This window comes from Medicago sativa, chromosome 8 (assembly GCF_051527215.1).
Source record: "Medicago sativa cultivar Bolivia chromosome 8, Bolivia_mono, whole genome shotgun sequence".
Taxonomy (NCBI): Eukaryota; Viridiplantae; Streptophyta; class Magnoliopsida; order Fabales; family Fabaceae; genus Medicago; species Medicago sativa.
In genome coordinates this window covers 9,404,042-9,476,130 of record NC_140756.1, presented here as the reverse complement: position 1 = coordinate 9,476,130, position 72,089 = coordinate 9,404,042, and the positions used below count along the sequence as shown (strand labels likewise).

Genomic DNA, 72,089 nt, shown 5'->3' with positions numbered 1-72,089 from the left:
AATCATCCATCCACGACCCTGACAAAGGTACACCAAGACATTCATCGACATCCTAACAAATGGATCATATGCATTCGAGCGTGTTCCCAAGAATAAACTCTATCAACGACCCACGAAAATTGTATTCGGACCATCTGACCCCTACAGTACGACCTAAAAGACATTTCAGACAATTTTATCAAGAAGATGTGTAGTACCCCCTTTTCAGAATCATTGACATGCAACAATAAGGTTAGATCTACATAAATTAACAATCTACCTCTCTTCTTAGTCAACGTTCGACCCCTTAAGGCCTCCAAGAACGAATTTTTCACTATCAAGGACACTGGCCCCAAAGGGCACATATACAACATGCTTTAATTTCAAAGACTTGGTCCTGCTATGAGCCATCATTTAATTCCCTCAACTACACTAACACAGTGAAGAGGGACCCTAAAGGTAGTAGAGATACAACACACTTTCGGTCCAATGTTAAACAAGCCACCACCTTACATTGTCAACTAACGGCTTCACATGCAATTATCCCATACTAAGTCAAGGCCTAATCGATAAACAGGTCGGGTCACCCTAAGTCATTAGCTTATAAAAGAACCGTCATATAGACTATCCCTAGCTGGAGACACATTGGAAGATGGAGTGATCAGGACCATTGATGGAACATGGATCGTCTGATTCAGCCTAGAGCAATAATGGAACAATGACATTCTGTTTGAGTGAGGAACACTAATTGAACAAGGACAGTCTATAAAAAACAAATCATGATCTATCTACAACTATCTAAAAAGACAATTGTTCAAGTTTGGATTTTGGGTTCATTGAACCATAATCCATGCACTATAAAGACTAACTAGCAACATTTTCCAAGGAACACACTTTCTAACCTAAAAAAACCTCTCAATTACACACTTACTGACTTGAATATATGAGTGTTTGTAGTTATACCCCCACATCAAGGGCTGATGATGTGGGTCCGTCCAACCACCACCATATGATTGTCCAAATAGCCTTTTCTACTAGATTATCGTCATCGATGGGAATCTGAGTTCCATAAGCATTCTACATCGACCATCGATGTCTAAGACAAGGGTTCCAACCACGCTCAACCATTGAGGCTTAAGTCATGGGACCTTCCAAGCACTGTCATCGGAAGGTACGATGGACAACCTTCCACAGATACATCGTCCAACATACTAAATCCGAACATTTGGTCTTATTAATTTTGCACACTTAAATCAATATTAAAAAGTTTATGAAAATCTCTAATCTCAATTTCTTTTGATGTATTACAATATTTTTCTCGTGTTGATGGAACCACTTTTAATCTTAAATTACATATATATATATATATATATATATATATATATATATATATATATATATATATATATATTTTGTTAAAAAATTCTAAATTTTTTGTGCGAGGGATCGTTTTAATATTCTAATCATATCTATAAAAATTCATAAAAGATTTGAAAGTACTACATGATTTGACTAAAAAAAGTATCAAAAATCATGACGAAAAATATTTGATGGACCAAAACTTATTGAAATTTTTTAAATATTTATGGAGATAGAAACTTATTTCACCCTATATTATAACATAGTTCTATTCACTTTCCACTATTGAGTTAATAAATTTTGACTTTATTAATCTTGAATCTTGATTTTTGTATGTTTACCGACAAAAATTGGAAATTGAAGTCTCATAACTACAGTTCGGTTGGTAGCTACAATGACAATATTATGCAAAGGTCGGGGATCCCTACTTCTTTAAAATGTGTGAACTCAGACACAAAAAAATTCGAAATAGAAATTACAAATATTAAATCATGTATTTTTCAAACAATGCTTTATCTTTCCTATTTCAATTTTTTTTTTTAAGATCTTTTCTATTTCAAATTCAATCGTACATTTTATGTCTTTAATATTGATTCCCATTTTTTATCAGATGGAGGGGACACCGACGCAGTTAATTCTTTGACAGAACAAACTCAGTTGAAAACTTCCGATAAATCAACATCCCAAGAAATCAACCCCAAAAAATTGCATCATCTAAACAAGGCAACAATATATATGACAACAACATTGTTGTGAAGGAAACTCAAATACAACCAAATCCAATGAAAGGAAAATTCCATCTATATTATTTGATTGCCGCTTGTGGCCGGTCTCCATTTTTAAAAAAAATGTAATAATATTGTTAATCACTATGACAATTATTAGTAGGCACTTCCCTACTATATGATTTTTATAGTAACTTTTTAAACTTTGTGGTTGTAAAGCTTTTGACAGGTCAAATAAAAATATCACATACAACCATATATTAAAATCTATGGATGGGATGGGGCCTAGTATTCAATTCTAACAACTGATTTTCATGTGGAAATTAAAACAAACCCAGATATTATATTTGTCTCAAGAGTATGATATATAATTGAGGTAATAGGTATTTTAATTCCTGAATGTGTAATAAATAGTGATAATAATCCTTTATTGTATCAAAATTTTAAAATAGTCACTCATTGTGTACTTTGTTAATCAAAATAGTCCCTAAAGCTAAAATAATCTCTCAATACTCACAATAACTCTTCTCATATAGGACTAAAATGACAATAAATAAGTACTTATAAGGATTACTATGACAATAAGCAAGTACATTGAAGGACTAACATGACAATACTAACAAATTATTTTAATGTCGAGACAATTGTGACTAATGAAGTGCACAATTAGAGACTATTTTAAAATTTCGATGCATTGGAGATTGGAGGACCATGGCTACTTACCAAAATGACTATTACCCCTATATATTTTGAATGACCAAACCATAAGCTGCAAACGCAATTCCATGGCTAAAGCAACTCATATAGCAGTAGTTTCAATTCCTCTATTTAGCCACCAAAGTTCTATTATTGAGTTTTGCAAGAGACTAACTCATCTCCATCACCACATTCATATCACTTGCATCTTCCCCACCATTGATGCACCAATCCCTGCCACCCTCAAATTACTTGAGTCTCTTCCTTCATCCATAAACTGCACTTTCCTCCCTCCAATAAACAAACAAGACTTACCACACAATTTTATCTTGGAAAACGATGCGGCGCGGCGACGGCTCAATCCATGCCATCTCTTCGTAACTCCTTGAGGTTACTTTGTTCAACTTCAACATGCACACCAGTGTCTGCATTGGTTGTTGATCCTTTCGCAAGTCAAGCATTAGAAATAGCAAAAGACTTGAACCTCTTGTCTTTTGTATACTTCCCATTTTCTGCCATGATAACTTCATTCAACTTGTATATTCCGACACTGCATGAACAAATTTCATGTGAATACAAAGATCACCCTGACCCTATTCAAATTCCAGGTTGTCTACCTATTCGTGGCCAAGATCTTCCTCCCGAATTTTTTCATGATCGATCTTGTGTTGCTTATGCGATTTTTCTTCGACATTGCAAGAACTTGTCTCTTGCTCATGGTTTCTTGGTGAATAGTTTCGCAAAAATGGAGGCAAGTACAGTCAAAGCCTTGCAGGAGGAGCACAACAAAACCACCAAATTAGTGTATATGGTTGGACCAATCATACAAACTGGTTCAAATAGTACTGATGAGTCAAATGGTTCAATCTGTTTGAAGTGGTTGGAGAATCAAACACCAAACTCAGTTTTGTATGTGTGCTTTGGAAGTGGAGGAACTTTATCTCAACAACAAACCGATGAACTAGCTATGGGGTTAGAGTTGAGTAATCAGAAATTCTTGTGGGTATTGAGAGAACCAAGTAATTCTAAAGATGTAGATTACAAAATTGCTGCAATAGGAAATGATGATAATGACCTATTAAAGTACTTACCACATGGGTTCTTAGAGAGAACCAAAGAACAAGGGTTAGTTGTTCCTCTTTGGGCACCACAAACCAAAATCCTAAGTCACACTTCAAGCGGTGGATTTTTAACACATTGTGGTTGGAATTCAACACTTGAGAGTATTGTGTCGGGAGTGCCAATGGTAACTTGGCCATTGTTTGGTGATCAAATGTTGAATGCTATTTTATTAGTAGAGGGGCTTAAAGTGGGTTTGAAGATAAAATTTAATGAGAATGGTATTGCAGAAAGAGAGGAAATTGCTAAGGTGGTTAGAGATTTAATGCTTGGAGAAGAACGAAGTGAGATTCGACAAAGAATTGAAAAGCTTAAAGATGATGCAGCTTGTGCATTAGCAGAAGATGGTTCCTCTACTAGGGCACTTTCTGAATTTGGTACTCGAGTGGAAAACTTATCGTTATTATAATTGAAAATATGTATTTGCCGAATAGTTTGCATTGAATAATTTGCAACTTGATCAATTAAGCTCGAGGGAGTTCGATCATCACATACTCCCTCCGTCCTAAATTATAAGAAGAAAAAAAAAACTCACTTTCTTTGTCTCAAATTATAAGTTAAAAAGACAAACTTTTATCATACATAATTATATTGTTTCAAAAAATTATCTTTTTTAAAGGAAAATTAAATGCAAAGTGCATTCAATTTGCTCTCTCTTTTATTTTCTCAATAATCAATAACCAATTAAAATTGTTTTTACATCTTCCTATAAAACTTATTTCAAGGATAACACAAGAAACTATGTTGCAAACTACTATGTTTTGGTTTTCTTAATAAGTATAATTTTTTTTTTTTTTGCCGAATAGTTGCTATATCTACTTTCTTACATTTTTCTCAATAAAGACCATTCATTGTGCAATAAATAGGGTTGGAAAGCGTGAAAAGCCAAGACCAAATTAAGTCCATTTAATGTTTTATTTCATGCGGGGAAAGTTGGTATTGCATCTAATATTATCTATCTATTTATCTATTATTATTATTATTATTATTATTATTATTATTATTATTATTATTATTATTATTATTATTATTATTATTATTATTATTATTATTATTATTATTATTATTTATCTCTCCGACCTCCGCCCTTGTATGTAAGTCCTTTTTCTTTTTTCACTTATCTTAAGTAAAGTTGTCGGTGTAAATAATGTGTCTTTTTGTGTATTAATATCGTGTCGTTCCTAGCGTTTTTGGGGCCTTAGGCATTTTTTGAAAAAATGGCCCCTTACATAATACATCATAAGCTTTTTTAGTTTATTGTTATGATTTTACTAGCGCTTCATTTATTTATTTTTTCTTCGCTTTTCACTACAAGATAAAAAAATTTAGGAAACATCTTCAAATAAATCAAATACTCCATATAAACTAAATATCATAGAATTAAAGAACAATAGCTTCGCAAAGTAGACCGAAATTTTAGTACCCGAATAGTAGACACCGAAATTTTGACATCTAGTGATAGTATAACACCAAAATAATTAAAGTATATCAACATGTAATTAATTAAATTTTAGACATTTGGATACAAAATTCTCCAACGTTAAACGCAAAACAACAATAATACTTGATAAAAAAATCGAGTGTTAAACTTTTTAGAGTAATCTAAGAAACAAGAACTCATTTGTATGCTATAAGTAAATCATTCCTCTTTTTATATGCTACAAGTACCAAGTTTATATTACTATATTGGTATAATTAATTTATTTTTGATACTTTAAAGGCAATGTTAAGATTAGTTTCTCTAGTAGACCCATTTCCAACTAAAATATAATTTGTTTTGTTATGAAGATTCTCCCAATTTTTTGGATAATAAACATCACAAATATTTATAATATTAGTGAGACACATTATTAGGAATAAAGGGCCCCAAAAAATATCAAAAATTTCTTGGCATATTATTAGAAATGAAGGGCACACTTTTTTTGGGAGGGTGTATATAGAAAACTTTGTTTTATATGGGGTATATATAGCAAATTGTATAAAAAAAAGGCCAAAACAAAAACAGATTTCAGCCCATCTTTTCATGACAATTTTCGGGCCTGTTAGTATATTTTACTATACAAACCCCAAAAATTCAATTCTTATTATATACACCCCCACCTATAAAAAATTTTAGGGCCCCCTACCGGCATGGGCCCTAGGCCGTCGGACTCCCGGCCTATGCCTAGGGACGGCCCCGATTAATATTGCCAAATTGTTCTTTGCTTGTATGTGTATTAAATTTGACTATTCATATTTCAAGACAAGTTGATAGTATTAATTAGGGGTATGTTTAGGAAAAAATAAATGCATCTAGTAATTTGAAAAGGGGTTTACATTTAGAGACAAAAATAAAATCAAATGGGTGCTTAGATATAAGGACGGATGAAGTATTATTGAAGGATAGTGAGCAAAACATAATGCAAACCCTAATTAAATAAAATGTCTATTTTGTCCTCTATGTTTTTCATATCATTCCAATTTAATCCTCCCACTCATATCTAAAAATCTCACAATATTAGTTTTTAATGCTATGAATTATTAGCCTTTAATGTTCGTCAAATTGTAACCGTAGAATATGAGACAAAAATGATGATTTTAGTCCATATGATATTATGAGAGCTTTAGAGACAAAATATGTATCGGTGAATTTGCGGCCTTTGCCACTAGACCTACACTCGTGCGAGGCACGGGTTGGGTCTGATGTAATACTTATGTCGTGATTCACTATTTATGAAAATATTAATGTTGTTTATATAGAACTTATAGTCGGCGAGAAACATAAACAACAAAAACTAATATTCATTTGATGTAACAATATCATCTTCACCATCTTTATTGGTTATCAATATCTTCAATCACATTTCTAAAAACTTCTCTCGTAAACCACATTTGATGTAACAGTATCATCTTCACCATCTTAATTGGTTATCAATATCTTCAATCACATTTCTAAAAACTTCTCTGTAAACCACGTTTGATGTAACGATATCAACTTCACCATCTTCATTGGTTATCAATATCTTCAAACCTTTTCTTGAGGTCACTCTTGAAATTGCAACATATAATTGACCATATGAGAATATTGATGTTGGAAGATATACTCCAACGTGTTTAAGTGATTGTCCTTGAGTTATATTAATGGTCATTGCAACCTTGATTCCCATTCATATTCTTCCTTGACATCTTAGTTATGTCTCCCTATCTTCCACATATCACTTTATATTCAGCTTCTCTCTCGCATTTATTTTTCTTCCCTTTTTTTCCCTCTTTCTCATCTTTCTTTCTCCATTCCATTTCTTGATCATTTGTTTTTCTCCCTCTTCCCGCATTATTTTCCATTTCTACACATATCTAAATATTTGTTCTTAGAGAGTTAGGATTTAAGGATAATTTTTTTTTATTTCATTGGTTTGTTTCTCATCCATCTTTCTCTTCAAATTAGAGACACATTATGATCTAAAAAATATTTTGTTAGTGGGATAATTGGATATATGCATGAATGGGATAATTCACTCTTAAATAGAAATTTTGTATTGAAACTTGTATATTTAATCTTAAATATAAAACTTTTAAATAAATAATTGTTGATTTCCAAAAAATAGTTACTACTATTAATTGTTTTAACATGTGCAATTCAGTTGTCAAAAAAAATGTGCAATTCACTCTTGGAAAACAATCGTTAAAAGGTTGTTCGATAAACTTTGCAGTTTGATTTTTTTTAAACGATTATTTAAGGTGTTCACTATGCTAATTAATATATTTGCTGTCATTTTGTTTCATATCTCCATTGGTCCCTAATGATTTGGTTGTAAGTTACTAACTGCACCTCTAATTCATAAGGATCTTTTAAATATGCATTAGAGTTGTATGTGTATATTGATTGTAATTTATAAATATCTTATTTTTAATTACTTATCATTTTTGTTAATGATAAGGTTAATTTTATTTCAAGTAATCTAGTGATTAGAACTCATACATTTTAAAAGTAAAGAAGTGGGGTGTTCGTAATTCGAACTCGACCCCGTATATAATATGCAATATTCCTACAAACTGAATTAAGCTCAAGGAAATGTTAGTAATGAGGTTATATAAGGTCAAAGGTGACATGATGTATATGAAATAACGTTATCTTTTTGCTGCATGTACTTATCAATGGAGTACACTAACACACCAACGTCCAACTACAATAACTATTTGAAAGTTTTTCTAATCTAGAAATAACATGACAATCCTGAATATGTGCAATTTAATGTAGAAATTGTTCTTCTTTTACTTTCTTTACTTTTTAGTTTCATTTTATTTTTCGGAAATTCTTATATGATGAATAAGACTTTATAAAAACTTGGAAGAGTACTTAAGGTATTAAGCATGTGCAATTGTGAACTATATTAGCTTAAAATCAATTTTACTACTAATTTAGGTACGTTGATGCAATGGAATTTTGCTTTATAAACCATATATTGAGTGTTATGTTGATTTCTCTTATAGATAAATGAAGAATAATTTATACGAAGAGATGATGATCTCTTGCACCGCAAATAATTCGCTGATAAAATTAATATATAATTTTGTAAAAATTTATCATGCATTTGCACTGCTTATATCTTCTTTGTTCTATGGTGGGATAATATATCAATCCTTATTATTAGATTTGATGAAGGATCAATGACACCGATATCAAAATGTAGATATATTATCGATATACAGATTTGTATGAGAAATTTTACAATTTAGTACAATTTACGACAAATATTGATGTTTCAATTATGTGGTTGTATCGTATTTAAATAAAAATTCTTATTTTTTTTTTGAAGCAAAAATAAAAATTCTTATTAAAATTTGATCTTCGTCATTGGACTTCCTTGTTAGAGGTAATGCCTATCTATCACTTGTCACAACGGCCCTCATCCCTTAAGGCGCTAAGACGTGGATGCGGCGCAAACCTTTTATTTTTTTAAACTAAAAACATAAGATGATAGGTCAAAGTTGGAAAAGAAAGGTCTCGAGGTCCATAAAACAAATGCATTATAAGCCCAATTATCAGCCTTAGATAAGAATTATGACCTAAAAACGTGTATTGTAAGGCGCTAAGACGTGGATGCGGCGCAAACCTTTTATTTTTTTAAACTAAAAACATAAGATGATAGGTCAAAGTTGGAAAAGAAAGGTCTCGAGGTCCATAAAACAAATGCATTATAAGCCCAATTATCAGCCTTAGATAAGAATTATGACCTAAAAACGTGTATTGTGTTGCACGATAGGTAAGATAAATGAGAGCCTTCCAAGTGTGCATCATATTAATAAATAGATCAACTACCAGCTAAACTAATAAAATAGTGGCATAGCAAGGAAGTCCCCCTCGTAAAGGTGGGGCAAGGTATGAACCGATCGAGATCATGGATAAGACCTTCTCATTAGATCGCCAAGTCGAGACTCTTGAATCAAATGTAGACATCCTAATAGGCTTCATTCCAAAGGGGAAACAATAGTTTATTCAAGAAGATCTAAGCCCCATTCCCTAATAGAGCGTAAAAGACTTTCCCGAAAGAAAGATTGTTTTCTATTATTAGGAGAATCTCCTACGAAGCTATGCTTTGAAAAGGCAACGCTCTAACCGACATATGTGCCTAGATTAGGACTAACTACCCGACCGACCACTTTACTCTTTCATATCCCTATGGGAAACATCAAGGAATTCTTCTATGACTCTAGGCTTAAGGCCATGGATCACTCTTATTATTGAGAAATCCTTTTATTGTATGGAAATCCTCGTACAAAAACATTGTTGGAACAAAATGTGTTTAACAATGAACCTCAAAGAGTTTTGATGATAACAAGGTATTAAAAATTGTAAATTGGACTAGCTAATATTTGTTCAAGTGTACGGGACCACAGTTAAAAAGTTACATCATTAATTGGTTCTGAATGAGCAAATAAAGAGCAAAAGAAAATGAAGCTTAGACGATTCCGAAGGCAATACGCTCCGAAAATGGAAAGCGCTCCCGAAGTCAAGCTGCTCCCGAAGATAGTAAAAGCGCTCCCGAAGTCAAGCCGCTCCCGAAGATAGTAAAAACGCTCCCGAAGAATAGTGCTCCCGAAGACAAGAGGTCCGTAAGCCACCTTATCGAAGCCGCATCATCGTAAGCCGCATCATCGAAGCCGAAGAAGCCGCACCATCGAAGCCGCATCATCGAAGCCGCCTCATCGAAGTCATTTCACCGTAAGCCGAAAATCAACCGGATTTGCAAAAGATTCAAAGATTGAAGAATCTACACCGCAAAAAGCCGTCTATTGGACTCGAAAACATAGCAGAAAATTAGTGGAACATTGCAACGGCCATTTCAAAGGTGTTTGAAGGCATGTGCTTGCAATTTGGACGAAAGCGTTGACATTGTACTATTGTACGAATTGTACAACCACGTTCTCCACTACTCGTTTTGTGTCCACGCTACAAGACAAGAAAACGGCTCCGAATACGGCTTCGCTCGCATAGATGTTCCTTTGGATAAGGAATGGATTTCAAATTGGCTCTTCATAGGACAACAACCAAATCGTGCAAAAGATCAAAGGTGAAAGATCAAGCTTCAAACAACGACTCTTTGGTGTGTCGGCAATTTCACAACGTCTCTTTCACACCTCTATATAAAGGAGTGAAGACTTAGAGTTTTGGTAATGCAAGAACGCTGAACGAAAGACTCACAACATTTTTACAAGTGCCAAACCTCTGCTGAAATTGTTCTGCATTCACTTAGAATTTCGTGTCTCAAAGTCATATCTTAGAAATTCTTAAGTCCATTGAGTCCGTATCTGATTTGTATTGTGAGCACCTCGATTGTATATCAAGTGTTCAACCTTAAACAATTTTCTCGTGTAATTTTGTTTAGTTAGGAAGTCTCTTGCGGTTGTGCTTGAGCAGGAAGCCTCTTGATTGTGTTCTTGAGCAAAGGAAGTCTCTAGCTTGTGTGCTTGAGCAAAGGAAGTCTCTTGCTTGTGTGCTTGAGCAATTGTAATCGCATATTACTCTTAGTGAAATCTCCTTGGAAGTGCAAGGGGACCGGACTACTTCCGGATTGTGGAAGGAACCGGTATAATTGCTTTGTGTCGTTCTTCTTCTCTCTCTCTCTCTCGTTTTATTCCGCTCGCATTTAGATTCGATCATCACTTCGAAGCCGTCTCACTTAGCTTCGATCGGTGTGTTCGGTTTTTAGGAGAATTGAAGAATTTTTCAAAACACAATTCAACCCCCCTTCTTGTGTTTTTCTCACCTTCAATTGCTATCGAGCCTTGGTCTCGTTGTGAAACACTTAACCGTGTAACGATCAAAGATCCGAGAAAAACATGTCCGGTCCTATTCCAACTCCTATTCCTGAAGGAACTAGCTATAATAATGTCTCACATGATTATAGTGATAGTAAAAGATCCGGTGTTGGAAAAGTTCCAAAATTCAATGGAGATGCCGAGGAATTTTCTTGGTGGAAAACCAACTTCTATAGTTATATCATGAGCTTAGATGAAGAGCTATGGGATATACTAGAAGATGGTGTTGGTGGCTTAGTCCTTGATGAAGAAGGAGCCGTTGTGGATAGAAAGAAACATACTCCCGAGCCGAAGAAACTCTACAAGAAGCATCATATTATCGGAGGAGCTCTTGTCACCGCCATTCCCAAAGCGAGTACATGAAGATGAGTGACAAATCCACTGCTAAAGCTATGTTTGCTTCTCTCTGTTCAAACTACGAAGGCAGCAAGAAGGTCAAAGAAGCTAAAGCTCTCATTCTTGTACATCGGTACGAGTTATTCAAGATGAAGGATGATGAAACTATTGAGGAGATGTACTCAAGGTTTCAAACCTTAGTCTATGGGCTACAAATTCTGAAGAAGAGCTATGTTGCTTCGACCATGTAAGCAAGATACTCGAAGCTTGCCTGCAAGATGGAGACCAAAGGTGACCGCCATTGAGGAAGCTAAAGATTTAAACACTTTAAGTGTCGAAGATCTTGTTAGTTCTCTCAAAGGTAATGAGTTAAGTCTTAATGAACATGAGTCTACTAAGAAGAGTAAATCAATAGCTCTTCCATCCAAAGGCAAGTCATCAAAAGCTCTCAAAGTGGTTGAATCGAAGAGGAAGGACGGTCAAGTTCGGATTCGAACCGAATGCTTCCGAAATGGCCATGCTCTCAAACGGACTTCGCATACGGCCAAGAAGAACAGAAAGTTTCTCATCGAAGGGGCAACTCCGTAAGCTCTAGGAAAGAAGATCGAAGGGATGCTTCAACCGTAAGAAGCCCGGACACTTCATTGCCGAATGCCCCGATCTTCGTAAAGAGAAATCAAAGGACAAGTCAAAGAAATCAACGTTCAAACCAAGCAAATACAAGAAGCGAGATTAAGCGAGTTTAATGGCAACATGGGATGATTTGGAAAGTGAGTCCGGATCCGATAAAGAGGAAGCCGATGAAGATGCAAAGGTAGGCTGTTGGGTTGGTAGCAACAGCAACTTCGAAGCTAGATCGAATCGGACTCGAAGATGAAAACGAGGTATATTCCAAAATTCCCGAGAGATGAACTTGTTGAGTCACTTAAAGAACTTCTTACACATTTTGAAGTAAGAACCAATGAGTTGAAGGATTTAAAAGAAAAATATGCCGATTTGGTAAAACGGCAAAAATCAACTCTATTGGATCCGAAAGCTTCGAACAAGGACTTAGGGGATTTGACTTCATGTGTAAAACATATGAGGATCGGCTCAAGTTCTTATGTCGAAGCTACAAGAAAAGTGTAATGAAAAATCTTTAAGTAACCATGAAATTGCTCTTGAAGATTTTATCATATACGGCATTGACGAAGCGAGTGGCTTCTATGATTTATAGCATTTACAAGAACAATGGCGAGAGGAATTGGTTTTCCGTAAATAAAACTTGAGAAAACCAATCTAAAATCTTGTTGTGAATGCATCAAGGAAGGTCCGAAAACCTTCTTCGTACCGAAGGTGCCGAGCCGGAAACCGTTGTTCAATCGTAACACGAAGCTTCGGTTCTAAGGCCGAGATTACTTCAAGGCCAAAGAACTCTAAGTCAAAGGCTATGATCAAATCGATTCCAAGACTTCAAAGGTTAGGATCCTAAAAAGATCGTAACCTATTCCTCGCAGTACGGTGAAACCAAAACCCGAGGTTACGAAGTCTAAGTTTCGAAGAAGACGATTCGCTTCGAAGTACCAAAACCCAAAGTGATGGTTAATCGAAGCAACCCAACTCACAAGACAAGGTACAAGAAGTGAAGAGTAAAGCCTTAAGTACTAACCTTCCAGACCCATAGGACAATGGGTACCTAAATCAAAAAATGTCAATAATGCGGGTATGTCTAAGAGCAGTTCCAAAACAAAAATCTTGGTACCTAGACGGCGGTTGCTCAAGACACATGACAGAGAGAAGTCCATGTTCCTCGGCCTAACAATGAAAGAGGGAGGAAATGTGAAGTTTGGAGGCAACCGATCGGGCAAGATCATAGGTACGGGAACTATTGGTAATTCCTCTACCTCAATTAATAATGTATGGTTGGTAGATGGTCTTGAACATAACCTTTTGAGCATTAGTCAATTTTGTGATAATGGTTATGATGTGCTTTTTGAGAAAACCAACTGTACAAGGTAATCAACAAGGAAGACAAATCCATTGTGTTCAAAGGAAAGAGAGTTGACAATGTCTATAAAATCAATTTTTCTCGAACCGGCCGATCGAAGGTGATTTGCCTTCTATCGGTAAATGATAAGAAATGGATGTGGCACGAAGGTTGGGACATGCTAACTGGAGGTTAATCTCTAAGCTTAGTAAGTTACAACTTGTCAAAGGGCTACCGAGACATTGACTATCATTCGCATGCACTCGTGGTGCATGTTAGAGAGGGAAAATTGTGAAATCATCTTTTAAAACCAAAGACATTGTTTCAACCTCCGGACCCTTAGAACTACTCCATATTAATTTATTTGGACCGGTGAGTACCGCATCCTTATATGGAAGTAAATATGGATTAGTCATTGTTGATGATTACAGCGGATGGACTTGGGTGAAATTCCCGAAAAGTAAGGATCATGCATATGAGGTATTCGGTAACTTCGCACACAAATTCAAACCGAAAAAGAGTCAAAGATTTTGAAAATCGAAGTGATCATGGTGAAGAATTTGAAAATGAGCCATTTGAAGCTTTTTGTGAAAAACATGGAATCATCCATGAATTCTCTTCTCCTAGAACTCCACAACAAAATGGGGTTGTAGAGAGAAAGAATAGAACTTTACAAGAAATGGCCAAAACCATGATCCATGAAAACAATTTGGCTAAACATTTTTGGGCGAAGCGATGAATACGGCATGTTATGTTCAAAACGGGATCTATATTAGACCTATTTTGGAGAAAAAGATATGAACTCTTTAAAGGAAGAAAACCCAATATCTCTTACTTTCATCAATTTGGATGTACATGTTACATTCTGAACAACAAGCTCTACCTAAAGAAATTTGATGCCAAGGCTCAAAGAGGAATCTTCTTAGGTTACTCGAAAGGTCAAAGGCATACATAGTGTATAATTCAGTAGACACTATGTGTTGAAGAATCTATGCACGTTAGATTTGATGACAAAGAGCTTGAAGATAAAACTTCAAAGCAAGGTGAAAGTTTTGCGAGATACGTGTTCTGAAGTTGCTCCAACCCGATCGAATAGCCGAATCGAAGAAAGTCCGTAAGCCGAACCCACATCAAAAGCGCAAGATGAAGCCGCTTCGATGAAGCACAAGATGGCTCACATCAAGCGAATCCTCCCGAAACACATTCAAACACAAGTCTTCACATCCCGAGGAGCTAATCATTGGAAACAAAGATAGTCCAAGAAGAACAAGATCATACTTCGGACAAGAAGAATCAATGATTGGACCGATCTCAATGATTGAACCTACAAAAGTTGAAGAAGCACTTTCGGATGATGGATGGATCTTAGCTATGCAAGAAGAATTGAATCAATTTCAAAGAAATGATGTGTGGGATCCGGTACCCAAACCTCGGCACAAGAACATTATTGGAACAAAATGGGTATTCGAAACAAGCCGAATGAGCAAGGTGAAGTAACAAGAAACAACGCCGGACTTGTTGCACAAGGGTATAGTCAACAAGAAGGCATTGATTACACCGAAACGTTTGCTCCGGTTGCAAGATTGGAAGCAATCGGGTTACTTCTTTCCTATGCAGTTAATCATGGCATAATATTATATCAAATGGATGTCAAGAGTGCATTTCTAAATGGTGTCATAGAAGAAGAAGTGTATGTCAAGCAACCCCCTGGATTTGAGGATATTAAATATCCCGACCATGTTTTTAAACCGAAGAAATCACTATATGGCTTGAAACAAGCTCCCGCAGCTTGGTATGATAGACTAAGTAATTTCTTAATCAAGAATGATTTTAAAAGAGGACAAAGTTGATACAACACTCTTCGAAGGACCCTTGGGAAAGATATTCTTGTTGTGCAAATATATGTTGATGATATAATATTTGGTTCTACTAATGCATCTCTTTGCAAGGAATTTTCGAGTTAATGCAGATGAATTTGAAATGAGCATGATGGGAGAGCTGAAGTTCTTCCCGGGCATTCAAATTAATCAATGCAAAGATGGAATCTATGTTCATCAATCTAAGTATACAAATGAGCTTCTAAAGAAGTTTAAGCTTGAAGATTGTAAAGTGATGAACACTCCAATGCACCCTACGTGTACCTTAAGCAAAGAAGATGAAGGAGCTAAAGTTGACCGTAAGCCGTATAGAGGTATGATTGGTTCTTTGTTATACCTCACCGCATCTAGGCCGTATATTTTATTCGGTGTATGCTTGTGTGCAAGATTCCAATCGGATCCTAGAGAATCTCATATGACCGCCGTCAAGAGAATCTTCAGTATTTGAAAGGAACAACTAATCTTGGACTCCTTTATAAGAAATCCTTAGATTATAAGCTAATTGGATTCTGTGATGCCGATTATCTTGGTGATAGGATTGAAAGAAAGTCAACCAAAGGGCAATTGTCAATTTCTCGGGTGATAATCTCATATCCCGGGCTAGCAAAAGACAAACAACTATTGCTATGTCTACAAGCAGGGAATACATTTCAGTCGCAAGTTGTTGTACACAACTACATTGGATGAAACATCGGTTAGAAGACTATCGTATAATTGCTAACGGTATTCCCATTTATTGTGATAATACTGCTGCTATTTGTTTGTCAAAAAATCCAATTTTGCATTCAAGAGCCAAACACATTGAAATCAAACACCATTTTATCGTAGATTATGTTCAAAAAGGAATTTTAGATATACAATTCATTGATACCGAAAATCAATGGGCCGATATATTTACTAAGCCTTTAACTCGTTGAAAGATTTGATTTTATAAAGAAAAATTTGAACATGCACTACGTGTCCGATTAAAATTTGCTTGCTCCCGAATAGGATTTTAGGTTCTAAAGTTAGTTCGAAGCGTAGTCCATCGAAGCTCTATATTGAGGTTACGAGGAAAACTCGCTTCGATGATGACGTCGACATCCGAAGTCCGAAAGCCGGATTGTTTGCTTCGAATAGTTGAATTAGTGGAAACGTTGGGAGTTACTTTTTAAAGTAACTTCGGCCCACTAACTTGGTAGTTACTCAGTAAACCTCTCGACGTGGCCTCGTATGTGTTGGTGTATAACTAAAAGGGCAATGATGATTTAATAGCTTTGAAAGTACTTTTCACGCGCCCCCAATTTGTCATTAATGTTATGTTTGTTTGTCTCTTTTGAATTGCAAACGTTTTTACTTTTAACACTTTGTCAATTCACACACTACTCACTCACAACAAACATATTTGCTCTCAAACCTCTTGCGAAGTAAGCGCAAAATCCTTAGAACCCTAAATTCTCTAAATCTTCTTCAATCATCATCAAATGGCATCATCAAGCTCGCAACGAAAAGTTTCGAATCTACTTCAAACATGCAAGGCGGAACGGGATGCAGGTCGGTCTACAAAGAAAAGACTATGGATATTCCATGGAAATCCTTAATCGTCCAAGTAGAATCACCGGTAGACTTCGCTTCACTTAAGAAGTACAAAATGAACATGGAAGGATTTATAGAAACTCGAAGTCGTCCGAGTATTTCAAGATGCTAAATGGGCCAACATATGTGAACTTGGTCAAGGACTTTTGGTTAAAAGTCAAGTATACAATGAAAAGCCTACAAAAGTTGTGAGCAAACAAGCCGGGTCAAAGAAAGGGAAAATGACCATGGATATGAATCCTACATCATTTGATAGCTTAGAAATAAAGTCCGAAGTGATGGGCATTCCTATAACCATCATCGAGGGCGTTATAGCTAAAGCTTGTAGAATGAATGCAGAAGGAAGGTTTCAAGAAATAGTCAAGAAGGAAGATGTCCTACCGCAAAGCTACTACAACACTCTTCGGGTGGAAACAAAGATGCTAAGCCTTCGAAATGGAGATTCACAACAGAATGTTGGTGAAATTCGATAACGATTGCTTCTTTCAAAGAGCGAGTGGGTCCGATCAACCCAACAACCAACGAAGCTAGCAATTTACTTCATGACCAATCTGGAAAAGATAAACTTCCCAAGATATGTAATGGATCATCTCTGCTGGGCTATTAATGAAGGCACTATCAAAGGAAGAAAACAAGTACCCTATGGAAGATTACTGTTCGAAATCTTCCACCAAGGAGGAATCTTGAAGGTTACGAAGAAATCAAGAGATGCATCGACAAATGCTTCAAGGCCTCTACCGCTGCGAAGACTATAAGTAGCAGGACCTTGCATTCCATGTTGTATTTTAAGACAGCTCCTAAAGATGAAAAATGGTTGGAAATGACTACGAGTGAATGCGAGATTATCGGGGATTTTCCTTCCATTGTTAAGGAGAGCAATCCCGAGATTTTAGCTAAATCGGTAGCCGAGTATGTCTTGGAAGAAGATGCAAGCACTCGGGAGGAAGGCCGTTCTGCTAAAGTGAAGAAGGTTAAGAGTGCTACCGCATCGGAAGCAACTGCGATAAGGGCAAGCAACAAGGTTGCTAAGAGAAAGAGAGGGAAAGCCGAAAACGTTTATCATAAAGAAAGGTTGGAAGAAGCTTGGGAGGAAATAGAGAAAGAAGAGGCGAGCCTAAGCCGAAAAGAAAGAAGGCTCCACTTGATATGAAAAGCTCTATGTTTCAAGTGACTCCGGCCATGAAGAGAATGGCTAAGGAACATTCGAAGACTTTTTAGCAAATAGGCGAGAAGTGAAAGCCATGAAAGAACTTGGAAGAGAAGAGGAAGGAGAAAGGATGCTAATTTTGGATGAAGCCGATTCGAAAATGTAGGGCAAGTTCGTAATCTTGGAACTTCGAAGCGATAGATAACTCTGCAATGTTATCTAAGGTACCTCAAGTTTCTCACACATCTTGTACCACATCCTCTATTCCTTCGAAGACACTTCTTTTTTAGATCACCTAGAAAGTCATTATCTAGGTGAGCTACCCCAATCTAGCTTTAACTCAACCTCACAAAAAGCCTGCGAGACAACCCCGAAGCAACCACTTCGATAAAGTTGTTTCGAAGTCCCCCCTCAACAAAAACCTTCACCGGAAAAAGCCTTCTTACCCCCTACAACTTCATCACCCCCAACTCCTCGAACCATCGGTTCTGAACAAGTCACACCTCAAAAGACCGTTCCCGAACATACCGTTCCCGAACAACCGGTTACTAAACCCACTCCCGAACCTGAATCCATATCGAACTTGCATCCGAAACCGCCGCTCCCGAACACATTGTTCCTAAGCCAACTCACGCTTCCATATCTTCTTCACCGGTACAAGTCATCAAGATCACCCATCATACCGGTGTATGTGATATGGACATAGATTCGAGGATGATCAAGATGATCATGCCTCCGATATGGTAGTTGACCCCACTCCCGACCAACCATCAACTAGCCAATCCTTAACTACAAATGACCAATCATCATCAAACCTATCCATTGTACACCTAGCCCCTCCAAAACCCTCAAAACAACCTTCACCTCCCACCATTTTTCTGGATTCTCAAGTACTACAAGATGTGTGGGAAGATATTGCTTCGAAGTTCTCGGACCGATAGCGGGAAGAAATGACTTGGGTCATCAACTTAGCTATCGAAGCAATGGAGAAGGATCAAAGAAAGGGTCATCAACCTAATTTCGGCCGCATGATTCCCGCATTGAGGCTCAAGAGCAAGCCAAGCGAGAAGCCGGAAGATTGGTTGAATGGAATTGAAGAGAATGCCGGAGATGTTGAAGTTCTTGGTACGTGGGTGAAGAATCCACTCGCATCGAGGCAGAGAACCCGATGAATTCTGCCTAAGGAGCCGCATCCGATTATTCCTCCCGAGATCCCGGAGAAGATTGATGCACCTAACCCGGCTCTAGCTCAGAGAACAAGAAGCTCAAAGAAGAAAATGACAGGCTTGAAACAGAGCTACTAGAGCGAAGCCGAAGATATCAAAATTGGAAGCCGATATGCAAGAAGCCAAGATCGCAGAAGACAACTACGTAAAAGATATGGACAAGAAGTATGCCGATGTTCAAGAGCTTCGAAGAAGATTTTAGAAAAATAAGCCAAACCCATAGTTGCACAACTTTAGCTTATTTTTTTTTATTTAGGCTTTTGATATTCTTGATTCATTTCTCGCTTCGATTGTTTTTCGCTTTTGATATCATCTCGCTTCGAATTTTTCTTGCTTCGAAAATCTTTAACTCGTTTATACCTTGTGTGTTATTATTTGCTTTGATAATAATGCTTGCTATGCTTGTTTATTTAATCTTTGAAGATGGTTAATATGCTTTAAAATAATTTGAATTATGCTCGAACCTTTAATCTTATGTTTTTCTCATCTCTTCTTTTTGTTTATGTCTTTTTGCTAATGACAAAAGGGGGAGTATATGTGATAGTATTTAAAGGCTCGAGCCCCATTAATTAATATTTGAAAATTTTGAAAATTTCTATCCTTTTTGTTTTTACCTTGAAACGGTGTATCAAAAAGAGGGAGTATCAAACTTCAAATAAAAATTAATTGAATCATTCTTCTTATCTATAAGTCAATTCTTTCAATTTTTATAAGCTCGATATTATTGTGCGAAAAATGAATTTAATTAACCTCGGATAGAACATAGGGGGAGCTTACAAACCTCACCTTAAAGACTATCGAGACTCGGGGAGTTAGAGCTTACAAACCTCGGACTACGAGCTTACAAACCTCGTAAACCCCAAAGTCAACTCGTTAATTAGATTAACAACAATTGACAAATTTTAAATACTATTGTTTGTCATCATCAAAAAGGGGGAGATTGTTGGAACAAAATGTGTTTAACAATGAACCTCAAAGAGTTTTGATGATAACAAGGTATTAAAAATTGTAAATTGGACTAGCTAATATTTGTTCAAGTGTACAGACCACAATTAAAAAGTTACATCATTAATTGGTTCCGAATGAGCAAATAAAGAGCAAAAGAAAATGAAGCTTAGACGATTACGAAGGCAATACGTTCTGAAAATGGAAAGCGCTCCCGAAGTCAAGCTGCTCCCGAAGATAGTAAAAGCGCTCCCGAAGTCAAGCTGCTCCCGAAGATAGTAAAAGCGCTCCCGAAGAATAGTGCTCCCGAAGACAAGAGGTCCGTAAGCCACCTTATCGAAGCCGCATCATCGAAGCCGCATCATCGTAAGCCGAAGAAGCCGCAAGCCGCATCATCGAAGCCGCCTCATCGAAGTCATTTCACCGTAAGCCGAAAATCAACCGGATTTGCAAAAGATTCAAAGATTGAAGAATCTACACCGCAAAAGCTGTCTATTGGACTCGAAAACATAGCAGAAAATTAGTGGAACATTGCAACGGTCATTTCAAAGGTGTTTGAAGGCATGTGCTTGCAATTTGGACAAAAGCGTTGACATTGTACTATTGTACGAATTGTACAACCACGTTCTCCACTACTCGTTTTGTGTCCACGCTACAAGACAAGAAAACAGCTCCGAGAATACGGCTTCGCTCGCATAGATGTTCCTTTGGATAAGGAATGGATTTCAAATTGGCTCTTCATAGGACAACAACCAAATCGTGCAAAAGATCAAAGGTGAAAGATCAAGCTTCAAACAACGACTCTTTGGTGTGCCGGCAATTTCATAACGTCTCTTTCACACCTCTATATAAAGGAGTGAAGACTTAGAGTTTTGGTAATGCAAGAACGCTGAACGAAAGACTCACAACATTTTTACAAGTGCCAAACCTCTCGCTGAAATTGTTCCTGCATTCACTTAGAATTTCGTGTCTCAAAGTCATATCTTAGAAATTCTTAAGTCCATTGAGTCCGTATCTGATTTGTATTGTGAGCACCTCTGATTGTATATCAAGTGTTCAACCTTAAACAATTTTCTTCGTGTAATTTTGTTTAGTTAGGAAGTCTCTTGCGGTTGTGCTTGAGCGAGGAAGCCTCTTGATTGTGTTCTTGAGCAAAGGAAGTCTCTAGCTTGTGTGCTTGAGCAAAGGAAGTCTCTTGCTTGTGTGCTTGAGCAATTGTAATCGAGATATTACTCTTAGTGAAATCTCCTTGGAAGTGCAAGGGGGACCGGACTACTTCCGATTGTGGAAGGAACCAAGATAATTGCTTTGTGTCGTTCTTCTTCTCTCTCTCTCTGTTTTATTCCGCTGCATTTAGATTCGATCATCACTTCGAAGTTGTCTCACTTAGCTTCGATCGGTGTGTTCGGCTTTTAGGAGAATTGAAGAATTTTTCAAAACACAATTCAACCCCCCTTCTTGTGTTTTTTCTCACCTTCAAACATGTCATCCACTATATCTATTTTGTTAAAATCCCCTGGAGTAATAGGGTCGGCTACGAGTAAGGATACAATGCATCCATGTAAGCTGCTATAACATCAAGCGGGGCAAGGGTACTTTCGAGACAAGAATCTCGCAAATAGAATCTAAATAAGAAGTCGGGGAGGCCTTATGGTAGAAAAAAGGTATGCGGGGGTTTTGGGTCTATTATAACCAAAAAAGGGGAAAACGGATTTTGTGACATGTATGTCCCACGATCTGGTCAATAACTTAACCTAGCCCAATATATTGTAAGCAAGGGATTAAAAACCTAGTTGATCACTTAAAACATTATGTAGAAAATGTTATTCTATTTTTATTCCCAACATGCGAAGTACAAAACCAATTAACATAAAAAATAGAGTGAGTTGGATGGAACTCGACGATTTTTTAGTTCGAAGGGAGCTAGAGTGGAAGCTGGTGTGGGAACAGTAGGAGCTCCAACTTGCTAAACAAGCAACCACAATATAAGAAAAAGAACAAGCCGCAAGAGAATGACATGTGTCGTGCGGAGACCTGTTTAGATAAAAGGTGAACCAACAAAGTTAGATGCAACTAGGCATGAAATAACGAGTGTTGTAGATCCGGTAAAACCTATTTTTGGATATGTTTGGTTAAGTGAGGTGGAGCAAAAAGTCGAACAACATCACATGGGTCGAGTACAAAGCAACTTAGAAGAAGAAAAGGAAAAAAAAATAGTTTGGTTCACCGTAAGGTACAAAAGACCCGCATAATCCAAGGTTCCCTTTTGAAATAAAGATCGAAGAGTTAAATTGAAAAAATTAATAAGGTTAATGGTGGACCATCTATAATGTTGGTCCACCTTAGACATTTGACGTTAAAATTAACGGGATGAGACCAATTTAACTGCCGGAAACAGTTTTGAAAGACCAAAATGGGCGTTTTACGTGTTATGAGATCAAAATGAAACCAAAATATTTAAGAGGACAAATGACCGATTTAGCTATATGTAATTACCCATATATGGTAATTTAAAGAAGAATTGCTTATCATTCGACACTTATTTGCACGCACTTCACCGCCTATGTTTCTTTTTGTATTTTTCTTTGTGGCTCCTTATGCTTTTGACAAGTCAAATAAAAATCATAAACGTGCCAACAAATGGTACCATATAAAATGTACTAAAGTCAAGCCGGCATTAAATCAAATATGATGTGGTCCTACCTTTGCATTATCCATCAACAAAATATAAATAATGAATAATGTTTATTTTTTTAGGGATAAATAATGAATAATGTTAATTAGTACCGATCAAAATCATTTAATTTATTTATTTTTTATTGTTTATGTTATAAAACAATGGAAAGAAAAATGAAATTTTTTTGGACAAGTAAAAAAATGATAATTTTTATTTGTGATAATTCAGCAAAAGTATCTCAACCTACCATTTATTGATAAATATATAGGAATTTTGCATTCTAAAATACTCCTTAACGTTTATGTCGAAATTAAAATAAACTCAAATCTCAAATTTGATTAAAAAGTAAGCTAAAATATTTATGAGGATGAAATACCGATACAAACATGGATAATGAATACGACACAAACACTACATGTCGACACCGCATGAAAATCACATAATTCAGTGTAATTATATATATTGGTGTCGAATACAACACATATCCGACATGTGAACACGTCTAATACGAGAAATGTCCGTACTTAGTAGAATTGTAGAGTATATAAATAATAGTCAAACAAAGTCGTAACTGATTTATTGCAATTCCGTGACTAAAACAACTCATATGGCAAGAATATCAATCCCTTCATTTAGTCATCAATCCTCCATCATTGAGTTTTGCAAAAGACTCATTCATATTCATCACCACATTCATGTCACTTGCATCTTCCCCACCATTGATGCCTTGTTGATTTACGATTTAAAAATTATACCGAACGAAATTATCGGGTGAGTCACGACCGGGTCGCTTTCTTTAAGACGTTTCGCGGCACTACCCTAGTTTGTGCAAGGTAGACTAACAACCACGCCGTCTCCGGGATAAAACAGCCCGGATCAGCATTACGAGTATATACCGCACGGTATATAGTCGCTCGAGAATTACACCTCAAAGTATGGTTCAATCGTATGATCGAAGCCACTCGATACGGTACGTAGCCGCTCTATTCGAAACCGATGGGACGAAAGGAGTAGAAGAAGAAGAACGATTTAAAATCGAAGGGAGAAGAGAGAAAATCGCACAGAAGCATCAACTGTGAGATTTTGGTGTGAAGAATGAGTGGGGGAGCTCTCCTTTTATAGGCGAGTTCGCGAGAATTACTTGGGGATTAAGTTTGCTTAATCCTTAAGCAAACGCGTTTTACGCGTGACTTGGGGATTTAGTTTGCTTAATCCTTAAGCAAAGCAAACGCGTTTTCTTAATTGGAAATATCCGGAAGTTTCTTGGATCGGGTCGGAATGTAACACATCAATTTGTTACGTGTAACGCTTTCGTATAATGAAAAATTAATTAATTAATTTAACATTTTCAAGTGACAAAAAAATATATCAATTTTCGACCCACGACCCAAGCCGAAGCCCGGCCCGGCCCGGCCGGTCGGACGGACGGCGGCGTCGTCGTCGCGCGTGTGATATATATATTTTGTAAGCGTTCACCCGTTCACAAAAATGGGTACCCCAAGGGCACACCCTTGGAGGTCACCCCACCCTTATATAAACACTTACTAGTTGGGGTGACTCTCCAATGTGGGACATTTTTAAGTCACATACCCACACACTAGTTTCTCATAGTGTTTTCTTTCTTTCCAATTTTTTCACTAGACTTTAACTAGTGTTCCAACAATCCCCCACTTGACTTCAAAATGGTTTCGAGAAATAACGTAAAAACGTTTCCATAAGATTTGCTAATATACAAAGGTGTTGTTAACAACTTGAACCTTTGCATAGTGGAAGGTATTCTGATTTAACAAGAGTTGCTTACAGCATTGAACTCTATCTCGGACATAGAATCCACACACAAACCTTTTCATAGGTGTATTCTAAAAGCCCGTGCGTTTTAAGGCCCCGCACGTGTATCCCGGTTTTAACGAATGCTCTAGGAATTCTGCCTCAAAATTCCATAGGACCGGCCTCGGTTCCACATTCGTATAGGTGAGTCTATCAAGGGTACTACCGTAGCCGTGTACCCCACTCAATTAGAGTATAGATCTCATTAAGAGTTACTATTAACTCATCCTTCTTTCGCCTGCGGGATCATGCTTTCTATATTCTTTCTCTCATAGCATGTTCTACCACTTCATGACTTGTTTTTACCCATTGAACCTAAATCGTGGGATCTCCATCATATAGGTCGGGTTACCATCATTTAGTGGGCTATAGACATTAGTCCCATCCTATCGGATGTTTCTCGGACTTTCTCTCTATTAAGTCCTTTCGTCAAAGGATCGGCTAAGTTTTCATTCGTACGTACAAAATCAACTCTAACCGCTCCATTAGAGATACACTCTCTAATCGTGCCGTGTTTTCGCCTTATCCGTCGTCTCTTACCATTGTAATAACGATTCTTAATCTTTGCAATAGCCGCGGTACTATCACAATGAATTAACACAAATGGGTAACGGTTTCTCCCATAAAGGGATTTCAGCTAGCAAGGATCTTAGCCAACTTGCTTCTTCACTAGCGGTAGCTAGTGCTATCATCTCGCATTCCATTGTGGACCGAGCCGAATGGTCTGCTTCTTAGACTTCCAAGAAACAGCTCCTCCCGGCTATGCTAAATATATAGCCGCCGGTCGCTTTGGAATCATCCGACAAGGTGTTCCAATCGCATCACCGTACCCTTCAAGTACAACAGATATTTTTGATAATGCAGTCCTAATGTCATAGTCCCTTTCGTGTATCTCATGACTCTTTCAATAGCATGCCAATGCTCCTTGCTTGGTCTACTTGTAAATCTGCATAAGAGTCCCACGACATAGGCAATGTCGGGTCTAGTACAATCGGTGGCATATCCGAGATCGCCAATGATGCTCGCATATTCAGGTTGTCTAACACCATCTCCGGTGTTCTTAAAAAGTTTTACACTTGGATCATAAGGTGTGCTTGCAGGTTTACAATCAATGTAGTTGTATTTCCTTAATATCTTCTCAACATAATGAGACTGATCCAAGGAAATTCCTTTATACGATCTAGTAATCTTGATGCCAAGAATTACATCGGCTTCTCCTAGGTCCTTCATATCAAAGTTGTTACTCAACGGTGATTTCACGAAATTTATGGCGGGAATGTTTGACCCAAATATGAGTAGATCGTCTACATATAGACATATGATAGTGCAAATGTTTTTATCATACTTGTAGTAGATACATTTGTCACTTTCATTCACTTTGAACTCATTCGTAATCATTAAGTTGTCAAACTTTTCATGCCATTGCTTAGGGGCTTGTTTTAGACCATACAGAGATTTGTCTAACTTACGTACTTTGCTTTCCGTCCATGGACTACAAAACCTTCGAGGTTGTTCCATATAGATTTCTTCTTCCAACTCACCATTCAAAAAGGCGGTTTTCACATCCATTTGGTGTACTATCAAGTTATAAACAAGCAGCCAAAGAAATTAGTACCCTTATGGATGTGATTCGAGTAATCGGTGAGTAGGTATCGAAAAATCTATATTTTCTCTTTGTCCGAAACCTTTGGCTACAAGGCGTGCCTTGTATTTATCAACAGTTCCATCGGGTTTCGGTTTCTTTTTCAAAATCCATTTACAACCTATTGGTTTGCGGCACTGGAGGCGGTTCGGTCAAGTGCCAAGTTTCATTAGACCGTAGAGAATCCATCTCATCATTTATGGCTTCTTGCCATAGGTCGGCATCCAAGGAAGACAGAGCTTCCTTAAGATTTGATGGATCCTCTTCTAATGTATTGACCACATATTCGTGTCCATACTCTTTAGCGGTTCTTGCTCTCTTACTTCTTCGAAGTTCTGTTACATCGCTTATGATGTTCTTATCACTATCCTTAATCACCGGAGTGTGATCGGGTGTAGTGTTCATATTTGCGCCCCCACTATTACCCCCACTATCTCTTGATAGAAAGGGAAATTTCGTTTCATAGAAATCGGCGTCATTTGATTCTATGATCACCTTAGCCTTTAGGTCATAAAACCTATATGCTTTCTTGTTCAAGGCATACCCAATGAATACACATTCATAGGTGTTTTATCTTGGTTTTCGGGTGTCAAACATTGATTACGTTTGAACCTTTTAAACCGGTGATATCTTATTTTTCTTGGGAAGGGAAAAAGTAAGCAAAACCCTTGAGAATCGAGGTCCGGGAGTTGTTTTCGCTACGGGAAGGTGTTAGGCACCCATAACGACTATAGTAACCTATAGGAACCGTCTTTAATTTCTACGCGCGCGCTTTATTTTTAAATGCTATTTTGAAATGTTATTTACCTAAAGAGTTTCTAAGTGAAGAATTGGAGGGAGAAGAATGTGTTTGAATTTTTATTTTAGTTGAATTGAAGGAATTTTGTTCCTTGCCTACGTACCCGTTTAAGGGATCAAATCCACCGTAGTTCTCTCTCAAAAAATGTTTTCGTTTTTGTTGGTTGATTTTAAGTTTGAAAATGGATTTTGGAGAATAGAAAGAGGCCTCGAGGGCATGAGATTGGAAAATAGTGAGGTTGGATTAGTGAATTGCAAAATATGGTCAAAGTATGATTAATTCCATTGAATTTTGATTAAGAAAATGGAAAAGAAAATACAATGGGATATTGGATCCCAAGATTTATTTGGAAAAGATTTGAGTGAAGTTGTTCACATTTGTTTGGAAAATTGGTTTTTTCTAAGTATAAGTCCTAGGCATACATCTAAACATACAATCCTAAGCATACATCTAAACATGCATATTCTAGCTATAGTGGTGTGTGTGCATGTGTCGGTGCTTGTGTCGGTGTACATCTTTAGAGTCCATTGTCCTTTACACCATTGGCCTAGATACATTCTATGGCCTCTTTGCCAAGAAATTAAAAGCACGAAAGTAAAATATTACAAGAATTCCTAGGCTTTTACATTCTAACTTTGTATGAAAATTAAAGTGCAAGAAACAAAGTGGAAATGGAGGATAGGATGCTTTTAAAAAACATGAAACAAAAGGGTTAGTTGCACATGACAATATCAAGAAGTAAAAGCAAGTAAAAATTACTATAACAAAAGCAAAGAAATTGCCACAAAAACATAGCGAAAATGATGCAAAATAGAGCTAAAATCCCACTACAAAATGCAAGGCTCACATGACTTATAATCCTCATTTTTAACACATTTTAAAGACATGAACTCAGATTGTAAAATGGGGACCAAAGGGATGTGATAAACCATGCATTTTAATAGTGAATTTAAACATACTTTGCATTATTTACTCACCAATGAATCTTGCAAAGCAAGCAACTAGGCACAAGACACACATTCAACAAAAAACATACCCACAGTAGCAAAAACCCTCACAACATCACATATCATGAATTACCAACATCTATCAAGAAATGAAATTGAAACTAGGCAAGAAAACCACAAGTTTTTAACATAAAATTTTACAATTAAAGCAAGAAAAATCCACACTATTTTCTATCAATTTTCAACACAACACATATCATAAAAGACTACAAAAAATAGAAGAAAAACGTATGAATTAATTTGGAATTTTTCGGCAACAAAACACATGCTTGGGGGTATGAACAGCAAGAAAACAATTAAAAGGCACAGGCATGGGGGGTGTATGTAGCAAAACGTGTCCAGGCATGGCACAAGGCAATCATTGGGCTTAGGTTTCATGGATCATGGACATGGGTTGGTGGGTATGGGTCAAAACCATGGGTTATGGACATGGGTTATAATATAAAAGGAAAATTGATGGTAAAAAGATATCTTGTTTGTTCCCCTTTTCTTTCTTTCAAAAACGTGATAAATCTTCTCTCCCTGTGTTAAAAGAACAGCGCCACCCATCTATCTTCTCCGATAAGACCCGGTTTTCCGGCACGGTGGCCGGTGGTGCACCACCGTGCCGGAGTTTCAAAACACCTCCGAACTTAAAACTTTTTACATCAAAATGATCCTCTTCTCCTCCTCTATTCATTTCTAGGCTTAAATTTTCCGAACAACCAATATACATACCTAGATCTAAACCAACGGATTCGAATTTTTTCCAAGAAATAAGAAGGAGGACGAACGTGATTACCTCTGTTTCGTTCTTGCTTCAGCTCCGTTTTCGTCCTCCTTCCTTCCTTCTTGTTCTTGCTCGCGAATTGGAGTGGATTATGATGCTGGACCGATTTCGTGCTCCTTCATTCTTCATCTTGGATTTGCTTTGATTTTGTACCGTTCGATTCATTTCTCTTCTTCCATCTTCGATCCCGTCTCGAATTCGATTTCAGCTTCTCTCGCTTCTTTGAATTATGAATCCGAAAATGAACATGGATTGATGGAAGTTTTGTTAATTTAATTGTGTTATTGGTGTATGAATTGATGAAATTGATGAGTTTTATGAATTGATGATGAATGTAGTGGTGGTTTTTGGAGGTTGAAGATGGTGGTTGGAGGTGGTTATGGAGGTTGTTGAAGTTTTGGTGGTGGTGAAAAGTTGTTAGGGGTTGAAGATGGAGTTAGTTAGGGTGGTTTATGGTGGTTTTTGTGGTGGTGAGAGTTTGTTGTGGTGGAGAGAGAAAGTGGGGAAAAAAATGAGAGAAAAAAAAAGAAAAAAGGCTTTGTGAAAATAATTAGTGTAAAAAAAATGATTAGTTGTTGTTTTTTTTTGACCAAGGCTTTGACCTATTTATAGGTGATGTGGAAATGCTTGGACCAATGATGGACCTGCCACGTGGCACTTGACTTGTAACAAACTTTGATTTTGACTTTAACAAACTTAAAAATGGATTAAAATGCAAATAACAAAAGTACAAGGACCAAAATGGAAATTAAAACTAAAATTGAATTGAAAAAAGTAAATTGAAAATTAACGTAAAGCGAGACGATTAAAAACAACGAAGCGTACAAGAGTTTTTATGTGAAATGACCAAAACGCCCCTAGGGACTAAAACGACTAAAAACGATTCAAATGCAATTTTAAAATGATTTTTTAACAAGGGATTAAAGCAAGAGTTCATACAAGCGAATTAAAAGACTCAGAGACAATTTTTAGAATTTAAACAGGGTTTTAACACATGAAAAGACTAAAATGCCCCTAGGGGCAAAACCGACCTAAAATGACTTCAAATGCAATTTTTGAAATGAATTTTGACATGATATTGTGACAAGGACTTATACAAACCAATTTAAAAGACTCAAACAATTTTCAAAGATCAAAATGAATTGAATGCAGGAAATGACTAAAATACCCTTTTATGTGAATTTTGCAAATAATATTGAAATAAAATGCAGAGAAAGATGCAATTGATCAAAGACATATCAAATGACTTATAATGCAAGAAAAGAAGAATTAAACAAGTATTTTTTAGGTCCAAAATTAGGGTATAACGGCTGCCCCTATTTAAGTTTCTTTGTCCGAGAGTCAAGAGACGAAGTCTTAGAATTGACGGGACGAAGATACTTAAATATTAACATTTGCACCGCTTTTGGACATAAAAATACGCTTTCGCATTTTCAAAAACATGAATGCCATGCAACATTTTGATTATGAATGCAAGACAAACGAACCGAATCTACGGCCGTGTCACACCACCAAGGGATTTATAGACATCAAGGTAGAAAGAACGGGCAACAAATAGACAGTACAAGCCGTTCTTTTGGATCGAACTTGGCACTTGACCGGAAACATAGACATATAGGCGGATACAAGCCGTTCTTTGGATCGAACTTGACACTTGATTGAAAATACAAACGAGATAGACGGACACCTGGCTGTTCTTCGGATCGAACCGGCCGTTTGGCCGGAGACATAGACAAAAGGGTTGATACAAGCCGTTTCTTTGGATCGAACTTGCTTGTTGGATTATCACCACATCATGTGGGAGAGTGCGGATCGTTCTCTTAGATCGAACTTGTCGTTTGACCGATAACAAAGCATAAGCCGGGTACAAACCGTTCTTCGATTGAACTTGCCGTCCGATCGATAACAAAGCATGAGCCGGGTACAAACTGTTCTATCGAACTTGCCGTTTGACCGATAACAACATAAGTGGGTACAACCTGTTCTATCGAACTTGCCGTTTGTCCGGAAGCATAGGTATATAAGCGAGTACAAGTGGTTCTTTTTGGATTGAACCTGGCACTTGACCGGTAACAAGATACAAATTGAGAGTCCGGTTTAACAAGATACCAATTGAGGGTACATTGTCATTGACCTGGTTTGAAAATAGACATGACCATTTTTGTTGGCCCAAGAGTAAATTGACATTGATTTGAACCTGAATTGAAAGTTGAAATTGACATTGACATTGACATTGACATTTGACATTGACATTGACATTGACATTGACATTTGACATTGATATTGAAATTGACATTGACATTGACATTGGCTTGGCAATTGAAATTGACATTGACTTTTGACATTGACATTGACATTGGCATTGGATATTGACATTTGACATTGACATTTGACATTGACATTTGACATTGACATTGGCATTGGATATTGACATTTGACATTGACATTTGACATTGACATTTTGACATTGACATTGAATTTGGCATTGGATATTGACATTTGACATTGACATTTGACATTGACATTGAATATTGACATTTGACATTGAATATTTACATTTGACATTGACATTTGACATTGACATTGAATATTGACATTTGACATTTGACATTGACATTGACATTGCTTCGAATTTGACGATTGACATGATTTGAAATTGAGAGATTGGAGATTGCATCGAATTTGACAAGTTGAAATTGAATTGATTTTGACAGTTGGAATTGAATTTGAAATTGAAATTGAGTTTGACGATTTGCAATTTGGATTGAGTTGAAATTGAAGTTGGATTGAAAGTTGAAATTGGGAATGCAGCATGTATGTATGGCATAACAAGATTATTGGATGTATGAGCACATAAAATGCATGATTATGCATGTATGAATGCTTGAAATGCATGATTGGTTGGCAATTTGGCGGAGAAATTTCACAAAGGCGGACAAGACATTGGAAGATTGGGCACGTAGTGGCTCGTGCTGCAACATATTCACAGGGGAAAACCTCTTTGGAGAGACCGTCGTTGAGAGACGTATCGAAACCATAGCCGAGGGCAATCAAACTTGTAAAGGAGGACCCTTGGAAGGTTCTTGGATACAGTCGCCGTTGCTAGGCGTGTCGGTCTTTGGGTAAACATTGGATGTTCGCATACTGTGGTCAATGCTTTTATATTCTTTTCATTTTTCATTTTCAAGCCCCACTTTTGCTCGAACCGCCCTTTTCGGGTTTTCGATTCACCGGGAGTAAAGATTCTTTTTCATCGCCCCATTTTTGCCGAATTGCCTCCATAGGTTGTCAATCGGCGGGGTGCTCATTTTTGCCTAAGTCGCCCTTCCGGTTTTCAACTTAGCGAGCTTTTCATTTTCATTTTTTCCATTTTTCATTTTCATTCTGTTTTTTCATTCTTGCCATTGACCACGTATCATCCCGGGAGTAACCCGCTTGTAACTCGTATTGAAATAGACATTGACATTCATTTATTCATGCATGTTTCATTGAAATGTACCCCGTTGCTCGGGTTTGCTTTCAAAATAGACATAAAAAGATTTTTTTAATTTTCAAAAGATGTTTGTTTCGGACATTAACATTATCAAATGGAAAGGAAATATTTTGTATAAAGCATCGAAAGTAGAAGGAAAAATAGAGTTTCAAACAATAGAAAGGCTCAAATTGATGTAGAAGAGTGAAAGTCGGCCAAAGGCATGACTTCACGGATTTACAAAGCTTGGAAAATGGTAATTTTATTGATTGGTGATACATTGAACACGATGACCGCTACATTTCATAGAAATTTTGAATTCACAAGTACGAAGCCTCGATGAAGACGATCATTGACGATTTGCGTATGCCCGAAGGGGTGATGGTGATTTGCGGATATAGTTACTTGTCTTTTATTGTCAACCTCATTTTTGCATGAACCGCCCTTTCGGGTTTTCGGCTCATCGAGGCGCTCATTCTTGCACGAGTTGCGTACAATCTCGGCGAGCTCTTTCATATTCATTTTTTTGTCCCTAACTTTTGCCTGGATCGCCCTTTCGGGTTTTCGATCCACCGGAAGCGCATTTTTGCCTAGGCCGCCCTTTCGGGTTTTCGACCTACCACGCCGTTCTTTTCTTTCTAGACAAAGTATTTCTTGACTATATCGGCATTAACGGGATTTGGGAGCTCAACACCATCCATGTGTGTAAGAATCAAAGCACCACTAGAGAAAGCCTTCTTGACAACATATGGACCTTCGTAGTTAGGTGTCCACTTGCCCCTTGGGTCGGGTTGCCGATTTATTCTTCTTTTCAATACAAGTTCGCCTTCCTTGAATTCTCGAGGTCGGACTTTCTTGTCAAAAGCATTCTTCATTCGCACTTGATACAACCTGTCCATGAGTCATAGCATCCATACGTTTCTCTTCAATCGATTCAATTGATCATACCGACTTTGACACCATTCGGCCTCGGTTAATTTTGCTTCCATGATCACTCGAAGAGATGGAATCTCCACTTCTAGAGGGAGAACTGCTTCCATTCCATATACAAGAGAGAAAGGAGTTGCCCCGGTTGAACCGCGCACGTAGTACGGTAACCATGCAAGGCAAAAGGTAGCATTTCATGCCGGTCTTTGTAAGTAGTGACCATCTTCTCCGAACAATCTTCTTGATGTTCTTGTTAGCGGCCTCAACCGCACCATTCATCCGAGGTCTATAAGGAGAAGAGTTGTGATGTTCAATTTTGAATTCTTCACACAAAGCTTGCATCATGCTATTGTTCGGATTGGAACCATTGTCGGTGATGATTTTGTTGGGAACACCATATCGACAAGATGATGTTATTTTTGATAAACTTGACAACCACTTGCTTGGTCACATTGGCATAGGAGGCAGCTTCAACCCACTTGGTGAAATAGTCAATTGCCACTAGAATGAAACGATGTCCATTGGAAGCCTTTGGTTTAATTCTTCCGATCATGTCAATGCCCCACATAGAGAAAGGCCATGGGGAAGAGATAACATTGAGAGCATGTGGAGGCACATGAATCTTGTCGGCATAAATTTGACATTTGTGGCATCTTTTAGCATGTTTGTGGCAATCACGCTCCATGGTTATCCGGTAATAGCCGGCTCTTAACAGTTTTCTTGACATAGTGTGGCCCGAGGCATGGGTCCCAAAGGTACCGTCATGTACATCATGCATCAATTTCTCGGCTTCTTGTTTGTCAACACATCTCAACAAGACCATGTCATAGTTCCTCTTGTATAGGATTTCTCCGTCCGGAAGGAATTTACTAGCCCATCGTCTCAAAGTCTTTTTATCCCTGTTGGAAGCACCGAGTGGATATTCACGATTCCGCAAGAATTGTTTGATGTTGTAATACCAAGGCTTTTTATCATTCATATCTTCATCGGCTGATCCGGCATATTTTCAATGGTAAACACATGGGCGGGTCTATCAAGACGCCGCACTTTGATTACGGGCACATCATTCCGGTGATTGACACGAAACATGGAAGACAAAGTAGCAAGAGCATCAGCCATCGATTTTCATCCCGAGGGATATGGTGTAGCTCGACCTTGGTAAAGTATGTCAACGGACGTCTTGCATAGTCACGGTATGGGATCGGCTTCTCATGATGAGTCTCCCATTCACCCTTTATCCGATTGATAACAAGTGCGTAATCTCCATAAATATCAAGGTGTTTGATTCTCGGGTCAAGGGCTTCTTCAATGCCCAAGATGCATGCTTCATATTCGGCTATGTTGTTTGTGCATTCAAAAGTTATTCGAGCGGTGAAAGGAATGTGGTGCCCCTGTGGGGTTACAATGATGGCCCCAATTCCTTTACCATAAACATTAACAAGACCATCAAACACTAAGCCCCATTTACTATTGGGATCCGGCCCTTCATTGATCGCTGGTTCTTCACGGTCCTTTGCTTTCGGCATACATGACCTCTTCATCGTGGAAATCAAACTTAATCGGCCGATAATCATCAAGAGGCCGACAAGCAAGATGCTCGGCAAGGATACTTCCTTTGATTGCTTTCGAGCTTTGTACACAATATCATATTCGTACAACAACATTTGCCAACGTGCGATCTTTCCAAGAACGACGAAGCTTTTCAAAGATGTACTTGATTGGATCCATTCGAGATATCAACCAAGTTGTATGATTCACCATATAATGACGCAGCGTTTGGCGGCCCGAGGCTAAAGCACAACAAGTCTTTTCAAGCATCGTATACCGAGTCTCACGGTCGGTGAACTTCTTGCTCGGATAGTAGATAGCATGCTCTTTCTTACCGGCCTCATCTTGTTGACCGAGAACACGGCCACCGAATCATCTAACACCGACGGATACATGATCAAAGGCCTTCCTTCCACTTTGGCGGGACAAGGACAGTGGCTCTAACAAGTATTCTTTAATGCTATCAAAAGCTTCCCGACATTCATCATTCCATACAACAGTGATTCTTTTCGAGCAATTTGAAAATTGGTCCACAGTAGTAGTCATGTGAGATATGAATCTTGAAATGTAATTCGGACGTCCGAGGAAACCTCGACTTGCTTCTCGGTTTGAGGGGCCGGCATCTCTCCGATGGCTCGGACTTTGTCGGGATCAACTTCAATGCCTCTTTGGCTGACAATGAAGCCTAGCAATTTTCCGGATCTTACACCGAATGTGCACTTGTTAGGATTTAACCGTAGCCGGTACTTTCTTAATCTTTCAAACATCTTTTTTAAATACACAACCGTTATACCCTAATTTTGGACATAAAAATACCGGTCAATTTTTCTTTTCTTGCATTACAAGCTATTTGAACTATCTCGATCAGTTGCATCTTTCTCTCGCATTTTATTTCAATTGTTATTTGCAAAATTCACATATAAGGGTATTTTGGTCATTTCCTATGTCAAGTGTCTCTCAGCCTTTTAAAAATTTTTTTGAGTCCTTTCATATAGTTTGAATAAGTCCCTGTTCCATTCTATGTCAAGATCCATTTCAAAGATTTGCATTTGAAGTCATTTTAGGTCGGTTTTGCCCCTAGGGGCATTTTAGTCTTTTCAAGTGTCAAGTCACTTTGTTTAAACCCTAAAAAAATTGTCTCTGAGTCTTTTAATTTTGCTTGTATGAGTCTTTGATTCAATTCCTTGTTAAAAATCCATTTTAAAATTCGTATCCGAGTCATTCACGGTCGTTTTAGCCCCGGGGGCATTTTGGTCATTTCGCACGAAATTTCGGCAGAGAGGTACTTTAAAGTACCTCATTTAAGCCATTGGTTCGTTTTAGTCCGTTTTGTCGATTTTATTCGTTTCACTTTACGTTGTTTTCCATTTTACCGCTTTAATCCAATTTTATTTTAAAGTTTCTAAGTCCTAAAATTCTAAAATTGCATGTTAGTCCCTTGAGTCTTTTCATTTTATTTTAAGTTTTTTTCCTTTTTTTGATTCGTTTTTTAGTCAAAACTTTTAAGTCTTTTTCGGCCAAATTACATTTCAGTCCACTTAAGTCTTAGAAATTGCATATTAGTCCGATCCTTTTATATTGCGGGTTAGTCCTTAAAGTTTCCAAAATTGCAAAAAGGACCCTTAAGCCTCAAATCCAAGAAAGCCGAAGCCGTTTAAGTCCAAGCACAGTGTCGAGGTTGCAATTGGTCCGGTGGTACACATGGCGGCTTATAAATAGTCACAACGGTGCAATCACCATTCATTACACGCCAACTCAACAAACACAATTCGAATCTCTCTCTAACTATCAAAGATCAAAACACCAAAATTCTCGAGAAAACTTTCAAGAACATGAAGAACACGTAAACCCTAATCGATTCCCGAATTTCAAAGTTCATCAAGATTCATAGCAAATTCATCAATACAACATACGATTCGACGAAGCATTGTGCAAGATTGGTTCAAATCATCACGAGTTCTCGAGAGATTCGTCATGAATCTTCATCATTGAACTCGCACCTTCGCAATTCAAGCACAACGTGCGATCACGAAGGATTTTGTGAATCAAGAAGAAGAAGGAATCGAAGTAAGCTTCAAGTCGGTGAAGAATAAGAAGAAAATACCGATTTATTTTCGGTTTCCAAATCACCGTAAAGCTTTCACAAGGATCTTTGTTCGAATCTCCATTTTAATCCGGGTATATTCGCAAGAATCCTCTCGTTTACTCTTTAAATCATCATCGAAGATTCCGGATCAAAAACAAACGGTGAATCAAAGCGAAAGTTTCGAAGAAATCAAAAAAATCCAAAACGAAACCCTAATTTGAAAAATTCCCGAAGATTCACCGTTCGTTTTCAAATACGAGTTCAAATTCGTAATCGAAGAGAAAATAGAACATGTTAGGGTTTCGTTTCATGAAGTTTGAAAACATAGAAACCGAATGATTCAATCCTAGATCTACTCCGATCCGAACCTCGTTTTCAAGAAAACGTTTCCAAAATAATGAAGAGGAGAGAAAGAGCTTTAAAACGATGTACTTAGTTCTCGGATCGGAGAAGGTTGAGACTCCGACGCGGCGGCGCCACCGTGGGCCACCACGTCGGAGGAGGAAGGTCTCATCGGAGAAGAGAGAGTCGATTCTGCGGACTCTCTCTCTCTAGTCTTTGTCTTAGAGAGAGAAGTAGAGTGGTGAAATGGGCGTTGGACCGGTTCAAGGCCTTATATAGGCCAATGAACCGGTTCACCCATGGGTAAACCCATGGATACACCCTGGCCCGTCCTTAAGCCCACCTCGCCATGTCCGTCGCTCTTTGCGCCCCCCATCCCCGCATGCTTCTTGCCGAATTCCCGCCTGTTCACACCCCCGCATGTTCAATAATCTTTTAAAAATTCCAAATAAATTTCCATAGTTTCTTGATGACTTTCTTGATGCTTTTATAACATTTTGCATAATAAATCTTGACAAAAAAAAAATATGTGTAGCATTTTTTTATTTGTTTACTTTTTTTTAGATTTAACAATTTTCTTGCACTTTTTTAGCTTAAAAATCTTGTAAACATCCAAAAATCTTTTCCATGTGATTCTTAATACCTCTTTCAACATATTTGTGACTTTTTCTTGTGCTAAAAATTGAGAAAAATATTTGAAGCATTCTTTTTCCCTTTTTTCTTTTTTTTTGCTAGAATTAATAATTTTCTTGTGATTTTTAGTCCAAAAAACCCTTAAAAAATTCCAAAAAAATTCATGTAGACTTCTTGATATTTTTGTAGCATTTTATAATAATTTTCACATGCTAAAATTGTTCAAAAAATGAGGTGTTAATTTTCTTGCTATTTTTGTCATATTTTGTGCTAAAAATAAGTGGATCCTTGCTTGGTTTTGATCCAAATATCTTGATGAATTTTAGTGTCCTATGCCATTTGAATCCATAAGAGTTTAGCTACTGTTTGTGTTTAATTTTGTCGCATAATTGTGAATTTTGGTTAGTTACTTAGTTTGCAAGTCATTAGGTAGTTAAATAATGTAAATATGCTTCAAACTTGTTTTAAAATGTCAAGTAAACTATGTAGCCTTAATTCCCATTCCAAAACTTGTTTCTAAACCTTTAAAATGTAATTGGAATGTGAAAATTATAGGTCACTTGGTTCTTGCATTTTATGAATAAATTTTAGCCATGTTTGCATTTATTTTCTATCTTTTATATTCTAATATTTCTCTTACTTCACTTCTTTGATATTGCCTTATGCTACTAACCTCTTCATTTCATATTTCATATTCACCATAAGCATCATCATTGCACTTCATTTTACATCTTCATCTCCTTTCTTGCCTTTAAATTTTGCCAAAAGTTAGAATGTAAATACTTAGGAAATTTTTGTAATATTCTTTCATGCTTTCGATTTCTTGGCAAAGAGGCCATAGAATGTATCTAGGGTGTGATGTAAAGGACAATGGACTCTAATGATGTACACCGACACAAGCACCGACACATGCACACACATCACCAAATAGTTAGAATATGCATGTTTAGATGTATGTCTAGGATTGTATGTTTAGATGAATGCCTAGGATTTATACTTAGAAAAAACCAATTTTCCAAATAGATGTGAACAACTTCACTCAAACCTTTTCCAAATAAACCTTGGGATCCAAATATCCCATTGTATTTTCTTTTCCATTTTCTTAATCAAATTTCAATGAAAATAATCAAACTTTGACCATATTTTGCAATTCACTAATTCAACCTCACTATTTTCTAATCTCATGCCCTTGAGGCCTCTTTCTATTCTTCAAAATCCATTTTCAAACTTAAAATCAACCAACAAAAACAAAAATATTTTTTGAGAGAGAACTACGGTGGATTTGATCCCTTAATCGGGTACGTAGGCAAGGAACAAAATTCCTTCAATTCAACTAAAATAAAAATCCAAAAACATTCTTCTCCCTCCAATTCTTCATTTAGTAACTTTTAGGTGTAAATAACATTTTCAAATAGCATTTAAAAATAAAGCGCGCGCGTAGAAATTAAAGACGGTTCCTATAGGTTACTATAGTCGTTATGGGTGCCTAACACCTTCCCGTAGCGAAAACAACTCCCGGACCTCGATTCTCAAGGGTTTTGCTTACTTTTTCCCTTCCCAAGAAAAAATAAGATATCACCGGTTTAAAAGGTTCAAACGTAATCAATGTTTGACACCCGAAAACCAAGATAAAACAGTCGGCGACTTCACCGGGGAGATTCGAGAGTTGCGCCTAGTCTTTATTTCCACGCTTGCGCTTGTGTTTTTTACTTGCTTCTTTTACTTGCTTTCCTATGTGATTAAATGTTTAATTTCTTGCAAACGTGTGGGGTGAGAATATCAAAAGTCCTGCACCCGGGCTGAGTGAACTTAGGATTTAGGAGGGATATAATCGACAATTCATTCGGGGGTTGCCTCGTGTTTTGGATTATGCGATCAATCCCACATAGCCGAGGCATTTTGGAGGTGATGTTGTCGGCGCGGGTTGTCGCGTTTAGGCACTTTACTTCTAATTGTTCTATGACGCTATGAACCGTAGATAACCAAACCCATCCATGGCCATTTTCTAGGACGTAGTGCGGAGACTAAACCGAGTGTCGTCTCGAGCTTTAGTCGTCACGCGATACTACACTCAAGTTAGACCTTCTTATGTATAATCATGGCGCGAGTGTTGTCTCGTGGCACCATGAGATACGTCGGAGAGGTTGCAACTTGGGAACCTTTTTAGAACCCGGTTACTATTATCCTAAAACCCTAGTTTCACCGGACACCGTGTCCACCCACGACTTCTCGACTTTGAACTTCAAACCCACCATGTTTTCTCCGAACTTGAACATAATCATGCATTCATGCATACATGCATACATGCATAAACTTTTTGTCATGCATTGTTATCGAAGGGCTTAGACAAGTTGAATTTGTAAACGTTGTAGGATGAAGATGACTAAGTCCTACAAGTTCAAGGAAGTGGATTTGGCTAGTTTGAGAGATTTGGCACTCAAGATTGAGGATCCGACTGGTTTCCGACACCGTTACGGGGCTTTACTTCCTATTCTCCATACTAATGTGGATGAGAAGCTTGTGCACACTCTAGTGCAATTCTATGATCCGGGGTGTCGGTGCTTCACCTTTCCGGACTTTCGGTTGGTGCCTACTCTAGAGGCTTATTCTTCCTTGACGGGTTTATCTATTGCTAAGGGGATACCCTTCTCGGGACCTGAAAATCCTCTTCCTCCATTGGTTATTGCTAAGGATCTCTATCTCAAGACCACCGATGTCTCCAAGAATCTTGTTACTAAGGCACATATCCGAGGGTTCACTTCGTAGTATCTTCTTGGGAAAGCCAACCTCAATACCACTTGTCGGGACACTCTTGAGGCTATTCTTGCACTTCTCATCTATGGGCTTATTCTCTTTCCGAATCTTGATGGCTTCGTGGACATGAATGCTATTATGATCTTCCACTCCAAGAATCCGGTTCCTACTTTGCTAGCCGACACATACCATGCTATTCACGATCGTTCCGGCAAAGGTCGTGGATACATTCTTTGTTGTGTGCCTCTCCTCTATAGGTGGTTTATTTCGCACCTTCCGTTAGCCTTTCCACGACAATCCGAGGAATTGGTCTATTTCACAAAGGATTATGGCTCTCACTCCTAATGAAGTGGTTTGGCTCACTCCCGCTTCTAGGGTCAAGGAAATCATCTTTGGTGGTGGAAAGTTTCTTAATGTACCTCTTCTTGGTACCCGGGGTGGAATCAACTATAACCCGGAGCTTGCTTTGCGACAGTTTGGTTTCCCGATGAGAGATAAGCCCATCCATCTTGCTACGGCTCCTTACTTCTTTCACTACTCCAATGCTCCCACCGGAATTAGAGAAGATTTCATGCAAGCTTGGACCAAGCTTCGGAAGAAAGAGGTGAAGCATATGGGTGTAAGGTCCGTATTGCTCATGAGGCCTATACACGGTGGGTGATAAGCCGAGCCGAGGAGATTGGTATGCCTTACCCTTCTATGAGATATGTGTCCTGCAACTGTTCCTACCATGCCTTTGCCTCTACTCCCACCTACCCAGAGATGTATCGGGAGCATCTAGCTATGGAGAGTCGGGAGAAGCATCGGTGGAGAGCTAGATACTATGAGGCCGAGAACTTGATCATGACTTTGGATGGAAAGGGTGAGCGACGGACTCATGAGGTCTTGACACCGAAGAAAGAGTTAGCCAAGGCTAAGAGAGAGATTGAAGAGAAAGATATATCTTGCTTATGAGGGACTCCAAGAGAGCTAGGGGGGCCCGTGACTTCTATGCACGATACCGCGACTATGAGTCCGATTCGAGGACGATGCTTCCACTTCCTATGCTTGAGGACTTCCATTTTCTGTTGTTATTTCCATTTGCTTATGTTGAAATTGTCTTGTAAAACTATATGTTGGTTGTTTGTTTCCCGTTTATGTCAATTGTTGTTTAGTAATGTTTACAAGTTTATAATTTGTCTAAAACCCTTCGATAACACAAAAAGAGTCTTTTGGCATGCATTCTTCATGCATCATATGCATTCATTGACCACAAAGAACTTCTCTCGTGCTCATTGCCTCCTGGTTTTGTCCGCCGCGATCGAAAAGTGGCTCGTGTTCGCAAAGTCTACCAACCAGTATAGAATTCATCGGTACAAGATTTCACAAGAGAAGGATAATGGCTAACTTTGAAGAGGAAAATGCTCGCTCCGGCTGAATTGGCTGCTATGAAAGAAGATCCGGCTAAGGCTCATGACGCTATGTCTGCTATGATGGCTTCACGGGAACAACCAGCCACTTCTATTCCGATTCTTCGCCGAGGTGATTCCCTCTATCCCACTATCTATCGTGGCTACCGATGCCCGTTTTGTTATGCCCAACGGCCGTCCTTACGGACTCCCACCTTTCTACTCTCCTAATACATGCCGGTGTCTCTCGGTTTTGTTGGTCAAGGACGGATTCCCGTGTCTCTTGCTATGCCTCAAGTAACCACCGTTGTTACCGACCCTATTGTACACACCGTGCAACAGGTGATTGATGTTGATGCTCCACGTGGACAAGATCCCGCAATGGAAGCTATGAAAAGACGAGTTGAAGGAGTTGGCCGGAGAACTCCGTGAAGTCAAGGCTAGCCGGGGAAACAATGGTGCTCCTACTAAGGCTCGTGATCTATGCTTGGTATCCCGATTCGAGGTTCCTAAGAAATTCAAAGAGCCAGAATTTGACAAGTACAATGGGACTTCTTGCCCACACAACCATGTCATCCGGTATGTTCGAAAGATGGCTAACTATGCCGACAATGATGCACCGATGATCCACTTTGCTTTCGAGTAGCTTGACGGATGATGCGACGATTGGTACACTAGTACGAGCAAAGATAACATCCATACCTTTGAGGAACTTGCTGCTTTTGAAGGTCAATACGAATTCAATACCCGTCCGAGGCCAAACGGGGACTCTCTCAAAGCCCTATCTCGTAAATCGGATGAAACGTTCCGTGAATACGCTCAAAGGTGGAGAGGGGCAGCTGCCCGTGTTTCTCCTCGACTTGATGAGGAAGAACCGACACAAACGTTCCTGAAGACTCGAAGAAGGAATATAAAGAGAGAATGATAGTCTCGCCCCAAACAACTTCTCCGATATGGTTACAATGGGAACCCGTCTAGAAGAGGCGTCCGAGATGGTATTATTGTCCTCGAGAAAGGTGAATCTTCAAACAAGTGCACCAAAGAAGTACGGTAACGGACATCACAAGAGGAAAGAATCGACGTAGGGATGGTGTCTGGTAACCCGTCTGCAGCAGCCCATGCAACTACCTCTCGCCTTATCACTACATGCAATACTCTCGGCATCCTTTCTTCTCACCATTCTACCGGCAATACCCTCTCGCCACCGGGTCAACCACCAATGCCCGTGAATGCTATTCCTCGGCAAGTACAACAACGGCCTCTGCTCAACGGCAACGGCGGCAACAACGGGGTCCCCGACCCAAACCTTCTTTTCCAACAATACCAATGCTTTATGGTGAGCTGCTCCCAACTCTGCGGCCAAGGGGCACCGTGTCACTGGACCGGGCAAGCCTCCGCCTAATCCATTGCCTCCCGAGTTCCGTCAAGACCTAACATGTGAATTCCATCGGGGTGCTCAAGGCCATGACATTGAAAATTGCTTTGCTGCGAAATACATTGTGAAAGATGCTGATAGAAAAGGGACGTTTGACTTTTGAGAACGAGTGTCCCTCATGTCCTTGACAATCCGCTTCCAAACCATGCCTTGTCAATATGATTGAGGCCTTTGAAAGGATTCCCGTTCCTCAAGAGGATCCCGGGTTGGATGTCCGCAATGTCGTTACTCCCTTGGTGCCATTACATGTCAAACTTTGCCGGGCTTCTCTGTTCAATCATGATCATGATTCTTGTTCGTAATGTCTGCGGAATCCTAGGGGATGTTGTGTTGTACAAGATGATATCCGAGTCCGATGGATGACAAGTACTTGATTGTCGGTGATGTATGTGTGATTGTACCAGTGTTCCATGATTCTCCCGTTGAAAGTACAAAGAATGTTGAGCCTTTGGTGATCGGGCTACACAGTCCGGTATCTTATACCTCTACCAAAGCAATTCCCTACAAATACAATGCAACCATGGTTGAAAATGGGGTGGAAGTACCTCTCGTATCCCCGGCTACGCTGATAATGTTGCTAGTGAAATTACAACTACGAGAAGCGGAAAGGTCCGTCCACCCTTGTTTCAAAGACAGTGGTCACACCCATTGCTACGGTAACTCCACCTGTTGCTCCTCCCGTTGACAAGAACACCGGCCCCGACGGGCCAATCTATTGAAGAGTCCAATCTGGACGAAATCCCGAGGCTTATCAAGAAAAGTGACTATAAGATTGTTGACCGAGTGCTACAAACCCCATCAAAGATATCCATCTTGTCTCTGCTCATGAGCTCGAAGCCCACGGGAAGGTGTTAATGAAGATATTGGAGCAAGCTTATGTCGACCACGAAGTCTCTGTGGATCAATTTGATGGGATAGTGAGCAATATTACCGCTGCAACAACTTGGGGTTTGGTGATGATGAGCTCCCCGAAGCGGGGAAACGCCACAACTTGGCTCTACATATCTCGGTGCCTTGTGGGTCCGATATGATATCCAACGTATTGGTAGACACTTTGGATCGTCTCGAATGTAATGCCTGAATCCACACTAAGGCAATTGAGCCATCATGGAATCTCCCCGAGGGGTAGCAGCCTATCTGGTTAAAGCTTTTGATGGGTCCCGCAAAGATGTTCTCGGGGAAGTGGACTTGCCAATTACCATTGGTCCCGAGACATTTCAAATAACTTTCCAAGTCATGGATATCAACGCCTCTTACAAATGTCTCCTCGGAAGACCATGGATCCATGACGCGGGAGCAGTCACATCCACTTTGCATCGAAGCTCAAATTCATGAGAAACGGTAAGGTTGTCACCGTATATGGTGAGGAGGCATTTACGGTTAGCCAAATATCATCATTCTCTTGTGTTGAAGCGGGGTCCGCGAAGGGACGTCGTTTCAAGGCTTGACCGTCGAGGGTGCGGAACCCCGAGAGCCGGGTGCTAGCATAGCTTCGGCCGAAAGACGCCCGAGAAGGCTGTTCAAGCGGTGACAAGCCGCCGGGCCGGGGCAAAGTGATTCGGATTTTGGAAAACAAGCGTAAAGAGGGCCTTGGATTCTCCCCGACATCTTGTTTCAAAGGGAACCTTCTACGGCCGGGTTCATCAATGCTATTGCCGAGGACGCTCGCCGGAAGTAGTCACGTGCCCTGCATTTGTTACACCGGGAGGCACCGTGAGAAATTGGGAAGCCATTGATGTTCCCTTAGTCATGCATGCTTCCATGTAATGTGTTTTGTTGCTCATGTTTTTTTGTTTTCAAAATAACAATCCTTTCGCTCTGCCCAAGGCGAAAGTGATATCTTTGTAAGGGCGTGTTTGTTTCGGCATTGCCGTTAATCAATAAAAAGTTGTCGTCTTTCTCACGACTCTTTGCTTTTTACTTTTTAGTGCCTTTTTCTTGGAAATAATGGTAATGCCGAAAAAACCAAAACATTTGTTATTTTTTCTTATTAATTTTAAAAATCTGCATAGAAAAACATTTTTCTAAAAATCATCCCAATCATATTATGCGAGATTGAACCATAATAAACCCGTTGAACACGGTGACCCTATGGTTCCTCCAAATTTTGAATTCCCTGTATATGAAGCCGAAGATGAGGATGATGATTATGAAGAGATACCGTATGAGATCACTCGATTGCTTGAGCAAGAAAGAAGAGCCATTCAGCCTCACCAGAAGAGATTGAGCTTATCAACCCGGGTACCGAAGAAAACAAGCGAGAGATCAAGATTGGTGCCGCACTTGAGCCGAAGTGAAAAAGAAGATCGTCCGGCTTCTCCATGATTATCCGGATGTCTTTGCATGGTCCTATGAAGATATGCCGGGTCTAGATCCCAAGATTGTGGAACATCGGATACCGACAAGACCCGAATGTCCTCCTGTCAAACAAAAATTGAGAAGGTCTCGTCCGGTACATGGCTCTTAAGATCAAGGCTGAAGTACAAAAGCAAATTGATGCGAGCTTCCTCATGACAAACTCGAATATCCCGAGTGGATTGCCAACATCGTACCGGTACCAAAGAAAGATGGGAAAGTTCGAATGTGTGTTGATTACGAGAGATCCGAATAAAGCCGGTCCAAAAGATAACTTCCCATTGCCTCATATTGACGTGCTTGTTGACGATCTTGCTCAATCCAAAGTGTTCTCTTTCATGGATGGTTTCTCTGGTTATAATCGGATACGAATGTCTCCCGAAGATAGAGAAAAGACGTCCTTCATCACTCCATGGGGGACGTTACGTTATAAAGTAATGCCGTTTGGCTTGATAAATGCCGGTGCTACCTATCAAAGAGGTATGACAACTCGTTTCATGATATGATTCACAAGGAGATTGAAGTATATGTTGATGATATGATTGTGAAATCAAGTGATGAAGAGCAGATGTTGTATATTTGAAAAAGATGTTCGAAAGACCGAGAAAGTACAAGCTGCGGTTGAATCCTAACAAGTGTACATTTGGTGTAAGATCCGGAAAGTTGCTAGGCTTCATTGTCGGTCAAAAAGGCACCGAAGTTGATCCCGACAAAGTCCGAGCCATCGGAGAGATGCCGGCCCCTCAAACCGAGAAGCAAGTCGAGGTTTCCTCGGACGTTTGAATTACATTTCAAGATTCATATCTCACATGACTACTACTTGTGGTCCAATTTTCAAACTGCTCGTAAAGAATCACTGTTGTATGGAATGATGAATGTCAAGAAGCTTTTGATAGCATTAAAGAATACCTGTTGGAACCACCTATCCTTGTCCCACCGAGTGGAAGGAAGGCCTTTGATTATGTATCCGTCGGCTGTTAGATGACTCGGTGGGTTGTGTTCTCGGTCAACAAGATGAGACCGGTAAGAAAGAGCATGCTATCTACTATCCGAGCAAGAAGTTCACCGACCGTGAGACTCGGTATACAATGCTTGAAAAGACTTGTTGTGCTTTAGCTTGGGCTGCCAAACGCCTCGCGTCATTATATGGTGAATCATACAACTTGGTTGATATCCCGAATGGATCCAATCAAGTACATCTTTGAAAAGCCCTCTTTATTCTTTGGAAAGATCGCACGTTGGCAAATGTTGTTGTCCGAGTATGATATCGTGTACAAAGCTCGTAAAGCAATCAAAGGAAGTGTCCTTGCCGAGCATCTTGCTTGCCAACCTCTTGATGATTACCGGCCGATTAAGTTTGATTTTCCCGATGAAGAGATTATGTATCCGAAAGCAAAAGACCGTGAAGAGCCATTAATCAATGAAGGGCCGGACCCCAATAGCAAATGGGGATTGGTGTTTGATGGTGCTGTTAATGCTTATGGTAAAGGAATTGGGGCCATCATTGTAACTCCACAGGGGCATCACATTCCTTTCACCGCTCGAATAACTTTTGAATGCACAAACAACATAGCCGAATATGAAGCATGCATCTTGGGCATTGAAGAAGCCCTTGACACGAGAATCAAACACCTTGACATCTATGGAGATTCCGCACTTGTCATTAATCGGATAAAGGGTGAATGGGAGACTCATCATGAGAAGCCGATCCCATACCGTGACTATGCAAGACGTACGTTGACATACTTTACCAAGGTTGAGTTGCACCACATCCCCGGGATGAAAATCAAATGGCCGACGCTCTTGCTACTTTGTCTTCCATGTTTCGTGTCAATCACCGGAACGACGTGCCGGTGATCAAGGTGCGACGTCTTGATAGACCCGCTCATGTGTTTACTATTGAAAATATGCCGGATCAAGCCGATAAGGATGGGAATGACAAAAAGCCTTGGTATTACAACATCAAGCAATTCTTGCGTAATCGTGAATATCCACCGGTGCTTCCAACAGAGATAAAAAGACCTTGAGACGATGGGCTAGCAGATTCCTTCCGGACGGAGGAATCCTATACAAGAGGAACTATGACATGGTCTTGTTGAGATGTGTTGACAAACAAGAAGCCGAGAAATTGATGCATGACGTACATGATGGTACTTTTGGGACCCATGCTTCGGGTCACACTATGTCAAGGAAAGCGTGTTAAGAGCCGGCTATTACCGGATAACTATGGAGCGTGATTGCCACAAACATGCCAAAAGATGCCACAAATGTCAAATTTATGCCGACAAGATTCATGTGCCTCCACACGCTCTCAATGTTATCTCTTCCCCATGGCCTTTCTCTATGTGGGGCATTGATATGATCGGAAGAATTGAACCAAAGGCTTCCAATGGACATCGTTTCATTCTAGTGGCAATTGACTATTTCACCAAGTGGGTCGAAGCCGCTTCCTATGCAAACGTGACCAAGCAAGTGGTCGTCAAGTTTATCAAGAATAACATCATCTGTCGATATGGTGTTCCCAACAAGATCATCACCGACAATGGTTCCAATCCGAACAATAGCATGATGCAAGCTTTATGTGAAGAATTCAAAATTGAACATCACAACTCTTCTCCTTACGGACCTCGGATGAATGGTGCGGTTGAGGCCGCTAACAAGAACATCAAGAAGATTGTTCGAAGATGGTCACTACTTACAAAGACCGGCATGAAATGCTACCTTTTGCCCCGCATGGTTACCGTACTACGGTGCGCGGTTCAACCGGGCAACTCCTTTCTCTCTTGTATATGGTATGGAAGCAGTTCTCCCTCTGGAAGTGGAGATTCCATCTCTTCGAGTAATCATGGAAGCAAAGTTAACCGAGGCCGAATGGTGTCAAAGTCGGTACGATCAATTGAATCGATTGAAGAGAAACGTATGAATGCTATGGCTCATGGACAGTTGTATCAAGTGCGAATGAAGAATGCTTTTGACAAGAAAGTCCGACCTCGAGAATTCAAGGAAGGCGAGCTTGTACCGAAAAGAAGGATAAGCCGGCAACCCGACCCAAGGGGCAAGTGGACACCTAACTATGAAGGTCCTTATGTTGTCAAGAAGGCATTCTCTCGGTGGTGCTTTGATTCTTACACACATGGATGGTGTTGAGCTTCCAAATCCTGTTAATGCCGATATAGTCAAGAAATACTTTGTCTAGAAAGAAAAGAACGGCGTGGTAGGTCGAAAACCCGAAAGGGCGGCCTAGGCAAAAATGCGCTTCCCGGTGGATCGAAAACCCGAAAGGGCGATCCGAGCAAAAGTTAGGGACAAAAAAAATATATGAAAAAGCTCGCCGAGATTGTACGCAACTCGAGGCAAGAATGAGCGCCTCGATGAGCCGAAAACCCGAAAGGGCGGTTCATGCAAAAATGAGGTTGACAATAAAAGACAAGTATCTATATCCGGCAAATCACCATCACCCCTTGGGGCATCCGCAACCGTCAATGGTCGTCTTCATCGAAGCTTCGTACTTGTGAATTCAAAATTTCTATGAAATGTAGCGGTCATCGTGTTCAATGTATCACCAACCAATAAAATTACCATTTTCCAAGCTTTGTAAATCCGTGAAGTCATGCCCTTGGCTGACTTTCACTCTTCTACATCAATTTGAGCCTTTCTCTTGTTTGAAACTCTATTTTTCTTCCTACTTTCCATGCTATATGCAAAACATTTTCTTTCTATTTTGATAATGTTAATGTCCGAAACAAACATTTTTGAAAATTGAAAAATCTTTTCTCGTCTATTTTGAAAGCAAACCCGAGCAATAAGGTACATTTCAATGAAACATGCATGAATGAATAAGTGTCAATGTCTATTTCAATAACATGTTACAAGCGAGTTACTCCCCGGGGTGATACGTGGTCAATGGCAAGAATGAAAAAACAATGAAAATGAAAAATGAAAAGAACACAAATAAAGAGCTCGCTAAGTTGAAAACCCGAAAGGGCGGCTTAGGCAAAAATGAGCACCCCGCCGATTGACAACCTATGAAGGCAATTCGAGCAAAAATGGGGCAATGAAAAGAATCTATTCCCCGGTGAATCGAAAACCCGAAAGGGCGGTTCGAGCAAAAATGGGGTTTGAAAATGAAAAATGAAAGAATGAAATATTGAAAAAGCATTGACCACAGATGCGAACATCCAATGGTTATCCAGACGACACGCCTAGCAACGGCGACTGTATCCACGGGCTTTCCGAAGGTCCCTCTCCTACAAGTTTTGTTGCCCTCGGCCATGGTTTCGATACGTCTCCCAACGACGGTATCTCCAAAGAGGTTTTTTCCCTGTGAATATGTTGCGGCACGAGCCACTACGTGCCCAATCTTCCAATGTCTTGTCCTGCCTTTGTGAAATTTCTCGCCAAGTTGCCAACCAATCATGCATTTCAAGCATTCATACATGCATAATCATGCATTTTACGTGCTCATGCATCCAATAATCTTGCTATATCATACATACATGTTGCATATCCAACTTTCAACTCGCCAAATTCAATCTAAGTTTCAACCGTCAAACTCAATTCCAATGTCAATTCCAATTTTAAATTCAACTCGTCAAATCCAATTCAATTTCAATTGTCAAAATTCAAAGCAATCTCAACTTCAATAACAATTCCGGTGTTGACATACAATGACAATGTCAATGTCAATCTCCAATTCCAATGTTGACATCCAATGACAATGTCAATGTCAATCTTCAATTCCAATTTCAATCCAATTCCAATGTCAATTTCCAATTTCAATTCCAATGACTATGTCAATGTCAATCTCATATTCCAGTATTGACATCCAATGACAATGTCAATGTCAATCTTTCAATTCCGAGATTGACATCCAATGACAATGTCAATGTCAATCTTTCAATTCCAATGTTGACATCCAATGACAACGTCAATGTCAATTTTCAATCCAATTTCAATGTCAAATTCCAATTTCAATCCAACCTCAATGTCAATTGCAACTTTCCAATATCCAATGTCAATTTCAATTCCAATCTCCATGTCAATGTCAATTTCAATTCCAATTTCAATGTCTATGTCTATGTCTGCCAATGTCAATTGTCAATTCAAATCAATGTCAATTTACTCTTGGGCCAACAAAAATGGTCATGTCAATTTTTCAACTCAAATCAATGTCAATTTACTCTCAATTTACTCTTGGGCCAACAAAAATGGTCATGTCTATTTTCAAATCAGGTCAATAACAATTTACCCTCAATTGGTATCTTGTTAAGCCGGACTTTCAATTGGTATCTCATTGCCGGTCAAGTGCCAGGTTCGATCCAAAAAAGAACCACTTGTACCTACTTGTATACCTATGCTTCCGGACAAACGGCAAGTTCGATAGAACAGGTTGTACCCGGCTTATGCTTTGTTATCGGTCAAACGGCAAGTTCGATAGAACAGTTTGTACCCGGCTTATGCTTTGTTATCGGTCAAACGGCAAGTTCGATAGAGCAGTTTGTACCCGGCTTATGCTTTGTTATCGGTCAAACGGCAAGTTCGATAGAACGGTTTGTACCCGGCTTATGCTTTGTTATCGGTCGGACGGCAAGTTCAATCGAAGAACAGTTTGTACCCGGCTTATGCTTTGTTATCGGTCAAACGACGAGTTCGTTCTAAAAGAAACGATCTGCACTCTCCCACATGATGTGGTGATAATCCAACAAGCATGTTCGATCCAAAGAAACAGCTTGTATCAACCCTTTTGTCTATGTCTCCGGCCAAACAGCCGGTTCAACTCAAAAGAACGGTTTGTGTCCGCCTATCTGTTTGTATCTTCGACCAAGTGTCAAGTTCGATCCAAAGAACCGCTTGTATCTGCCTATATGTCTATGTTTCCGGTCAAGTGCCAAGTTCAATCCCGAGAACAGCTTGCACCTATCTTTTGTTTTGTATTCCTTGGTCAAGCGACTAGTTCGACCCAAAGAACGGCTTGTACCTTATTCTCTACTCCCTGGTTTGTCTACCCCGTCAATGTCTATCTGAATCCCCAATGACATGATAGGTTCCATAGACTCCGGTTGTTTGTCTTGCATTCATAATCAAGTACTGCATGACATTCATAATTTTGAAACTACGAAAGCGTATTTTTATGTCCAAAAACGGTGCAAATGTTAATATTTAAGTATCTTCGTCCCGTCGGCTCTAAGACTTCGTCTCTTGACTCTCCGACAAAGAAACTTAAATAGGGGCAGCTGTTATACCCTAATTTTGGACATAAAAATACCAGTCAATTTTTCTTTTCTTGCATTACAAGCTATTTGAACTATCTCTCGATCGGTTGCATCTTTCTCGCATTTTATTTCAATTGTTATTTGCAAAATTCACATATAAGGGTATTTTGGTCATTTCCTATGTCAAGTGTCTCTCGGCCTTTTAAAAATTTTTTTGAGTCCTTTCATATAGTTTGAATAAGTCCCTGTTCCATTCTATGTCAAGATCCATTTCAAAGATTTGCATTTGAAGTCATTTTAGGTCGGTTTTGCCCCTAGGGGCATTTTAGTCTTTTCAAGTGTCAAGTCACTGTTTAAACCCTAAAAAAATTGTCTCTGAGTCTTTTAATTTTGCTTGTATGAGTCTTTGATTCAATTCCTTGTTAAAAATCCATTTTAAAATTCGTATCCGAGTCATTCACGGTCGTTTTAGCCCCGGGGGCATTTTGGTCATTTCGCACGAAATTTCGGCGAGAGAGGTACTTTAAAGTACCTCATTTAAGCCATTGGTTCGTTTTAGTCCGTTTTGTCGGTTTTATTCGTTTCACTTTACGTTGTTTTCCATTTTACCAGCTTTAATCCAATTTTATTTTAAAGTTTCTAAGTCCTAAAATTCTAAAATTGCATGTTAGTCCCTTGAGTCTTTTCATTTTATTTTAAGTTTTTTTTCCTTTTTTTGATTCGTTTTTTAGTCAAAACTTTTAAGTCTTTTTCGGCCAAATTACATTTCGGTCCACTTAAGTCTTAGAAATTGCATATTAGTCCGATCCTTTTATATTGCGGGTTAGTCCTTAAAGTTTCCAAAATTGCAAAAAGGACCCTTAAGCCTCAAATCCGGCAAAGCCGAAGCCGTTTAAGTCCAAGCACGGGTGTCGAGTTGCAATTGGTCCGGTGGTACACATGGCGGCTTATAAATAGTCACAACGGTGCAATCACCATTCATTACACGCCAACTCAACAAACACAATTCAGAATCTCTCTCTAACTATCAAAGATCAAAACACCAAAATTCTCGAGAAAACTTTCAAGAACATGAAGAACACGTAAACCCTAACCGATTCCGAAATTTCAAAGTTCATCAAGATTCATAGCAAATTCATCAATACAACATACGATTCAAAAAGCATTGTGCAAGATTGGTTCAAATCATCACGAGTTCTCGAGAGATTCGTCATGAATCTTCATCATTGAACTCGCACCTTCGCAATTCAAGCACAACGTGCGATCACGAAGGATTTTGTGAATCAAGAAGAAGAAGGAATCGAAGTAAGCTTCAAGTCGGTGAAGAATAAGAAGAAAATACCGATTTATTTTCGGTTTCCAAATCACCGAAAGCTTTCACAAGGATCTTTGTTCGAATCTCCATTTTAATCCGGGTATATTCGCAAGAATCCTCTCGTTTACTCTTTAAATCATCATCGAAGATTCCGGATCAAAAACAAACGGTGAATCAAAGCGAAAGTTTCGAAGAAATCAAAAAAATCCAAAACGAAACCCTAATTTGAAAAATTCTGAAGATTCACCGTTCGTTTTCAAATACGAGTTCAAATTCGTAATCGAAGAGAAAATAGAACATGTTAGGGTTTCGTTTCATGAAGTTTGAAAACATAGAAACCGAATGATTCAATCCTAGATCTACTCCGATCCGAACTCGTTTTCAAGAAAACGTTTCCAAAATAATGAAGAGGAGAGAAAGAGCTTTAAAACGATGTACTTAGTTCTCGGATCGGAGAAGGTTGAGACTCCGACGCGGCGGCGCCACCGTGGGCCACCACGTCGGAGGAGGAAGGTCTCATCGGAGAAGAGAGAGTCGATTGCGGACTCTCTCTCTCTAGTCTTTGTCTTAGAGAGAGAAGTAGAGTGGTGAAATGGGCGTTGGACCGGTTCAAGGCCTTATATAGGCCAATGAACCGGTTCACCCATGGGTAAACCCATGGATACACCCCTGGCCCGTCCTTAAGCCCACCTGCCATGTCCGCTGCTCTTTGCGCCCCCCATCCCCGCATGCTTCTTGCCGAATTCCCCGTCGTTCACACCCCCCGCATGTTCAATAATCTTTTAAAAATTCCAAATAAATTTCCATAGTTTCTTGATGACTTTCTTGATGCTTTTATAACATTTTGCATAATAAATCTTGACAAAAAAAATATGTGTAGCATTTTTTTATTTGTTTACTTTTTTTTTTAGATTTAACAATTTTCTTGCACTTTTTTAGCTTAAAAATCTTGTAAACATCCAAAAATCTTTTCCATGTGATTCTTAATACCTCTTTCAACATATTTGTGACTTTTTCTTGTGCTAAAAATTGAGAAAAATATTTGAAGCATTCTTTTTCCCTTTTTTTCTTTTTTTTGCTAGAATTAATAATTTTCTTGTGATTTTTAGTCCAAAAAACCCTTAAAAAATTCCAAAAAATTCATGTAGACTTCTTGATATTTTTGTAGCATTTTATAATAATTTTCACATGCTAAAATTGTTCAAAAAATGAGGTGTTAATTTTCTTGCTATTTTTGTCATATTTTGTGCTAAAAATAAGTGGATCCTTGCTTGGTTTTGATCCAAATATCTTGATGAATTTTAGTGTCCTATGCCATTTGAATCCATAAGAGTTTAGCTACTGTTTGTGTTTAATTTTGTCGCATAATTGTGAATTTTGGTTAGTTACTTAGTTTGCAAGTCATTAGGTAGTTAAATAATGTAAATATGCTTCAAACTTGTTTTAAAATGTCAAGTAAACTATGTAGCCTTAATTCCCATTCCAAAACTTGTTTCTAAACCTTTAAAATGTAATTGGAATGTGAAAATTATAGGTCACTTGGTTCTTGCATTTTATGAATAAATTTTAGCCATGTTTGCATTTATTTTCTATCTTTTATATTCTAATATTTCTCTTACTTCACTTCTTTGATATTGCCTTATGCTACTAACCTCTTCATTTCATATTTCATATTCACCATAAGCATCATCATTGCACTTCATTTTACATCTTCATCTCCTTTCTTGCCTTTAAATTTTGCCAAAAGTTAGAATGTAAATACTTAGGAAATTTTTGTAATATTCTTTCATGCTTTCGATTTCTTGGCAAAGAGGCCATAGAATGTATCTAGGGTGTGATGTAAAGGACAATGGACTCTAATGATGTACACCGACACAAGCACCGACACATGCACACACATCACCAAATAGTTAGAATATGCATGTTTAGATGTATGTCTAGGATTGTATGTTTAGATGAATGCCTAGGATTTATACTTAGAAAAAACCAATTTTCCAAATAGATGTGAACAACTTCACTCAAACCTTTTCCAAATAAACCTTGGGATCCAAATATCCCATTGTATTTTCTTTTCCATTTTCTTAATCAAATTTCAATGAAAATAATCAAACTTTGACCATATTTTGCAATTCACTAATTCAACCTCACTATTTTCTAATCTCATGCCCTTGAGGCCTCTTTCTATTCTTCAAAATCCATTTTCAAACTTAAAATCAACCAACAAAAACAAAAATATTTTTTGAGAGAGAACTACGGTGGATTTGATCCCTTAATCGGGTACGTAGGCAAGGAACAAAATTCCTTCAATTCAACTAAAATAAAAATCCAAAAACATTCTTCTCCCTCCAATTCTTCATTTAGTAACTTTTAGGTGTAAATAACATTTTCAAATAGCATTTAAAAATAAAGCGCGCGCGTAGAAATTAAAGACGGTTCCTATAGGTTACTATAGTCGTTATGGGTGCCTAACACCTTCCCGTAGCGAAAACAACTCCCGGACCTCGATTCTCAAGGGTTTTGCTTACTTTTTCCCTTCCCAAGAAAAATAAGATATCACCGGTTTAAAAGGTTCAAACGTAATCAATGTTTGACACCCGAAAACCAAGATAAAACAACAACATGATGCTCTTCATCACTTGACTTCACAATCATATCATCAACATATACTTCAATCTCTTTGTGAATCATATCATGAAACGAGTCGTCATACCTCTTTGATAGGTAGCACCGGCATTTATCAAGCCAAACGGCATCACTTTATAACGAACGTTCCCCACGGAGTGATGAAGGACGTCTTTTCTCTATCTTCGGGTGACATCCGGATCTGGTTGTAACCAGAGAAACCATCCATAAAGGAGAACACTTTGGATTGAGCAAGATCTTGTCAACAAGCACATCAATATGAGGCAATGGAAAGTTATCTTTCGGACCGGCTTTGTTCGGATCTCTGTAATCAACACACATTCGAACTTTCCCATCTTTCTTTGGTACCGGTACGATGTTGGCAATCCACTCGGGGTATTCGAGTTGTCATGAGGAAACCCGCATCAATTTGCTTTTGTACTTCGCCTTGATCTTAAGAGCCATGTACGGGACGAGACCTTCTCAACTTCTATTTGACGGGAGGACATTCGGGTCTTGTCGGTATCCGGTGTTCCACAATCTTGGGATCTAGACCCGGCATATCTTCATAGGACCATGCAAAGACATCTGGATAATCATGGAGAAGGCTGAATGATCTTCCTTTTCACTTCGGCTCAAGTGCGGCACCAATCTTGATCTCTCGCTTGTTCTCTTCGGTACCCGGAGTTGATAAGCTCAATTTCTTCCTGGTGAGGCTGAATGGCTCTTCTTTCTTGCTCAAGCGGTCGAGTGATCTCATACGGTATCTCTTCATAATCATTATCCTCATCTTCGGCTTCATATACAGGGAATTCAAAATTTGGAGGAACCATAGGGTCACAACGTGTTCAACGGGTTTATTATGGTTCAATCTCGCATAATATGGTTGGGATGATTTTTAGAAAAATGTTTTCTATGCGAGATTTTTGAAATTAATAAGAAAATACGGATGTTTTGGTTTTTACGGCATTACCATTATTTCCAAGAAAAAGGCACTAAAAAGTAAAAACAAAGAGTCGTGGGAAAGACGACAACTTTTTATTGATTAACGGCAATACCGAAACAAACATGCCCTTACAAAGATATCACTTTCGCCTTGGGCGAGCGAAAGGATTGTTATTTTGAAAACAAAAAAACATGAGCAACAAAACACATTATATGGAAGCATGCATGACTAAAGGAACATCAATGGCTTCCCAATTTCTCACGGTGCCTCTGGTATAACAAATGCGGGCACATAACCACCTTCAAGAAGCATCTTCGGTAATAGCATTGATGAACCCAAAGATCGTAAAAGGTTCCCTTTGAAACGAGCGAGATGTCGGGGAGAATCCAAGGCCCTCTTTACGCTTGTTTTCCAAGATCTGAATCACTTTGCCCCCGGCCTGCGGCTTGCCCCGCTTGAACAACCTTCTGGGCATCCTTCAATGAAGCCATAGCGATACTAGCTCTCGGGGCTCTGCACCTTCAACGATCGAAGCCTTGAAATGACGTCCCTTCGGCGGACCCGTTCTTCACAAATTTGAGCTTTTGATGCAAAGTAGAAGTTCTTGCTCCGGCGTCGTGAATCCATGGTCTTCCGAGGAGACAAGCTTGTAAGAAGCGTTGATGTCCATGACTTGGAAAGTGATGCTGAAATGTCACGGGACCAATGGTAATCGGCAAGTCTACTCCCCCAAGAACATCTTTGCGAGATCCGTCAAAAGCCTTAACCAAATAGCCGCTTCCCCTCGCAGAAATTCCATGATGACTCAATTGTCTCGGTGTAGACTCGGGCATTACATTCAAAGATGATCCAAAGTGTCCACCAACACATTGGATATTATGTCGGACTTGCGGTGTACCGAGATATGCAGAGCCAAGTTATGGTGTTTTCCCGCTTCGGGGAGCTCATCATCACCAAACCCCAAGTTGTTGCGGGCGGTAATATTGCTCACTATCCCATCAAATTGATCCACAGAGACTTCGTGGTCAACATAAGCTTGCTCCGGTATCTTCATTAACACCTTCCTGTGAGCTTCTAAGCTCATGAGCAGAGACAAAATGGATATCTTTGATGGGGTTTGTAGCGGTTGGTCAACAATCTTATAATCACTCTTCTTGATAAGCCTCGAATTTCGTCCAGATTAAACTCTTCAATGGGCTGGCCCGAGGGGCTGGCATTCTCTTCCTCAAGGTTAGCCATGTTTCTTCTCTTGTACAATCTTGTCCGATGAACTTTATCTGGTTGGTAAACTTGGCGAGCACGAGCCACTTTTCGAGGCTGCGGCGGAAAAACCGGGAGACAATGAGCACGGGAAGCCATTTGTGATCGATGAATGATGCATATGATGCATGATATGCAAATGCAAAAAAACTCTTTTTTTTTGTCGAAGACTTGTCAAAGTGGTTGTGAACATCACGGAGAAACACGGTTTTATTTGAAGATCTTGAGCAAAACTAGAAGTTTAGTTGAGATGGTATCACTTGGTGTTCACATCCGTGATGTTCAAAAGACGACTTTTCTAAGTCCTCCGATAAATGCATGGGAAAAAGTTTATGCATGTATGCATGTATGCATGAATGCATGATTATGTTCAAGTTCGGAGAAAACATGGGGGGTTTGAAGTTCAAAGTCGAGGAGCCATGGGTGGACACGGTGTCCGGTGAAACTAAGGCTTTAGGATAATAGTAACCGGGTTCTAAAAAGGTTCCCAAGTTGCAACCTCTCCGACGTATCTCATGGTGTCACGAGACAACTCTCGCTCCATGATTATACGTGGAAGGTCTAACTTGAGTGTAGTATCGCGTGACGACTAAAACTCGAGACGACACTCGGTTTAGCCTCCGCACTACATCCTAGAAAATGGCCATGGATGGGTTTGGTTATCTACGGTCCATAGCGTCATAGAACAATTAGAAGTAAAGTGCCTAAACGCGACAACCCGCGTCGACAACATCACCTCCAAAATGCCTCGGCTACGTGGGATTGATCGCATAATCCAAAACACGAGGCAACCCCGGAATGAATTGTCGATTATATCCCTCCTAAATCCTAAGTTCACTCAGCCCGGGTGCAGGACTTTTGATATTCTCACCCCACACGTTTGCAAGAATTTAAACATTTATTCACATAGGAAAGCAAGTAAAAGAAACAAGTAAAAATACAAGCGCAAGCGTGGAAATAAAGACTAGGCGTAACTCTCGAATCTCCCCGGTGAAGTCGCCATTTGTTTTATCTTGGTTTTCGGGTGTCAAACATTGATTACGTTTGAACCTTTTAAACCGGTGATATCTTATTTTTTCTTGGGAAGGGAAAAAGTAAGCAAAACCCTTGAGAATCGAGGTCCGGGAGTTGTTTTCGCTACGGGAAGGTGTTAGGCACCCATAACGACTATAGTAACCTATAGGAACCGTCTTTAATTTCTACGCGCGCGCTTTATTTTTAAATGCTATTTTGAAATGTTATTTACCTAAAGAGTTTCTAAGTGAAGAATTGGAGGGAGAAGAATGTGTTTGAATTTTTATTTTAGTTGAATTGAAGGAATTTTGTTCCTTGCCTACGTACCCGTTTAAGGGATCAAATCCACCGTAGTTCTCTCTCAAAAAATGTTTTCGTTTTTGTTGGTTGATTTTAAGTTTGAAAATGGATTTTGGAGAATAGAAAGAGGCCTCGAGGGCATGAGATTGGAAAATAGTGAGGTTGGATTAGTGAATTGCAAAATATGGTCAAAGTATGATTAATTCCATTGAATTTTGATTAAGAAAATGGAAAAGAAAATACAATGGGATATTGGATCCCAAGATTTATTTGGAAAAGATTTGAGTGAAGTTGTTCACATTTGTTTGGAAAATTGGTTTTTTCTAAGTATAAGTCCTAGGCATACATCTAAACATACAATCCTAAGCATACATCTAAACATGCATATTCTAGCTATAGTGGTGTGTGTGCATGTGTCGGTGCTTGTGTCGGTGTACATCTTTAGAGTCCATTGTCCTTTACACCATTGGCCTAGATACATTCTATGGCCTCTTTGCCAAGAAATTAAAAGCACGAAAGTAAAATATTACAAGAATTCCTAGGCTTTTACATTCTAACTTTGTATGAAAATTAAAGTGCAAGAAACAAAGTGGAAATGGAGGATAGGATGCTTTTAAAAAACATGAAACAAAAGGGTTAGTTGCACATGACAATATCAAGAAGTAAAAGCAAGTAAAAATTACTATAACAAAAGCAAAGAAATTGCCACAAAAACATAGCGAAAATGATGCAAAATAGAGCTAAAATCCCACTACAAAATGCAAGGCTCACATGACTTATAATCCTCATTTTTAACACATTTTAAAGACATGAACTCAGATTGTAAAATGGGGACCAAAGGGATGTGATAAACCATGCATTTTAATAGTGAATTTAAACATACTTTGCATTATTTACTCACCAATGAATCTTGCAAAGCAAGCAACTAGGCACAAGACACACATTCAACAAAAAACATACCCACAGTAGCAAAAACCCTCACAACATCACATATCATGAATTACCAACATCTATCAAGAAATGAAATTGAAACTAGGCAAGAAAACCACAAGTTTTTAACATAAAATTTTACAATTAAAGCAAGAAAAATCCACACTATTTTCTATCAATTTTCAACACAACACATATCATAAAAGACTACAAAAAATAGAAGAAAAACGTATGAATTAATTTGGAATTTTTCGGCAACAAAACACATGCTTGGGGGTATGAACAGCAAGAAAACAATTAAAAGGCACAGGCATGGGGGGTGTATGTAGCAAAACGTGTCCAGGCATGGCACAAGGCAATCATTGGGCTTAGGTTTCATGGATCATGGACATGGGTTGGTGGGTATGGGTCAAAACCATGGGTTATGGACATGGGTTATAATATAAAAGGAAAATTGATGGTAAAAAGATATCTTGTTTGTTCCCCTTTTCTTTCTTTCAAAAACGTGATAAATCTTCTCTCCCTGTGTTAAAAGAACAGCGCCACCCATCTATCTTCTCCGATAAGACCCAGTTTTCCGGCACGGTGGCCGGTGGTGCACCACCGTGCCGGAGTTTCAAAACACCTCCGAACTTAAAACTTTTTACATCAAAATGATCCTCTTCTCCTCCTCTATTCATTTCTAGGCTTAAATTTTCCGAACAACCAATATACATACCTAGATCTAAACCAACGAGATTCGAATTTTTTCCAAGAAATAAGAAGGAGGACGAACGTGATTACCTCTGTTTCGTTCTTGCTTCAGCTCCGTTTTCGTCCTCCTTCCTTCCTTCTTGTTCTTGCTCGCGAATTGGAGTGGATTATGATGCCGGACCGATTTCTGTGCTCCTTCATTCTTCATCTTGGATTTGCTTTGATTTTGTACCGTTCGATTCATTTCTCTTCTTCCATCTTCGATCCCGTCTACGAATTCGATTTCGGCTTCTCTCGCTTCTTTGAATTATGAATCCGAAAATGAACATGGATTGATGGAAGTTTTGTTAATTTAATTGTGTTATTGGTGTATGAATTGATGAAATTGATGAGTTTTATGAATTGATGATGAATGTAGTGGTGGTTTTTGGAGGTTGAAGATGGTGGTTGGAGGTGGTTATGGAGGTTGTTGAAGTTTTGGTGGTGGTGAAAAGTTGTTAGGGGTTGAAGATGGAGTTAGTTAGGGTGGTTTATGGTGGTTTTTGTGGTGGTGAGAGTTTGTTGTGGTGGAGAGAGAAAGTGGGGAAAAAAATGAGAGAAAAAAAAAAGAAAAAAGGCTTTGTGAAAATAATTAGTGTAAAAAAAATGATTAGTTGTTGTTTTTTTTTGACCAAGGCTTTGACCTATTTATAGGTGATGTGGAAATGCTTGGACCAATGATGGACTGCCACGTGGCACTTGACTTGTAACAAACTTTGATTTTGACTTTAACAAACTTAAAAATGGATTAAAATGCAAATAACAAAAGTACAAGGACCAAAATGGAAATTAAAACTAAAATTGAATTGAAAAAAGTAAATTGAAAATTAACGTAAAGCGAGACGATTAAAAACAACGAAGCGAGACAAGAGTTTTTATGTGAAATGACCAAAACGCCCCTAGGGACTAAAACGACTAAAAACGATTCAAATGCAATTTTAAAATGATTTTTTAACAAGGGATTAAAGCAAGAGTTCATACAAGCGAATTAAAAGACTCAGAGACAATTTTTAGAATTTAAACGGGGTTTTAACACATGAAAAGACTAAAATGCCCCTAGGGGCAAAACCGACCTAAAATGACTTCAAATGCAATTTTTGAAATGAATTTTGACATGATATTGTGACAAGGACTTATACAAACCAATTTAAAAGACTCAAACAATTTTCAAAGATCAAAATGAATTGAATGCAGGAAATGACTAAAATACCCTTTTATGTGAATTTTGCAAATAATATTGAAATAAAATGCGAGAGAAAGATGCAATTGATCAAAGACATATCAAATGACTTATAATGCAAGAAAAGAAGAATTAAACAAGTATTTTTTAGGTCCAAAATTAGGGTATAACAATAGGCTCTACTTGCTAGTTTGACTCTCTTGGGATTAGGAATCCTTACATAGGCTAGACGGCCCCATGTTCAAATGTAAGACAAATTTGGTTGTCTTTTCTTCAAAATTTCATAAGGAGAAATTTTGTTCTTAGTTTTAGGTACTCTATTTAGCACGTAGCTAACGGTTAATAGAATTTCCCCCCACCAATGAGGCGCCGCACCGAGAATTAAGCATGATGGCAACTACTAATTCGGTAAAGGTTCTATTTTTTCTTTCCGCTTTACCGTTCATCTCGGGAGAGTAAGGTGCAGTTGTTTCATGAATGATTCCGTGCTCTTTATAATACTCATTGGATGTGTGTGATAAATATTCGGTGCCTCTGTCACTACGATAGCGCTTGATTCTTTTATTGAATTGAGTTTCAATTTCTTTGACAAAAATTTTAAACATATCAAGCGCATCACTTTTGTTTTTCATTAAATACACATAAGTGTAATCAGAGCAATCATCGATAAAAGTTATAAAGTATCTTTGCCCGTTTCTAGTCAAGTTACCATCAAGTTCGCATATATCGAATGTACTAATTCAAATGGTTCGGTTTCTCTTATTACGGATTTATGAGATCCTTTTGTTATTTTTGCTTGACTACAAAACCGACATTTTTCAAATTCATTCAAAGATAACTTAGGAATTAAACCGAGATTGCTCATATTAGAAATGATTCGTTTATTAACGTGACGAGTCGTGCATGCCAAATATTAAAATCACACAACATATAAGCGTAAGGAGAAATTTTATTAATAAGATTCAACTTAAACATACCATCGGTAGCATACCCTTTCCCAACAAAAACCATATCCTTAGTAATAGAGTACATATCACATGCTATGATTTGTTCAAAACCAGCCTTATTCGGTAAAAAGCCGTAAACTAAATTCTTCCTAATTCTAGGAGTGTGCAAGCACATCCTTCAATATGAGAGTCTTCCGGAGGTGAATTTCAGCTCCACATCTCCGGTTCCGGCAACTTCGGTGGTGTGAGAATCTCCCAACGGCACCTTCGATCTTCGGCGGCGGTGTATGTCTTGAACATAGCACGTTCATAACGGACATGGCGAGAGGCACCGGTGTCTATCCACCAACCATCGAGATCCACCCACCATGTTGATTTCGATTATCATTGCCATATACGGATGCTCCTCATTTGTTGTCAAGTGAGCCCGAGCTTGAGCCGGTCTAGTGGATGGGTTTCTACACTTTCGTGCCATATGACCCGGTTGTCCGCAATTGTAGCAATTAAACGGTTGAGCGGGGTCATTCTTTGATGGTTGAGCTCTTGGGGCCTTTTGAGGGTTCCCATTCTTATTCCGATTGGAATTCTTATTTGTAGGACGGTTCGATTCTTGAATTGTTTGCCGGCGGGCTTCGAACGGCACCCACGAGATTTCTTTTTAGTGTTGCTTTGTGCGAGACGGCAAACACCTCTTCATTTAGTTCTTGTTTTCTTGCCTCTTCTTCAATGCGAAGTCGAGTAATCGGACTTTCAAGAGAAAACTCCTTAGTCTTATGCCTAAGGGCATTCTTGAAGTCCTTCCGGGCGGGGGCGGTTTATCAATTATCACGGCAATCCGAAGCTTGCTCGGGTAATTGAATCCCTTCAACAAAAATCTCATGAGCTATATTCGAAGCTCCCGAGATTGTTCTTCGACAGATTTCTCGTCGTTCATCTTATAGTTTAGGTACCGGCTCACGGCAAATTTCTTTGAGCCGGCCTCTTCGGTGTTATATATATTCCGAAGAGCATCCCAAACATCCTTAGTTGTCTTATGAATCGGATGCGGATCATATAGATGATCCGCAAGACGGTTCAATATGTAATTCTTGCACGGGTAATCCTCTTCTTTCCGGAGGAGTATATCCTTTTCACTGTTTCACCTTTTCGGCATGTTCGGCGGTAAGCCTTTCCAACTCGGCATTTGCTTTGCAGATATAGAAGCATCCGTAGCCACTTCTTTGCCTTCACCGTTACTAGTCGTTTCCATAGGAACCGACATCGATGGTATCACGGGTATGTTATCCTTCAAGACGTGGGCAACCTTTTTCGTAGTTAGAAAAAACATCATCTTTGTTTGCCAACGCTTGAAGTTACTACCGTGAAACTTAAACGGTTTGTTGAAATCGACAATTGTTCCGGATACGATAATTTCGTTGTTGGTATTCATGGTTTCCGAAACGTCTTAAAATTGTTGATTTACGATTTAAAAATTATACCGAACGAAATTCTGGGTGAGTCACGACCAGGTCGCTTTCTTTAAGACGTTTCGCGGCACTACTCTAGTTTGTGCAAGGTAGACTAACAACCACGCCGTCTCCGGGATAAAACAGCCCGGATCACATTACGAGTATATACGCACGGTATATAGTCGCTCGAGAATTACACCTCAAAGTATGGTTCAATCGTATGATCGAAGCCACTCGATACGGTACGTAGCCGCTCTATTCGAAACCGATGGGACGAGAAAGGAGTAGAAGAAGAAGAACGATTTAAAATCGAAGGGAGAAGAGAGAAAATCGCACAGAAGCATCAAGCTGTGAGATTTTGGTGTGAAGAATGAGTGGGGGGAGCTCTCCTTTTATAGGCGAGTTCGCGAGAATTACTTGGGGATTAAGTTTGCTTAATCCTTAAGCAAACGCGTTTTACGCGTGACTTGGGGATTAAGTTTGCTTAATCCTTAAGCAAAGCAAACGCGTTTTCTTAATTGGAAATATCCGGAAGTTTCTTGGATCGGGTCGGAATGTAACACATCAATTTGTTACGTGTAACGCTTTCGTATAATGAAAAATTAATTAATTAATTTAACGTTTCCAAGTGACAAAAAAATATATCAATTTTCTGACCCACGACCCAAGCCCGGCCGGTCGGACGGCGGCGTCGCGCGTGATATATATATTTTGTAAGCGTTCACCCGTTCACAAAAATGGGTACCCCAAGGGCACACCCTTGGAGGTCACCCCACCCTTATATAAACACTTACTAGTTGGGGTGACTCTCCAATGTGGGACATTTTTAAGTCACATACCCACACACTAGTTTCTCATAGTGTTTTCTTTCTTTCCAATTTTTTCACTAGACTTTAACTAGTGTTCCAACATGCACCTATCCCGGCCACCCTCAAACTACTTGAATCTCTTCCTTCGTCCATACACTACACTTTCCTCCCTCCAATAAACCAAGAACATTTACCACAAGATGGTGTCACACAAATCCAACTATCGGTGGCTCAATCCATGCCATTTTTTCGCAACTCGTTGCGATCACTATGTTCAATCAATCCGGTGGTAGCATTGGTTGCCGATCCTTTAGCAACCCAAGCATTAGAAATATCAAAAGAATTCAACCTCTTATCCTTCATATACTTCCCACTTTCTGCCATGGCAACTTCAATACACTTGTATTTGCCAACACTACATGAACAAATTTCATGTGAATACATAGATCACACGATCCTAATGAACTTATCTCTTGCCGATGGTGTATTGATCAACACCTTTGAAATGGAGGAAAGTACGGTGAGTTCCTTGCAAGAGAAGTATAACATGGTTGAAAACAACACGAAGTGTATATGGTTGGACCAATTATACAAAGTGGTTCAAATAGTACTGAGCCTAATGAGTCTCATTGTTAAAAGTGGTTGGACAAGCGTAAACCTAACTCGGTTTTATATGTGTCATTCGGAAGTGGAGGCACTTTATCTCAAAACCAGCTCAATGAACTAGCTTTAGGGTTAGAGTTGAGTGGTCAAAAGTTCTTGTGGGTTTTAAGGGCACCAAGTCCTTCGGCTTCGGTATATGTAGGTCACAAAAGTAGTGCAAATGATGATGAGGACATTTTAAAGTTTGCTTAATAGCGAGTTTTCGCCCCCTAATTTTCACGAAGTTGCGATTTTGAACCCCTAAGAAAAAAAACTACAAAACCGCCCTCTAAGTTTTGCAACTGTAGCAGTTTTGGTCCCCCAAGGCCAATTTAAAATAAAAAAATAACATGTGGCACCTCACTTAGGGTGCCACGTCGGCATAGACCGAGTCAAAATTGGCCTTGGGAACCAAAAGCTGCTACAATTGCAAAACTTAGAGGACGGTTTTGTAGTTTTTTTCTTAGGGGGCCAAAATCGCATCTTTAGAAAAAGTTAGTGGGATAAAACTATTATTAAGCCTTTAAAGTTTTTACCACAAGGGTTCTTAGAGAGAACCATAGAACAAGGGTTAGTGATTCCTCTCTGGGCCCCACAAACTCAAATACTAAGCCACACTTCAACGAGTGGATTTTTAACACATTGTGGTTGGAAATCAATACTTGAGAGTATTGTTTTTGGAGTGCCAATGATAACTTGGCCTTGTTTGGTGAACAAAGAACGAATGCTAATTTGCTAACAAAGGAACTTAAAGTAGGTTTAGAGATAAAATTTAATGAGAATGACATTGCGTAAAGAGAGGAGATTGCTAAGGTGATTAGAGATCTAATGCTTGGTGAAGAAAGAAGTGGGATTCAACAAAGAATTGAAGAGCTTCAAGATGCTGCTGCCGGTGCATTAAGGGAAGGTGGGTCCTCAACAAAGGCACTTTCTCAATTTGGCACTCTGATGGAAAATTTGTTATTAGAAAAGGATATTTAATTTATTGACATTTTTAATTTATTGGTTGATTAAAAATGGTGTTTGTAATGGTATGAAAAGTCTAGATCAAGCAAAGGTGTCAATATTGTTAGATTAGAAGTCTTCACATGAGACCTTGCGGTCATGTGTGTGAATTTAGGTGGTTTGTCATTTCTTCTATAGACTAAAAAAATTGTAGTAGAATGAGAATTTAGATAGCATCCTTCTTAAGTGTGGTTAATGTACAAGAATAATCAATGAAAATAAAATTGAAAGTGTCAAATTTCTATCTTTCATAATAATTGTCTTTCACCATTGTTATCATTCTTGCCTTCATATTCTTCTTCAATTTGTTTGACATTAGAGCATATTGTACCTCCTATAGTGTTAAAGAATCACTCCAATATATAAAGTGTGTAATGCAAGTTTTCATGCTCTTGTGGTAATAATCTTAACAACAATGTTTGATCTTCATCATCAATAGTGTCAATATTCTCAAAATCAAGGATTACATTGTTGAATTCATCCAAAGTGATCCTCCATCTTTATTCCTTCTTCCATCTTGAATGTGAATTGCTTTTATGTGAGGACGATTTGCCGGGGACTTTGTCATGTAGAGATTCACCAATTTCAACCAAATTGTTGCAGTTGTCTTCTCCTTTGATATTTTTCTCAACCCCTTATCTCTTCTAGGACTCAAAATCAAAACATTGTGAGCCATTTCAAGAATATCTTTCTTCTCTTTCTCTGCAAGAATGTTGGTAGTTTTGCTTCTTCGGCTAGAGCAACTTCAAGACCTCCCTCATCTTTTACCTCCAAAGCTTGAAATCATTCTTTACAATGAACTTCTCAATGTTGAATTTTGTCATCGTCATTGTTGGATTGAAAAACTACGCACTAATGTGAGGTGAATTGTAAATTAGAAGATGAATGAGAGAGAATATGAACGAAAACTATGTAAACTTTATTGAATAAAGAAATTGTGAGAAAAAACACTACCACAATTTTGGCTTTTAATAGCACAATTTTAATAGCATTTCTAGATAAATGCTATTAAAAATGCATCTCATAGACCTGTTATAGCACTTTTCGAAGCGCTAAGAAAAACTTGTTAAAAAGCGGGTTAGATAGCGCTTTTCTATAAACGCTATTATTTTGGTTCACACTAATAGCGCTTTTTAGGAAACGCTATTGTTGGAGGAGGTATAAATAGCGCTTTTAATAAACGCTATGTTTGGGTTTTATGAAAATTAAAAAATCCATTTTCGCGAACAAACTAAAAGAGCTTCCACTATCCAACACATAACACTCTCTCTCCTTGACCCAAATCTCGAAAAGCTTCCACCGTCCAAAACTAAACCCATAGGCCATACTTTCTCTCTCTCTCTCTCTCTCCACCCACCGTCCAACACATAACACTCTCTCTCTCTTGAAACCACTTTCCTTTTCCCAAAACCGAAATCCAAACCGGCTTCTTTGTTTCGGTCAAAATCAAATTCGTAAGTCACTCTCTCGAAATCGTGATGGTGAAAACGTTTTCTCTCTTTCTTCTCTAGTTAGATCTTCATTCTCTTCTTTTACAGTTCCATTCTCTCTCTCTCTCTCTCTCTCTCTCTCTCTCTCTCTCTCTCTATTATGCATGACATGAATTACATAACCTAGGCATTGTGTTCTCAACTTGGTACCGTCACTTTTTGACAAGTAGTGTATACGGGTTATCAAATATGTAAGTTACATGTCCTAATTTGGTAGGACTTTTCATGAAATAAGGACAACTATGCATAAAATAATCTAGAAAGTATATTGAGAGGTAGAGAACTTTTGAATTTTACATGTGATTGTACACGGTAAGCGGCTCTACTTCTATATCCTCTTGTTGAATGAATTAGTTTGGAATTCATATAATGGAATTGAAAATGTTATGCTTTTTGTCATATGAATGATTGGTTTTATTGACGGGAGATAATTTTGTGATTTGCAATTTTTAGATTTCAATTGGGTTTGTGATTTTTTATTTGGTAAATTTGATATGAATGCGAGTTTGTTGCAACATGAATTTAGAAAAGTTAGCGACATCGCCAATAATTCGAGAAACCGACATAATAATCACTTTTGTCCGTGCCGTGTGTAGGTGTCGAATGATGTTGGATACCGACACCGGCCGATACCGACATGGATCACACCTTCAATCGAAGTGTATGCGCTTCGAGGTTAGTATACATTCAAGAAATTGAAAATTGTTTAATACTCTAGAAGTTAGGGACACTAACAATAATTTGGAAAATGACATAATGATCACATTTGTTGGTTCTGGTTAGATTGGTTGGTTGTTTAGGTTGGATACCGACATCGGATATATCCTTCAATCGGTAGTATGTGTGCTTACGAGGTTACCGGTACAATTAGGAAATTCAAACTTGCATTCATGAAATTAAAAATTGTTTAATGCTTTGGAAGTTTGACGTATTATTCCTCCTTGTGATTTAATCATCGCTTCTACAAAAAACAAACCTGTGCTTAGGATATTGTTTCGGTACCCGCAATGAAGAAGACTTGAAACTTCTACCGATTGTTTCGGTACCTACTTCTATAACGTAATCATTGTTTTCTAAATTGGCTTATTGCTTGTGAGCATAGCTTGGTGTTCACCATTTTTATATATCTCTTTCTTATCAATTCTTTCTAGAGGGATCATGTGATCTAAATGAGAAGAGTCTGTTGGTGAGGTTGTCGGCTTGAGTATTCATAATATAGCAATATAAATGAGAATTGAAATCTAAAATCGTAGTTAAAACATTGTTTTCATGGGACAAATCATGGCTGATCTGATACCCCTTTTCTTCTATGGTAGAAGGCTTCGGCATCCTAAAAATACATTCAAAATTCCTTGTTGTGATGGGAAACACTAGTGGTGGCTTTTAATATCGAGCATTATGTTTTGTGAGAGCTAGTGCGATTCTACAAACGCCTATTAAATTACACTCACAACACCGTTAAAGCATAGTTGCCATATATAGGTAGTTGTTCTAGAATAAAAGTTTGATGCACCGTATTTTTGCGGTACAATTATCGTCATTAATGTGCTTTATTTTGCGAAAGTAATCTTTGGGGACCATATCTTTAAAATAAATTTGCTTCCAATTGTAGTAATCAATAACATGTTACACGTCACAACATGTTCTATATTTTTTAGACTCGTCAAACCTCATTAAAGTGATAATGTTGTAAGTTTAAGTGAAGCCTTTGGGTCATTGATAGTATTTAAGGTAGGGGAAGGCCATTTAACAAGTATATTTGTTGTATGCATGCTAATGATCATGGTGGTGTCCATCCAGCCTAGTTTTGTAAATTACAACCACTAAGTGCGGACCGGTAAGCTATTAATCTATTTAATATATATGCTTATTAAAGTGATGAGAAAATTGGTTTAGTCTCTTGTTTTAACGGTTGGTCTTTTGTATGTTTCAATAGTCATTTTCCTTCTATTTTTGCTTTTCACTAGGCAAAGAGATTAAAAAATTAAGTGGTTTCAGTCTTGTTTTGAGATTAAGTACGGTCGGGTCGCCGACAATTTGTACCACTGAATTATGTTCCTTGATCCATTAGTTTATATATGTCAAAGGATCATCAATTAACCCATTCAACATGTGTGCGAGATACAACTTATTGGATTTGGTCGAACACTTTCACAATAGAGGCTTGTATCGTTTCATTTTTGTTTAAGGTATGTCCCAAATACTAGCTCAAGTATTACTCACACAATTGTTTTAAGTTTGTATGGCAAAGAGTAAGTCCCTCTTAAGATGAATTTGAGAGTACCTTTCAGCAAACCCGTAATTGGACACCCTGATAGTATTTTACTCATAACTTTTTCTAAAAATATCATTTATGAGTGAAACTTAGACCATTAGAAAGTAGACAAAATTACCTACAAGATAGACACAAGAAATGTTGAATTCTATCGAGTAGAGTGGGAGAAATCCTAGATGCAAGTTAGATAAAAGTTTCTGTCCAGCTTCTGGACCTGTATGTATTCTTCATTCAAACTGAATTAAATGGATATTTATATTCCAAAATAAAAACTATATTTATAAACTTGACATTCTAAGCTTTCCATGGAATGTTTGTTTACTCAATTTGGACGTCGTTTGATATTTTAATTAAATAGACGAAGTTGAAGTCTGACTTACTAACAAAACTGAATTTTGGGACTGTTTTGTAGAATTGTATGCACATATGATGTTTGATGAAATAATTTTTAATATGAGGCTTATGATTTAAAGTACAAATTGTGTATGTATGCTCTACAATTTTAAGATAATTAAACATTACGTATTAACATTTGTAGAGTTTGGATTTATAACATGCTAAGGTAAAAGTTACATCAAAGGATGATGGTTGATCTAAAGGTGAATTCAATGTGAAATTGGACATTACTTGTCCGTAAAAGTTACATCAAAGGATGATGGTTGATCTAAAAGTTACATCAAAGGATGATGGTTGATCTAAAGGCAGGTTCTAATGATATAATGAATATTTTTTTTTGTATATAAGGTCAAAAAATATTCATTATATAGTATCTAAGTTAAACAATTTCAAGCGAGTAGCGGTGTTCTAGTGGTCTGGAGTAGTGTTTATTTGCTTCGGTCTGTGTTCAAGGCACGGGCAGTACACCTTTTAAATTATGTTTTTAGTAATTTATGTTTTAGCTTCGGTCCCGTGTTCATTATATAGTATCTAAATTAAATTTATGTTTTTAGTAATTTATGAAAAATAATTTGGCATTTTTGTAGTTATTTTAATAAAAAATATCATGTAATATGAAAACATGAATCAACCAATGGAGTACATGCTTAATATTT

The 72,089-nt window shown here is 38.5% G+C and overlaps 2 pseudogenes; both read left to right on the top strand.

The window, feature by feature from the left end:
• Nucleotides 1-2,484: 2,484 nt before the first annotated feature.
• On the top strand, nt 2,485-4,368 carry LOC146896753 (hydroquinone glucosyltransferase pseudogene; annotated as a pseudogene).
• Nucleotides 4,369-23,521: 19,153 nt separating this feature from the next.
• Nucleotides 23,522-67,248, top strand: LOC146896752 (hydroquinone glucosyltransferase-like; annotated as a pseudogene).
• The last annotated feature ends 4,841 nt before the right edge of the window (nt 67,249-72,089 follow it).